At 32.8% G+C, this 72,089-nt stretch overlaps 2 protein-coding genes and 2 pseudogenes across 2 annotated transcripts in view; 3 read left to right on the top strand and 1 right to left on the bottom strand.

The window, feature by feature from the left end:
* Nucleotides 1-2,267, top strand: part of LOC127835341 (uncharacterized) — a 2,987-nt gene extending 720 nt beyond the window's left edge. The window contains exons 3-6 of the mRNA XM_052361717.1: nucleotides 391-508; nucleotides 1,047-1,143; nucleotides 1,329-1,460; nucleotides 1,796-2,267. Of these exons, the coding sequence (XP_052217677.1) occupies nucleotides 391-508; nucleotides 1,047-1,143; nucleotides 1,329-1,460; nucleotides 1,796-2,008 (560 nt within the window). The 3' untranslated portion in view covers nucleotides 2,009-2,267. The remainder of the gene's footprint in view (nucleotides 1-390; nucleotides 509-1,046; nucleotides 1,144-1,328; nucleotides 1,461-1,795) is intronic.
* A 24,402-nt stretch (nucleotides 2,268-26,669) lies between these two features.
* On the top strand, nucleotides 26,670-39,721 carry LOC127835838 (protein FAM221A-like; annotated as a pseudogene).
* A 5,026-nt stretch (nucleotides 39,722-44,747) lies between these two features.
* LOC127835836 (uncharacterized) lies at nucleotides 44,748-53,782 on the top strand (annotated as a pseudogene).
* Nucleotides 53,783-59,601: 5,819 nt separating this feature from the next.
* LOC127833993 (uncharacterized) lies at nucleotides 59,602-65,766 on the bottom strand. Its single transcript, XM_052359530.1, has 3 exons — nucleotides 65,378-65,766; nucleotides 63,686-64,970; nucleotides 59,602-60,649 (listed from the first exon to the last, which is right to left on the bottom strand). Exon 2 carries the CDS (start codon nucleotides 64,704-64,706, stop codon nucleotides 63,756-63,758), a length of 951 nt encoding a protein of 316 aa, XP_052215490.1. The 5' UTR covers nucleotides 64,707-64,970; nucleotides 65,378-65,766; the 3' UTR covers nucleotides 59,602-60,649; nucleotides 63,686-63,755.
* Between the last annotated feature and the right edge of the window lie 6,323 nt (nucleotides 65,767-72,089).

The raw sequence follows: 72,089 nt of genomic DNA, 5'->3' as shown, positions 1-72,089 counted from the left end.
AAATTTATACAGAACAGAACATAAAATAATAGTTTATGTTTTACTAAAGCATGTGAAGCTCATCGTCGTTAACATACATATAAAATAACGGCATTCGTTAGGTACACACAAAACAAGCAACATGTTAAAGAAAAGTTAATCTAAATAAATAGGAGATAAACAAAGTTCGTGAACATTTTTCGTGAGAATGTCACATGGATGAGGTTAATACATAGTGATCGCACAATGTTATACGAATAGTTTTACAAGTTAAGCAATAACTATATAATTCTGACATTATTTACTTTGTAAAAAAATATTTTTATTTTAGACTACATATAGATGACATGTTTTCTTAATTTAAAGCGGTTATCATATAAATTATGTAGCTGAACATACCTGTATTTGCAGGCGACATTGGTAACGCTGGTGGCCATGCAAGAAACAACGTGTATCGAATCCGAGAGCCGAGCGACCTCCGACATGACACAACCATCCACGTCTCAGATGGTGACAAACTAGAGTTTAAGTAAGATACTTAAATATGTCGAATTCAACATATTACGGCAAATCTTAATAATGAAATTCGAATTTTAATCGCTATACAAAAATATAGTATAAGTAAACTGTAAACAAATAGTATATCTAATTATCTAGTATATATCATATGCCCTTAGCTTTAGAAAAACGTTTTTCCTATAAATATAATAAGTTCTAATTTTAACTTTTAATCGTATCTTAAATGTGTCGTAAATTCTTGGCTTATAAAGATCCTGGCTTTTTTGTGCACACGACAATTTAAAGGATATTGAGGATTCTGCGTTAAATAACCTTATCGGCTTCTAGTTGTCTATGAGATACATCAATGCTGAGACAGTAAATTAAATGTAATATTGTGCCATTGTTTTTCACTGCCAAGTTGTGAAAGAACCGATTCGGGAAAAGAATATTTTTAGCTAGTCCTACGTTACGTTAAACACAAAATGATTTATGTATATAACTGACGTAAAGTTAATATTTGTATATGAACAGGCATAACCTATATTGTATCTAGAATTGTATTACAGATGGAACGAAACAGACTGTGAGACGTTAATGGTGGACCCAAATGCAAACCTGTACATCATATCAAAGGCACCTAATGGACGGGGTATCATTGCACAGGTGTGGCATTTATTTATTTTTGTCCGAAATAATTAAGTGTACCGTAATCATTATAACATACACACATCGATTCCAAAAAAATGAGTGTGCATGAAATAATCATTTTAGTAATGTACATGTCTTGTTGCTGTTTAAAATATAAGAGTGCAAAATTAAAAAATATATATATACGTGTCCTCAAACAGCTGCCTACTTCAGCCTGGGGAACGGGTACCAGAGTGGCGATTTCTTCGACCGCGTACCTGAACATTGACTCCACCCATAATGACCCCGTGGGAGGGGATATTTCACCCTCAGGGAATAGGGTTCTCTTACAGGTCAGTATAATGACAACGGAAAAACAATTCCATTTGATACATCGCAATCTAGCATATAAGTTATGTGTATGTCTAATATATTACAGCAATCTATATTTAACATTAGAGGTTGACATCATTTTAATGGCTCGACCGACTTACTATCTACCACTTGCTCATACATTACTTAAGCTCTACAACATTTACATAGTAAATTATGTGTATCAATGTACATACTATATTAGTGGATCTACATGGTATAAGTTTCTGTTCTGAAGTCAATAATAACAGAATATAACTCTCAAAGCTGCTTAAACAAAATGTTTACAAACTATATAAGACTTGCATCTTTCTAGGCTCAGGAGAGCGTGTACTATTGGGACATCAAGGCCGAACACGACTATCTTAGCGTACTGCAGACCCCGGGTGTCAAGCTACCTTACATTCGAGAGCCCAAGGCTCAGAGTATCTGCTGGAGCGCTGATGAACATGGCTATTACACCCTTGGGGAAGGACAGGACCAGCCACTGTATCTATACACAATGACAGAGTCGCCTATTGTGGGATAAACCTCGCATCTCTTTTTCCATGAGTCAACGGCACAACATCGCCACCAATAACATTATAAAAGCACTATTGTAGATTCGCATCAATATTATGACTTCATTATTATTATTATTATTATTATATAGGGATGGCAACGGTTATTCGGTTAATCAGTAATCAGTTTCTTTAGACGGTTAACCGCTTACAATATTAATATTCGGTTACTCTTATCTTGCAGAAAACACAACAATTGGTTGAAAGCAATAAATGCTCAAATCGTTAGTTTTGTTTTACTTCAATTTACTTTATTGGCTAATCCGCTTATCTTATCGCAAATTATCGACAATTACCACCCTGTGATGCCCCCCAGTGGATCAAAAGCGATTAGAGTTGTAAACCATCGGGGTGCAGCGGATTAATGAGCAGGCACACAAGCAATAAGTATCTACTCTGCAGTGTGTTTTTTAGCACTTTACATTCCATTTTGCCATTGTATTGACTGCCATTGCTTGATAAAATCAATAAAGTTGGACACTGTGACTACACTCGATCACTGTTATTTTAATACCTATAATTGCAAACTTAAACGCCCTAAAAAGGACATTGAGTATAAACAGGCCTAAGCAACTGAGGTTTGGAAACCACTATCACACCAGGAAATCCGATACCTGGTGAGCAGCGTAATATCAATCGAGCAGCGCTGTGTATTTTCGCATGAACTTACATAGGGTAAATAAATTGGAAAAATAAAAAATAAATCAAAGTCCAATTTGAAACAACTGTGAATTAACATTAATCACAAAGGTATAGGCCTAAATGTAGAAAAAATCCTGACTAATTTTCTTTAAAAAATGAGCAAAATGTGGCTTCCTGAAGAAGACGATTGGGCAAACTGGACCATGTTCAGGGGAGAAAAACTGCTTAAATTTGCAAGCTCTTACAATAATTAAAGGATTTATACAAACTGACACATGTCTGCCATAACCTCTCAGCAGGGTTTCTCCAGAAAACAAATCTTCATTTTTAATAACCATGTTGGGAAAACATCGATACTAAATGGCGAAGACCAGGAAACCTTATGTGAGCAGCGACTTTATAATTCGTTTTCGTGACAAAAAACTAATGTTCAGCCATTTTGTTGCAATTTATTTGCTAAGTAGAGACATATAGTAAGTGTATGTTGGCACATAAATGACTAGTATTAGATTCAAACTGTATACTATTAAATTTAGAATTTGAATTCCCAATTTAAAAGACCAACCAAATTTGTAAAGACCCAATATTTAATTGATAAAATGGTTCAAGGAATTAGGTTACAAGGCAATCAACAAGATAGAGTATATTTGCATATACATGTAATTATTTATAAACGTATGCGTTTTTCGGATTTGTTTTTCATTTATGTGGTACTACGACAGTCGGATAACCGGTTAACCGCTCGAATATCAAAACAGGTTAACTGGTTACGGATTTGCTTAGGTTTGCCATCATTTAATTAATATGTTCGCCCGATTAGTGGTAATAACAACAAATCAGAAAAAAACCGCAGAGAAATGTTTACTCACAAGTAACTAACATTTCATTGGTTCTCTATAATGTCGTATGTTTAAGGTCTGAAATAAAAGCGTAATGATCGTTGTGATGTTTTATCGGATTATTCCCATCAGTGGAGATGCCTACAAAGCGAACCAGATTGATATTTTCATTTATTATTTTGTAAAACGCTTTCATTACATCATAGGAAAGAAGCAAAACTGTTGCAGGTCTTCAGTGTAATGCATGAAAACATGAACAACTATTTGCGTGTCGAATTTTTTATTTGCTTCTTCTATGGCTTAGGTGAAGTTTCATGTTTTGTGTAGTCTACCAAAAAAATATATATAGAATTATTTTCGCAATTAATTTGAACCATTCAACTTGAAACGTACCTATGGCACTATTAAAAATATCAATATGCCTGTGACTAAAATGTTCTGTATATGTATAGATTAATATATATATTATATATATTAATATATATATATATATATAAATAAATAAATAAATAATATAATATAATATAATATATATATATATATATATATATATATATATATATATATATATATATATATATATATAGTTATATAAGTAAAATGTAATAATCCAGATTGTGAATATTATATAATAAAAGTAAAAACACGTGTCTGGGATTTTAAATATATATTGATTTAGCCAACGCGTTTCGCATAGCTCATCAGGGCATAATACAATATATTACAACGTCAAAATGTCATGGAGATAACGTCATATCAATTATGACGTCATAACGTCAATAAATATTAAATGAAATTTAATTTGGGTTTAAATACATGTATAAAATGTTGTTCTTTTGCTAACCTAGCTGAAATATTGTTCGAAAATAGTTTATAAAATGGAAATATTTTAAATTTTGGTTCATTATGTGAACATTCATCTAAATGTTTACTTAAAGGCATCTGTCTTGTTGAGGGGTCTCGCATTTGTTGTTCATGGACAGATCGCCTATTTCTAAGTTTATCGCCAGTTTGGCCTATATAATATTGTTTGCATCCATTGCATAATAATACATAAATCACATTTTGTATATCACATGACATATTAGTTTTTATTTTGAACATTTTGCCATTAAAATCAAAAGAATTCCCTTCAATAATATAACCACACAGGGCGCATCTAGAGTCATTACATTTGGATACTCTTGGTTCTTGAGATGAAAAGTAAGATTTGGTTAACAGACGTTTTAAATTAGGTGGCTGTCGCTTACATTTTATTATCTTCTGATTTGAAATTATTTTATTCATAACCGGGTCTGTTTGTAAAATGTCAATGTTGTTTTTTAATACGCCAAACAGTTCTTTATTTTTTGGATTTTGTGTTGAAATAAATGGAATTATATTACTCTTGTCTTTTTGTGTTGATTTTGAAAGTAATTCATGTTTAGGGATGGAAAGTGCTTTTTTAATACCTGTATTTATAATAGATTGTGGATATTTTCTTTGAATAAGTGAATGCTTAAGTTCATTTAAACGTTTTAGTTTAAGTTTATCATTCGAAACTATGGTGCAGATCCGTTTCGCTAAAGTGAAAGGAATATTTATCTTTGTGTGTTTATTATGACACGAGGTAAAATTAAGATATTGTTTAGAATCAGTTTCTTTGTAATATATATCAGTATTAATTTCAGTATTGTTTTTTATAATCAATATATCAAGAAATGGTAACTCGAGTGTGCTTGTTTGCATTGTACACTTTATATCCGAATGTAAGTTGTTTAAAATAGTATAAAAGTTTTGAAGTTCATAGGGAAATTTTGTCCAGAAAATAAAGCAATCGTCTAGAAATCTTTTCCAAAATGTTTTTATAAAAGAAAGAAATTCATCATTATAAATTGATCCAATTCTTGCATATAGTTTTTGTTCTAAAAATCCCACTACCAATGTAGCGTATGTTGGCGCTTTCTTAGTAAATGATTTCTTAGTAAAATTCGAATGGAAAACAAGCCTATTTTATGGTCTTCCAAACATTCATAAAAGTAAAATCATTCAGGATGCAATTAAACACAGCAATTCAGAATATATAGAGTTAATGGATCCAGACGATTTAAACTTTCGCCCAATAGTCGCTGGAACTAACTGTGAAACAAGTCGTTTAAGTTCTTTATTGGATATCTTGTTAAAACCGTTTGTAAAATATGTCAATAGCAATATAACAAATAACATAGATTTCCTAAAACATATACCTTCACAAGTTCCAGAGTCAAGTACATTAGTATCATTTGATGTAATTAATTTATATTCTAATATACCGCATACTCTTGGTTTAGAAGCTATTGATTATTGGCTTCAAAAATATCCAGATTCGGTTAATGAAAGGTTTTCGCAACGGTTTATAAAAGAAGGCATAAAAATAATACTTGAAAATAATAACTTCAATTTTGATGATAAGTACTACAACCAATCTAAAGGGACTGCAATGGGTACTAAATTCGCGCCAACATACGCTACATTGGTAGTGGGATTTTTAGAACAAAAACTATATGCAAGAATTGGATCAATTTATAATGATGAATTTCTTTCTTTTATAAAAACATTTTGGAAAAGATTTCTAGACGATTGCTTTATTTTCTGGACAAAATTTCCCTATGAACTTCAAAACTTTTATACTATTTTAAACAACAACTTACATTCGGATATCAAGTTTACAATGCAAACAAGCACACTCGAGTTACCATTTCTTGATATATTGATTATAAAAAACAATACTGAAATTAATACTGATATATATTACAAAGAAACTGATTCTAAACAATATCTTAATTTTACCTCGTGTCATAATAAACACACAAAGATAAATATTCCTTTCACTTTAGCGAAACGGATCTGCACCATAGTTTCGAATGATAAACTTAAACTAAAACGTTTAAATGAACTTAAGCATTCACTTATTCAAAGAAAATATCCACAATCTATTATAAATACAGGTATTAAAAAAGCACTTTCCATCCCTAAACATGAATTACTTTCAAAATCAACACAAAAAGACAAGAGTAATATAATTCCATTTATTTCAACACAAAATCCAAAAAATAAAGAACTGTTTGGCGTATTAAAAAACAACATTGACATTTTACAAACAGACCCGGTTATGAATAAAATAATTTCAAATCAGAAGATAATAAAATGTAAGCGACAGCCACCTAATTTAAAACGTCTGTTAACCAAATCTTACTTTTCATCTCAAGAACCAAGAGTATCCAAATGTAATGACTCTAGATGCGCCCTGTGTGGTTATATTATTGAAGGGAATTCTTTTGATTTTAATGGCAAAATGTTCAAAATAAAAACTAATATGTCATGTGATATACAAAATGTGATTTATGTATTATTATGCAATGGATGCAATTATATTATATAGGCCAAACTGGCGATAAACTTAGAAATAGGCGATCTGTCCATGAACAACAAATGCGAGACCCCTCAACAAGACAGATGCCTTTAAGTAAACATTTAGATGAATGTTCACATAATGAACCAAAATTTAAAATATTTCCATTTTATAAACTATTTTCGAACAATATTTCAGCTAGGTTAGCAAAAGAACAACATTTTATACATGTATTTAAACCCAAATTAAATTTCATTTAATATTTATTGACGTTATGACGTCATAATTGATATGACGTTATCTCCATGACATTTTGACGTTGTAATATATTGTATTATGCCCTGATGAGCTATGCGAAACGCGTTGGCTAAATCAATATATATTTAAAATCCCAGACACGTGTTTTTACTTTTATTATATAATATTCACAATCTGGATTATTACATTTTACTTATATAACTATATATAACGGATTGTGCAGCGTGTTCATGGGACCGAAGAGAGCAAAACTTGAAGAATTGTCTGATTCGTCGGATTGCTCGAAATCAAACTCGAATGAGGAAGTCATGGAGGAGGATAATAGTTGTTTCTTAAAATCAATAGACGATAAACTGTCGCTGATATTGACCGCAATTAACGATTTGAGCGCGGCAATTGCAAAAAATAATAATACTGCCATTAGGAAAGATGACATTGTCGCTGACATAAAATCAGCTGTACATGAAATTTCTCAAAATATACCGAAGCCCGAAATATCCGTGAATCACGAAAATAACGAGGAAAACAATAACATATTTGAAAGAGAAGCACTAAAAATAAAAATGGAAATATCAAATATATGGCACAACAAAATGGAAATACGAAAAAGTACGTACTTGTTCATGATAAAAAATAAAGGCCATTTTGAAAAATATTCTAAATGGTTAAGATCAACTCCAATGGTAATACCAAAACATTTACAGAAAAAAGAAATACCGAATGAAAATATCGATCAGAAATCAGTTAGAGAAAGGGCCGTATTGAATGACTTCAATATCCAAACAGAATTGCAGTCATTACGTGCTTCTTCAAACTGTGAGAAATTCAAGCGCATCGACGAAGAAATATTCAAATTGATAAATTCAAAATGCAACGGAAGAACAGCACGGACACTGGTAGAACTTTGGAAAACGGAAACGCAACGAAATGAAGAAATTTCACATAAAAGATGGGGAAACAATGAAAAATGGCTTTCAAAATACGAAGAAGAATTCATAAAGGAACATGAAAATAAAAATCCATTCTTTAAAAAACAAGACTTCGTAAACAAAAATCAACCCTCTTCATATGCGGATGCTGTCCGAAAAAATACCACCAACTACCAAAATCTGAAAACAACATACAACTACAACAGTCAAGAAAGAAACACCAATAAACAACATTCGCAAAGAAGAAATCTGCAACAAAATCAAACAAGCTGTTTACAAAATATAGATGTGGAAAGTATTGTAAGAGAAGTTCTTTTAAAAATTAATAATACCAACATCGAATTACATAACAATTTCCAAAGAAACAATTCCACTTCAAACAGAAGCAATATAAGAGATAACACAAGGTCTTCATACAGAAGAAACTATAGAAACAACAACAATACGAGCGACGACATATTGCAAGATAACGACGACAAACCAAGCGAATTTAACGTTGATTTTTTAGAAGGAGGCAGGGAGTGGAGCAGTCCGACATAGAAACTTTAGGTAACCTAGCTGAAAATTCAAAATTATTTACAAAAATTTACAATTTTTTAAAAAGATCATTATCTCAAACTGAAATTGACGTCTTATTGAGGGGTTTTAAATTTACACCAACACCTAAATATAAAAATGATTCTTATGATCAAATAAAAGATGTGGATGATTTTCATAGATCACTTAGGCTTAAAGAGTTTTTTAATAATAGTGATCATAATAATACAAACAATTCTATTGTAAAAAATCAAACGTCCTTTTATCCACCTAAACACAGAAATAATACACTAGACCATTATATAAATGTTACTCGAACACTTTGCCTTCAACATTCTCAAATGGAAAATGACACTAAACATAACATATCATTAAAAGAAAGAAAAGCTATAGATTTATTAGCAGAAGACAAATCCATAACTATTAAAGAGGCAGATAAGGGTGGCGGAATTGTTATAATGAATACAGACTTGTATAGAAGAAAATTATTAGCAATGTTAAATGACGTTGAATATTATAAACAAATCCCTGATAATGGTAGTCAAATAACACTTTCAAAAATACGCAATTTACTAAAGGAAAATAATAAACTAACTAAACAGGAAAATGATTTCTTAGTAAAATTCGAATGGAAAACAAGCCTATTTTATGGTCTTCCAAAAATTCATAAAAGTAAAATCATTCAGGATGCAATTAAACACAGCAATCCAGAATATATAGAGTTAATGGATCCAGACGATTTAAACTTTCGCCCAATAGTCGCTGGAACTAACTGTGAAACAAGTCGTTTAAGTTCTTTATTGGATATCTTGTTAAAACCGTTTGTAAAATATGTCAATAGCAATATAACAAATAACATAGATTTCCTAAAACATATACCTTCACAAGTTCCAGAGTCAAGTACATTAGTATCATTTGATGTAATTAATTTATATTCTAATATACCGCATACTCTTGGTTTAGAAGCTATTGATTATTGGCTTCAAAAATATCCAGATTCGGTTAATGAAAGGTTTTTGCAACGGTTTATAAAAGAAGGCATAAAAATAATACTTGAAAATAATAACTTCAATTTTGATGATAAGTACTACAACCAATCTAAAGAGACTGCAATGGGTACTAAATTCGCGCCAACATACGCTACATTGGTAGTGGGATTTTTAGAACAAAAACTATATGCAAGAATTGGATCAATTTATAATGATGAATTTCTTTCTTTTATAAAAACATTTTGGAAAAGATTTCTAGACGATTGCTTTATTTTCTGGAAAAAATTTCCCTATGAACTTCAAAACTTTTATACTATTTTAAACAACTTACATTCGGATATCAAGTTTACAATGCAAACAAGCACACTCGAGTTACCAATTCTTGATATATTGATTATAAAAAAACAATACTGAAATTAATACTGATATATATTACAAAGAAACTGATTCTAAACAATATCTTAATTTTACCTCGTGTCATAATAAACACACAAAGATAAATATTCCTTTCACTTTAGCGAAACGGATCTGCACCATAGTTTCGAATGATAAACTTAAACTAAAACGTTTAAATGAACTTAAGCATTCACTTATTCAAAGAAAATATCCACAATCTATTATAAATACAGGTATTAAAAAAGCACTTTCCATCCCTAAACATGAATTACTTTCAAAATCAACACAAAAAGACAAGAGTAATATAATTCCATTTATTTCAACACAAAATCCAAAAAATTAAGAACTGTTTGGCGTATTAAAAAACAACATTGACATTTTACAAACAGACCCGGTTATGAATAAAATAATTTCAAATCAGAAGATAATAAAATGTAAGCGACAGCCACCTAATTTAAAACGTCTGTTAACCAAATCTTACATTTCATCTCAAGAACCAAGAGTATCCAAATGTAATGACTCTAGATGCGCCCTGTGTGGTTATATTATTGAAGGGAATTCTTTTGATTTTAATGGCAAAATGTTCAAAATAAAAACTAATATGTCATGTGATATACAAAATGTGATTTATGTATTATTATGCAATGGATGCAAACAATATTATATAGGCCAAACTGGCGATAAACTTAGAAATAGGCGATCTGTCCATGAACAACAAATGCGAGACCCCTCAACAAGACAGATGCCTTTAAGTAAACATTTAGATGAATGTTCACATAATGAACCAAAATTTAAAATATTTCCATTTTATAAACTATTTTCGAACAATATTTCAGCTAGGTTAGCAAAAGAACAACATTTTATACATGTATTTAAACCCAAATTAAATTTCATTTAATATTTATTGACGTTATGACGTCATAATTGATATGACGTTATCTCCATGACATTTTGACGTTGTAATATATTGTATTATGCCCTGATGAGCTATGCGAAACGCGTTGGCTAAATCAATATAATTTTAAAATCCCAGACACGTGTTTTTACTTTTATTATATATATATATATATATATATATATATATATATATATATATATATATATATATATATTTTTTTTTAAGATAGTTTTTGAATAAATCATCAAAAACTTTACAACTAAAGATGTCCTTCAAAAATTTCGTTTGTAACCAAAATAATATTTTTGTCCATTCTATTATAACTGTCGAACAAAATTTAAATATTGCGCAAATAATCCAGGACAATCGCTCCTACGGACAATCGCTACTACGCTAAAGTTGACAGGGCAAACAGTCGCTCCTACGATGTTTTGACAGGGCGGACAGTCGCTCCTACGATGTTTGACAGGGCGGACAGTCGCTCCTACATTATTTTGCCAACCCGGACAATCCCTCCTATATTCGTTTGTCAACCCGGACAGTCGCTCCTACATAATTTTGACTCCACGGCAAAACGTAGTATAGGCCGATCAAAGGCTAATACCTAATATTAACCGACAATTAAATTTGCCAACTTGTTAACAGTAAGCCGATTCAACATGGGGCGTTCGTTCCTACATTATATTTATTGGAATAAGTGACATTTTGCGAATTGAATAAACATAAAAACTGCATAGATTAAATGTTGTTCTTTATTTCATTTGTATTTACGATATGACATTTATAAACATATATACACACAAAATACGCAAACGAAAGCGCATACAAACTCAAGGAAACACATATGTACATTTATACACACAGCTCGATTTATATCACATATTTACATTTATAAATATATACACACACAAAATACGCAAACGAAAGCACATACAAACGAAAGGAAACACATATGTACATTTATACACACAGCTCGATTTATATCACATATTTACATTTATAAACATAATAATTATATACACAAAAATACGCAAACGAAAGCACATACAAACGAAAATAATCAAATGTGTACATTTATACACTCATTCGATTTTTACGAGTCAGTTATCTTTATTCGTAGCACATCATAATGGTCAATACGAATTCGGTGCCCAACACTCTGCAGGAACTCCACCATCGACATGGTTCCAGCCACATACATGTGTTTCTAGCAAATTAGGTACCAACATTCAAAAAGTCTTACTAATACGCAAACATCCATTTCAAGTACAATCTTTCAATAAATAATATTTAGTCAATAATTGCTATATCAACAATGGTAGTATCAATCGATATTGACCACTTTGACACCTATGACGTGCGAACCGTGCATAAAGATTACAGACTGGCGTCACATATAAGTTAATTAAGGTAAGTAAACAATTGGTGCGGTCATTGTTATCACATTTGACCCATTGATATATGACACTGAACGATTTCTTAATCGGCATTTCTATTATTATTTAAAAAGTGTGTTCAAGTGATACTGCAGGATAAAATGTTATATGTTTATGTTACAATTACACAAAATAGACAAGAAAAATTATGAAACAAAATTCATAAAATGCAACATGCTGGCGAATTCGACTGTATAGACATTTTCGATTTCAGAATTCAACATCTGATTTATTTCGCATTTTTCGACACATGTTCTTCTTAACTTTTATTTTAATGTATATTGAAATATATGTACAAAAAGTTTTTTACACAATTTATCTCAATTCATAAATATTTGACAAAATCTTGCAGTCTCACTTTAATCGTTATTTACACAACGAATGGGCATAATAACATTAACATTATTTTTATGTGTCTACTTACCCTGAGATCTGTTATGAAGAATCGGAAACGACTTTCAAAGCATACCCATCTTATAGTAGACTTTGACGTGTGCTTCTTTGAATACCGGTACGAGTGACCGTCTAAGTATAGCACAGACTGACCTAGTTTGTTCATTAGAAGTTCCATGTTGGAAGTGAATTTTCACAGTTTGCTAACTTACATTTAAAGGATCGACAAACTGTAACATGGTTTCTTAATAAGTTAATTAATTAATTAAAATCACACTGATCGGCTCATGTTGAATCGGCTTACTTTTAACAAGTCGGTAATTTTAATTATCGGTTAATTATAGGTGTTAGAATTTGATAGGGGTATACTACATGTTGCCGTGGAGTCAAAATAATGTAGGAGCGACTTCCGGGTTGACAAATAATGTAGGAGCGATTTCCGGATTGGCAAAATAATATAGGAGCGACTGTTCGCCCTGTCATAACATCGTAGGAGCGACTGTCCGCCCTGTCAAAACATCGAAGGAGCGACTGTCCGCCCTGTCAAATTTAGCGTAGGAGCGATTGTCCGTAGGAGCGATTGTCCGGATACCTTGCGCATATGGTGGGCTTTAAATAGATTTGTAAATTAAAAATATCATGCAAACAATATTAAATAGAGCACACTTATTAAATTAATCATTAACGCTGAAGATAAACCCCAGTAAATGTGTTTGTTCTCAAATTTCTATGATCTGATTGTTTATGGAACTTAAACTTGTTCTAAAAATGATGTGAGAACTGAAAATGATAAACTATATGGAAAACGAAATTGTATATGAAGAAAACGATACAACTGATGCGCGAGCTCCAAAATACCTGCTAGATGTATGACAAGTTTACTGCAGCAAGACGGTTCCAAATGTATATATGATTTAATCTGATTTGAGATTATATGCCATTAACTAGCCAAATATCTATGGCAGAACTCTAGAGATTGAATATTTATTTACACCCAACAAGGTAAGTTAAAAGGATACCTTTAGCTTTTTTAAGATGGTTACAAATATATGTATGATTTAAGCTTATTTGAGATTATATGTTATTTACTAGCCAAGTACCAATGGCAGAACTCCAGTGATTGAATATTTATTTACACCCAAAAAGGTAAGATAAAAGGGGAAAAAATGCCGTAAGCGTTTTTAAATGTGTGTAAACTCTTGTTGATACTATAATACAACAGTTAATTATTCATCCTGTTTTTAATTACTTGTCTTGTATGGTCACACAAACTAATCGTATGTATGCAATGTAAGTTCCTGACAATATTGCATCGTTGAAACGTATAACCCTAATAATTTATTAAGAGATTGACATTATAAATCTATAAACCATAGTTGTGCAAACTACCCAAAAACTATATTTTTTATAAAATGGTTTTACATAATACTTTATAAATATACTTTCTACCATATCTATTTTAGAACATAAACATGAGTATTACCTGTAAAGCTTAATTTATTCGATCTAAATATAGCATAACCGCCTATATTAATATTAGTATAATAGTAAAACAAATACATGTCACTTATATACCGCAAAAAATATTATAAAAATCTTCTATTGCGCTTCACAAACACTGCACATTGGCTATCCGTGAAAAAGATTGAACAAATGAGTTTTAAGTCTTGATCTAAAACAGCCCTCATTGTCAATGATTTTTAAGTGGCTTGGTAGATTGTTCCACCACTTCGGGCGAACAACAGCTTAAGATCTATCCTCCATCTTAGTTCGCCTTCTGGGAATAACAAGATAACAGTCACTTTGTGATCGAAGTCTATACCGACTGCTTGCTGGGACAAACATTTCGTGCAAGTAACCAGGAGCATATCCATGGACAACACGAAATACCATTACCAGGACTTTGTACATGATTCTAGCTTTTACTGGTAGCCAGTGGAGTTGTTTCAAGAGTTCAGCACTTGGTGGATCAAATGACGCATTCAGGACCACTCTTACGGCATGATTTTGAGTCCGCTGAAGCTTTTGAATTTTGTAAGCTGGTAGATCGGCGAATAAACCATTGCAAAAGTCAATATGGGAGTGTACAAGACCATGCACTAACACCTCCGCTGACTTCTGTGTCAAATGCCTGCGTATAGCTTTTAAATTACGCAATTGCAATTGGCACTTCTTCGTGATGTGAATGTCAAGGTTAAGAGTGTTGGTCATTGTAACACCAAGATCTCTCACACGGTCTACTAACAACTTAACCATGCATCCTTTAACACTCACACTTGATATGGACATTTTAGATAATTGTTGCCTTGTTCCGTATAAAATGATTTCTGTTTTTGATTGGTTCATTTTCAGCTTGAAAGTTGTCATCCAGTTTATAATATCATTTAGACACTTATCAAGTTGTTGTAGAACGTATGCTTCATTTTCATGATTTCCTGCCTGAATCTTAAAGGCAATCTTGTGGTCGTCTGCATAGCCATACAGATCAGCTGGATATTTCTGAACCACCTTGTTGAGGACCGATATATACAGAGTGAAAATCACTGGTTCAGCACAGAGCCTTGGGGGACGCCGAATCTCAATGGCTCAGTGTCAGATGAAGATTGTTCAATCAAAACTTTTATTGTTCTGTTAGTCAGGTATGACTCAATCCATTTCAATGGGGGTACATTGGATTACAAACTAATTTTGGAGAGTTTGAATAAGAATAGGAATATCAAAAGTGTCAAACGCAGCACTTAGGTCTATCATCAAAATCACAAATTTTTCTGACATTACATAAAATTCCGATGATTTTGTAAAATAATTGTATGTATATCGTGACCTTTTTTTGTATGACCATTCATGAAACGTTTATACTTTGTTGTATACTGAAAAAAATAATATCATATATAGCAATTTCCAATGTACTCTCAATTCGTAAAGCAAACGACATGTCGCGGAATTTACGTTGTTTTGTATCATTAAAAGGTAAAAATGCAAATAAGTAAAATAGTTCGAACGGTATAAAATAAATATATACGTTCTCATATATGTGAACTCGTACATAGCTGGCATTCTAACATTTTTTTCTCTCCTATCAGCACGTACAATATTGTCAGATATGTACTCGTTTAAAAGTATGACCGTTTTGTACACAGGTCTGTTACATAACCTTATATTACTAATAACAGAACAGAACAGAACAGAAATTTTATTACGACTTGTACATAGTACATCGTCACTCATAACCATGTAATAATAAACATATCAAAAGGTCACGTGAAAAGAAAGAGATTATACAGTTATTAACGTTGTACACACTATCTAACATAATACATGACAGTGGTGGGTAAACACAAAACAATGAAGGCAGGGAAAACATCAAAGTATGTGTGCAACAGAGTGGCAAACATATATTAGCATTTATGGAATATAAACTAACATCAACAAATGCTATGTGTATAGTAATTATTATATTATAATAGAAAGAAATAGCTCACGAACTTTGCATGAAGTAAATTTTGGGCCAAATTTAACAATCAGACAACATAAGGCAATTTGTAACCTTACATATATTATGCCTAAATATATTAAATAAGTGAATACATTAGATATGTTACATAACATAACTACATGTACTCAGTTTTGTATCCAGTATGAATAAAAGTAAGTTAACACTTCCTGCGTCAATATAATTACGCAAACAATTATAATAAACAAATAAACAGATACAAAATAAAACGAATTTAAGCTTAAATGGGCAGTCACCGTTAATAGAGAACATGGTCAAATACGCGCAAATGGGGGTAATAAACTTCGGAACTATAGGCAGTTTAAGACAGAATTCACTGTAGAGCCATACGTTTTACGATAAGTCGAGCACAATGTAGTGCCTTGGCAAAATTCCGCTGTTGTGTTGCACTTCTTCGTATAGAAACAGGACGGCATGAAGGTGTACCAGAAAATGAACGATATTGTTTTATCTGTAAGACGTATGTCGAAAGTGATGAATATGCCCTAATGATGTGTCCGCTATATGAAAATTATAAGATCCAATTTAACAGAAAGTGCTCTATTGGCAAACCAAAATTTCAACGCATTAAACCCAAGAGAGAAAATGAACTACTTGCTGTCAGATGATCGCATTATTAAACCCAGTGCCAGAGCCTGTCATTACATTTTAATGAAGCGACGCAACCACATGTATATATGATCCATTTAATGTGTGCGCATAGTCAATTTCGTATCAAATAATAATATATTTTGTACTTCATAAGACAAAACTGTTAATAATGTACAAATTGAAATTTTCTCTTACTGTATTGTTTGATGATATATTTTTATTTATTTTAAGAAAACTAATAATTTTAAAGCGAATTTCATTTGGATCTTTTTTTATATTTCTAACAGTTGTATTTTTTTTATTTTAAAAACACTAATCATTTGAAATCGAATTTCCTTAAGAATCTTTTTTATATTTCTAACAGATGTGAAATATTCTATGATGTACTAGTATATAATCGTTGAACACTTTTAGAATTTTTAGAACTATCGTCTCTCGTAACTCTTTTAGAGTGGTTTTGTACAAATATATATATAATGATTTTGTACTGTTTTTATTGTGTTTTATGTACAAAAGTGAGACGTAAATAAACTATTCTGTCTGTCTGTCTGTTATCATTAGGCTTAGAAATTTATATACTGAAGGTCGCTTGAAATAATACGTTTTTATGTATTTTTTTCTGATGTCGTTATAACAAGGGCATATTAACATTAAATGGTATTCGTCTTCAATGTCACGTGAGTTACAACAAATACAATACCTGTCTTCCCTAGCTATGCGGTTATTACTAAACCTTCCCGTTTGAATTCTTAATGGATGACTTGAAATTCTTAATCCACAGAAGAAAATCTGAGACTCTTAGGTAAGACATCTAAATATTTTTCATATTCAAACGCTATTTTAAATTCTTTGTTCAATAATAAAACTGGACTTTCAAGTGTGGGCAACCAATCTTGTTTAAAACAATCTATGACTCTGCATTTAAATTCCCTAAGAAAGGTATTTTTGTTAACAAACTGATGATTTCCAAACACGTATGCAAATCCATAGTTATTAAGGAGATGTTTTTACATTGGTTACCCAGTTTTCCATTAATACAATCTTTAAAGGGATTTTGGCATATTTTGAAGTTTGTCATTAAATGCTTTATATTGTTACATGTAAACATTTGATCTTAAAAGCTCCAGTAAATAATCAAGAATAAAATTAAAAAAAGGAAAAAAAGTAGCCGGTACCAGGGCTCGAACCAGTGACCCCCGGAGTCCTGGAGTTAGTCTGAAGTAAAAACGCATTAAAAAAAAAAAGCCCTCTCGGCTATTCCGCCGGGTATACACAGTTTTAGTATTTTATACCTTATATAAGCAATCTTCGTAGTTTCGTAAATTTAAACGACAACAACAGAACTCTCCAAATTATTCAATCGTTTCGCGTTGCAACGCTTTATAGTTTTTAGGTTTTCAAATCGTCAAAAGATACATATAATGGCTATATTGGACTATGGTAAATGTTCAGTAATACTGTTTCCTCACAAATATCATAACTAAAACGAAAATTTGCGAATCTGAAACAACTTTTTTCAATTTTGTCAATTTACCAAAACACCAAACCGTGAAAAGATCCCTTTATATATATATATATATATATATTGCAACAGCCAGTCTCAGTTTGTGTGACAAAAATGACTTCAAACTATAGAACTATGAACTTTGATTCATCTAAACATTTTCTAAAATTAAAGCTTAGTTACATGAAGAACAATACAATTTCGTATCTTATTTTGATACTAAAAACCTTACTGACTGATATCAACTTGGATGCATTTTTTGTATATTTTATTATTTCTAGCGATATTAAATGCAAATATCAATGAAACTAGAGTTGAATCCAAACACTTAGCTCACCATGTTAGGATTTTAAACAAAAGCATGAACTGATTGGATTTAAAATCGGATTATGAACGATCATATATTTTAATTTTTGACTTCGTTTATGGCATTCAATTTTAGGAATCAACACTGATACAGAACACTTACAAGATGTATCAAGGATGGTCATACTTGTAAATAAACACACTGATGGTATGATTATTGGCATTTTCCCATTACACACTCATTGTTTCAATCTCAGGACACGTTCGTCTTTGACGTGAAGTTAAATGAAGTTCACATTATTAATTGCATGCGTGCAGGTCACATTATTAATTGCATGCGTGCATGTGTGAACATATTTATCAATGGATGTTGGTTTTGCCAAAAATATAGGGCGATGCAGAGAATTTCTTTGTACGATATTCATGATTGAAGAAGTTTTTAATGTAACGCTTTTTACACTATTGATAAAGTGCAGATGCCAGATTGTACTGAATCGCAATTTGCAACGCTGGACCCGTAATATAAAAGCAATAGCATATCCAACGCGAATTCATTTGTTAAGAAATTCTAATAACACTTTGCGAATGTCGATGTTGATACGAATTCAAAATGAGCAATGAGCTTGCAAAGTATGCGGTTGTGATAGATGAAACGGTTTCCTGTTTTGCTGTCATATGCATTCAGAATGTTTGCAACTGATAAATATGATATATTGTTTCATGCATTTATGCGCCTTCGATTGCCTTAGTTTCATTAATTGTGGAACAACTTGCAGTATTTTGGCATATGATTTGTATGGTGATTTCCGCGGAGTTCTTTCTGAAATACCTGTTAACTCTGCATTGTTCTTCTTGAATGATTGGAGCTTTTATGACTACATTCGTTTACCGAACCTGGATGTCATATAGCTGCGAGTTTTATTATTGCAAGTGTCCCGTATAATACTATTGTGTAAGTAAGTCATTGAGAATATGTGAAAGATTGATAACAATGCTCACATGGATCGAAAACAAAATAATACACATCTAGGAATTCAATCCAATGAATACTGTTACATATGTATCCTTAATATGAGAAGTATAAGAAATAAAAAAAGGTATTTATACATCTTTTGTGTTGAAAAGTCCCACTAGCAATACTAAGTGTGTGTATTATTATGTCTGTTTTTAAAGATTTGTCACTAAGTTATGCATGCCACTTTTCCAGAGTCAACGTACTTTGGCCCCCTGTGACTTCTTTGTGATCACACCTCTTCAATTTCTTTAAATTACAAGTATTTACAATAGGTTTACTGGTACCTCAGTGCGTATACTTTTTCATTTGTAGTTATTATTTCCATTTGCTTGTGAACAACTACGTAAACGGTATTGAAGATATTACAAAATCACAAACATATTATATTGATGTAGAGTATTTTTATGGAATTTCAAGAATCATACCTCCTTTCAGTCTATTACGACACAAGTAAACGTTACAACACATGTTTATTTAAATGTATTGAAATACACGAATCTACTATCATAGGTATGTTTTCTGTATATCAAGCTGATATTATCAGCAGCTAATTGCTACCTTGAATTATCCAGTGATGATTGAATCACGCGTGTCACCTATCACTCACAAGATGCGATTGGCACATTTGAGGACACTTCATCCAAGGTCAATAAATTTAAATAAACTCTTGTTAACATCTATTGATTAAAATATGTTTAGTTTTGAAAAATATGTTTTTGTTTTCGCAAATAGCACGATACTAGACCTTGTCTGAAAAGTAACGTAACAATCCTTACTGCGAGTTCATGAAAATTGAGTCGTAACGTTATTATTAAGTTTTTCACTAGGTTTTATATTTTGGGGTCAGCGTGTCATCTGCATACTGCAAATCAATAACAATTGAATATCCATGCACAACATTAAATGCTGACTTGGCTAATAGCTTGCAACCTTTATCTGAATATCACATGTTATAGAAAAGGACACCTTGATTTTATCATCCCGCGTTCTATAAATTAAATATGTAAAACACAGAAACTATTTGAATTATCTTATGTTTAGGTCACCTCGTCACATAAATGATCGCATGTTGTAAAATCACCAGATATGCATATACAGGTTAAATGCTAGGACGTCAACAACACGTGTTTGGGGTTGTATCCGTATTTATCTTGATAAAGTCTATTGACGAATGTTAACATCATATATTTATCTCAAACTAAGATAGTTGCAATATAGATTGCCATTTTATCAGCCAAGTTACATATTCAATATAAAGCAATCTTCGGACAATGAGTTTTCATACTCTGCAGTGATTGTAGGGCGTATTTAAACAGTACCAATTACAATAAAGTGCCAGTAAATGTCTTAATAAGATCATACGTTTAATCATACCATAGTAAAACACCCAACGACCCTTAAATAATATATGGCAATAAAGAAAGTTCATATGCATTATAAGGAGAGAAGTTCTGAATAACCCTGCTAGTATTTCAAACTCAATTAAAAGTCAGTAAACAAGATTGATCACACATAACTTAGAGTCAATAAATATAAGTCTTCAAGTAATGATGTTGCACCTGTAGATTTACAATAAACTATTATTAATAATCTTGAAGTTCAAACTAGTCTTTATGACAAAGGTGATGATTGTGGTTTATATTGTGTTATTTTTATTTTTTGGAATGTACTGTCCAACAATTGATACCAATAAATCCATAATAAGCGCACCCCTAGGTGTAAAATAGTTTTCTTTTTAAATGCTATATATACTTATTTATTCAACATTTTTTAACACAGCTGTTTACGTGTGCCATACATGTGTGTGTATTGTCTTTATATTATAACTTTATTGTGATAGATAGGTACATATGTGGTTCACAATTCTTGTGAAAATTGCGACAATTTTGATACACATGTACAATACTTCACATCTAAATGTCAAAGAAGAATGAATTATATCTTTTAAACATTCTTAACAACAATGCAACCTGAATAATGTTTGTTTTCATAAGTCTCCGAGTGCAAATACCTTGATATTCAATAAAAATTGTATACACAATTATGCAGCCGCCATTTTGGAAAAAAATGGCCGCCATGTTATTATTTTTGGTGGTTAACGGTTTTTTGGAAAGAGCACATATTGAGGTACATTCATGGAAAATTTGGTGCTTGCTTACAAGTTTGCAAGATTTTGCTGATAAATGAACCTAAATCCCCAAGCTACCAGTCTTTCTTACATCGATAAATTTTCTCAACACTAATTTTTGTTGACATTAAAAAAAACCATAACCGTATTGAGTGTAATGCTATTACTTAAGATCTATGTATAGTTTTTAGGTGTCAAATCTGGACAAAAACTATTCAGATACGGATGTAAAAAAATAAAAGTTTAACATAAAATTAAAAATAATGAGACATGTGTGTAAGATACTGTATTTATTTATAACATATACATTAGCATTTTATGGCAGATGATCTTAATATCTTATTTGATGATTTGAAACAAGAAATATCTTTAAAAAAGATAAACGGCGCTGATAGTTCAATGAATGAGATAGCGAATGTCTTTTTCTGTGCAGTTCCTAGCTGTATCACACGCAGTACGGGATGTAACGCCGAGTTTTCGCGGCTTATTTTACATTATTACGTATTGCTGGTCAAAAACCTATAGATACACAACAGAAAACCAAAAGAAGAATGGAAGTGAAATTAAAACATATGAGTCAAACGGCCACACGCGAAGTATCCGTATTTATAGGCGCGTTCTCCGAACAAACCTGTTTTAGTGGTTTGTTTGGCATTGCTATTTGATTCGATAATTAACAGTATCGAGAATCATCGCGCTCATACTGAATACATTAGTCAATATGGTGGAATAATTATTGTTAAATTAATCAAAAATAATAGTTATCATTGTATTGTTGAAAACACATAAAGAATCTATTATTGACATACCATACTTATATTGCTGAATATCTTCATTTAACATATTTCTGGTCTAAAGAAAATTCAAGGTCACCTAGTTCACGGATAGCGTCTTTATTATATAACGATTATTTTACTGACCGCGAACTCCGGTGATGACCTGTATATAAACTCTGACATTGACACACTAACCGCGAATTAACCCGATACCTCGCGGGTAAAAATGCAATGCATTAAAGTGATGCCTCGCTTCCACTGCTCTTGATACTTTTACATGTTAACATGTTGACAGGAATATGGAAGTAAGAACTAAATATGAGAACATAGCCTTTAAGTATAAACGCAGCCTTTAAGTATAAACGTTTTTGCGCTGGTAATTCTCTGAAAATAAAAGGTGCACGCATAAACTGTATTGATGTCGAGAATTGAGTGTAAAACTGTTCTATCTATTAAGCCTTTTCATTAGAGATAACATTGTTTCATGCAGTAAAACAGTGTTACAAAGACGCGGATATGTTTCCAATGTTCTGGTTGTATACTCAAATCAGCGAATGGAATAAATGAAGTGAATTCATTCGTACCTAGCCGCGGGAAATTTTATTTGAATTTTATTGGACACTTACAAAGGTCAGGAAAGGTGAAAAGGTGGCTTAATACAGCTATGCCGAAAAAAATCAAAACAAAATATCAGGCTTACTTTGTAAATAGTTGTTAAAGCATTCCACTCTATAGAGGGTCGCACTAAAACGCGGACCAATCTGTGGACGATATAGATTATATAGTGATCTGCGAACCATATAGACAGAGAAGGATTATCGAATCTGCGGACGATATAGACAAAGAAGGATTATATCGAATCTGCGGACGATATGAACAAAGAAGGAAATGGGAGACGATATGGATTGTTAGTGAACAATGGTTTTACAATTCTTCGAGCGTTATGTTTTTGGACTAGAATATTTGAAAGTAAATATTTTAAGTTATTTCGCTTTTATTGTAGGAAATTCACCTATTTTCATAAACACTAACACAAGTATGTTTAATGGTTTACTTACAAAACAGTAAAGAATTGCAATCATAAAATAATCATAACAAACACAATAACAAGCAGGAATATATTACTATAGAACATTAATGTATGTTGCGATTTGCGCAAACAGTACATATAAAAAGAAGGAATCTCCGTACCATATATACAAACAAGGAATCTGCGGACGATATATACAAAGAAGGAATCTGCGGACCATATGAATAAATAATAAATCTTCGGACCATATGTACAAAGAAGGAATCTGCGGACCATATATACAAAGAGTACATAGTAATCTGCGGACGATATAGACAAAGAAGGATTATCGAATCTGCGGACGATATACAAAGAGGAAATCTGCGGACCTATATATACAAAGAAGGAATCTGTGGACGAAATATACAAAGAAGGAATCTGCGGACCATATATACAAAGAGTACATAGTAATCTGCGGACGATATAGACAATGAAGGATTTTATTGAATCTGCGGACGATATAGATAAAGCTTGAATCTGCGGACCATATATACAAAGAAGGAATCTGCGGACGATATATACAAAGAAGGCATATGCAGAACATATGAATAAAAAATAAATCTGCGGACGTTATAACAGAAGACGCTGCAGACATTATGTACAAAAATTTCCCATATGCACTTACCGATTTTTCGCACAATTGCTTGTACAATTCCAGTTATCCGCGCATGAAATCTTTCACTTTAAATCCAGGGTATCGGAACACTGGGCACAAAGTGCTTGACTCAAGATACTTAGTCTGTGAATGTCCAACTATCATCGCCATAATTACACTATTTCTGCACACATACAGACAGAAATAAAACACGCTTTAATTACGAAGAAACACTTGGTTGAGTAACGTACAACATATATGTTCGACAGGTTTTAAAAAAGCTGGATGATTTTGAAATATATATGCATTCAACATTTACTCTATCATTACAGCATGTTAAAGGTGTGTCATGTGGCTTTGATCATATACTTGTTAATGAAAATTGAAGGAAACCTAATTAAGGTTGATTTGTTTGTGTTTGTCAACAGCTGCGTCTATACAAATTAATTGTTCCTTACTTATTAAATGATAAGTTAATTGTAAGACTTTGATGATCAAACTAAATTATCAATGTGGCATGCATTTTGTTGAAAATGTGAGAAAAACATCGAATTCATAATTTCACTTATAAATGTAAATATGAATTGCAATACATCGACACATTGTGAATGTCGGTTTGCTGACTTAATTAGATCTTAAACAAAAAATAAATAACACAACAACACATATATATTATTTATTTAATTTATTGAAGTTTACATATGCGTATTTGCTGCACACAATAACTACTGCGTTAAGTTACTTATAGTTACATGTGATACGTTTTGAAATTGGTGAAAATGTCATAAGAAAACATTGTCTTAGAAATTTATTAAGTTTTATTTTTACGTTATTTCATTCATATATTGCTAAAATCCGTTAGGCTACGCCTAAATAATCTGGATGACTTGTTCTCAAGATTATTATCAGCTTATCACCAATTAGTTTAAATAACATGCCAACTTATTGTGTACTTGAAGCAATCGATAATCGATAATGCGCTAAATAGCTTCAGAAAGGACACAAAGGGTGCATATTTAGATTGGAACTTCGTTACAATTGATAATTACTTGGTTATACTATACACACTATTACATTGCACAATTCTAGACAAATGATAACATTAGTGAGTCCTACCAGTTTTTTTTCAGAACAGAAGACAATAACGGTGCAGTTATTTTTTTTTCCACAATTGACCCTTTTCTCACAATGGTTTCAACTGTCATATTATAAACAGTATAATTCAATAAAAGATGCTCTATCTTGAGTGGAATAGTATGAAAACACTTAGATTGTTAACTCTTAAATAACTGATGTGTTAATTATTCATAAAGTACGTAATGTCTGTTATTGAAATTGGATGTGGAATAAAACTTGGTTTTACAAAAAGTATGCAATCTAATTATTCTTTCTTCAATGAATCAACGCTTAACATATTTTTAATATCAATTCTTGTTAGCCAGTCACACCATTCAGTGCACTATGGTATTTTTCCTTCATTGTTTATCATGTCCGCAGTTTCCTTCTTTGTTCATATCGTCCGCAGATTCGATATAATCCTTCTTTATTTATATGGTCCGCAGATCACTATATAATCTATATCGTCCGCAGACTGGTCCGCGTTTAAGTAACTGCCCTATAAAGACTCATTTTGGTTATGTGTGGCTATTCTCACTGTCTATTGTTGAAAGATTCCAAACCAGTCCAAGTTCCATTGTTGTATGTTTTTTTTTTTGTTTTTTTTTTAAAGTTTTTAATTTAACTTACACAAAACATTTCAGGGCTTGTGAGACTTTTAAGGACTTAAAAAAATTATTGATATTATTTTTTATGCAACCTCAGTGATTATGCCTCGAATTTTTTTCCCATGACAGGTACATTCCTACTGAAGTGAAAATAACACAATTTTCACATGACATGTTATGATTGTCAATATATCATCACTAGTAGTTTTTCTGTTAAAACATAGAGCTTAAAATGCTTTGTGATGCAGATATAGCCCATAATGATAGATAAGATGCATGTTAAAGATTCCCAATTCATCAATTTTGCAACTCGATTTTTTCCCCATTCATTGATTTCGCGACTTATTTTGTTCCCAATTTCACGACTCGAAAAATTCCCAATTGTAGGGGTACAGGTACCTTTCCCCTTTGGGTAAATATGCTGTCTTGATTATTATTTAGAAGAGACCTCCTTTCAATAAAATTCCTTAAAAGCTGACACACTAAGCCCAGTTTTCCCTGAGCGAGGCTCATTTTATTTCTACATCCATATTCCCCCTACCTTTGATTCAAATAGGGTATCTATATCATTGGCCCTTTATATAATTAACTGCTTAGATTAGCTATATTTTCCAAAAAAGCTTGAGCAAGTAAACTTACTGCCATTACGAATATATGACTGAAATTTTGATTATTGTTTACTACAGTGAAACATCCAACTGACCATCTAGAATGTTTTTACATGATCATTTCCAGGGTCGTTGGTGAAGATGATGGTGGTGGTATGTTCACTCCTGATCAGTATGAAGCATACACGAAAAAAGTTCTACCAATGGAAATGTTCTTTTGTTTTCAGACCAGTTATATTAGTGTATTACAGAAAGTTTTTGATTGCATGGTCTCAGATGGTTAGGACATATTTTTGTGGCATGTCTTTATCAAAATATTTTTCCATCAATTATTAGCTTGACTATTCACTGAATAGTCCAAACTATGCTTCTCACCTGAAAGTTGGCGCAAGCATCTGCAAAATGTCATGGTTAAAGTTAACCTGCAATTACTCTAAATCTCTATTTTTCTTTATAAATTCATTTGAAACTTAACACATGTTTGAACTGATTGTTTAAGGTAATGGACCATGTTCCATTACTCTGATGTACATTTTAGCCTCAAATATAGCTTGTTACCACTCTAGAGGCCACATTTTTCATCCTGACTTGATGAAACTAGATACAAATCTTTATCTGGATAATATATGGGCCAAGAGATCGAACCTGGGTCACGTGGGTCCACTAGGTTAAATATTGAAAATACCTAGTTGCCACTAGAAAACCTTTTTAAAAATTCTTGAAGCCACATTATTACTTATATACCTTGATATCTAGTATAATATCTAGGCTTAAAAAAACAAGTCTGGTGCATCGAAAAATTAGGTTATCTTTTCAAATCTCGGAAAAAAATGTTTACTCATCTTAAATCCATATTTATGACTCATTCTTGGTGAAACATTGGTTTGAATGTTTATCTTGACAAAAGCACAGTTTAAATCTGTGTCATATACATCTATAAACGAGGTCACCGGGTGAAATCTTAAATTATTACCACTCTTGGGGCAATGTTTATAAATCGAGCTTAATGAAACTTGGTGTGATATTTATCTTGACAATATCTTAGCATAGCTTGAATCTGGGTCAGGTGTGTGGACAAACTATGACACTGGCTGTAATCTTAAAAAAACTTGTTACCACTCAACAGGCCACATTTTGGAATCAGTTTTGATGAAACTTTGTCAGAATGTTTAAATTTTCGATATGAACGCCATGTTTGAATCTGGGTCAATTGGGGTAAAAAACTAGATCACCCAGTCTAGTCCTCAACACAGGGTGTCCATGAACTCAGTTGAATGCGTAACCTCCATCATAGCCCTTTTGTTATACTTAGAATGTGCATCATATGTTATCATGTGTAATAAAGGTTACAAGTGGGATAAAGAATATTTAAGCAAATATGTGTTGTTATCTCCCCTCAGAAAACAAGAAAATACAAGTGTTTATAAATAAAACATTTAAAAAAATCTTTAGAAAAAAATATGACAAAAGGAAACCACAAAATTTTAGCATATAAATTGTCTACTATGATGTATCAATCATTGATGGCAAATACACATATATTAGTTTCACTGCACTAATTTTTACAGCTTCACCTCACAAGGCCAACCACGTTTGCAACAATTAATATTCAATAACCATGCTGCAATTTTAGAGGTTGCATAAACTATTATACGTATTACATTTATATACAACTATCTTAAACTGCCTACAAGTATGAACAACATGCAGTGCACGATTTGTAAACGACAGCAGTCCCAAAATAGTTCATACTTCTCAGTTTATGTTGCTCTCCTAAGAATTGAGTTTGAGAATAATATATGGAATAGTTCAATTGTGCGCACATACATGTATGTTAAAATATGTGAAAAAGATGGATAGTTCATTATTACATCATATTGTTAAAAACATTATATTTACAAGGTGCCTACACAGAAAAGAAAGGAATTACCGTTCTCACATGTACGTTTTTTTAAATGTATAAGACAGGAACAAATTTGACTTGTGGAAATAGATGGACTTGTTCACTCCTTTGTATTAAATTTAAATGCCACTTAATGTATTTATTTACAACACTGTACTTCTTTGAATAGTCTAAAATAACAGAAATAGCAAAAATAAATTGATTAAAAGTACTTCTGGGGAAATCAAACCCTGGACCACTTAATATAAAAGTTTATGCTCAACCTCTATACAACAGGGACATTTGATCATCAAGGTTGCGAATAAGAATACCTATCTTGTTTTGATTTTGAATAAATTATTGTATTCTAGGCATGTACTCCGAGATCGTATAGGGTAAAAGAAATGCACAAGCTATGGTAATATTACATGGAGTTCACCACATATTTGAATTCTTAAATGCATACTGAATATAAATTAATGTTTTGTTTGAATGAAAGGATTAATCAATTATCATGATTTTTTCTCTGATAAACCAGACTAAATACATGTGGGTAAAGTGCCGTCACTGATAAGCCTGATAAGAGTCTTCTCACTCTTTTCCCAGAGTGAGTCTGAAATCAATAAAACTCCTCTTATCACACAAATAAGATTGTGTTCCTACTGGAAATATTGAAAATAAACTGTGCATGCTTGTCCTCTTGTTTCATATTTAAGAGGTTGGAAAACCGAATCTTCACTGCTTGGAGCTCCCCAACTGGTAAGGATTGTAAACTGATTGGACCAGAAACCCAATGCTTCTGTCAACACAAGTAAGACCATTAGAGCTTTTTCTGGTAAAACTATATTTAATGCACGTGCGTTAAGTGTTGTCCCTGATTAGCCTCTGCGGACTTACCACCAAAACTGGATTTTCTCTAAGACTATTCTACCTTTTAAACAAAAAATTCCATAAAAGTAGAAAGTGTGTTCCCGGATAAGTATATGCAAATTTGACAGGCTAATCTATGACGACTATGCACATGCATTAAGCCCAGTTTGTTTCAGACAGACAGACAGACAGACAGACAGACAGACAGACAGACAGACAGACAGACAGACAGACAGACAGACAGACAGACAGACAGACAGACAGACAGACAGACAGACAGACAGACAGACAGACAGACAGACAGACAGACAGACAGACAGACAGACAGACAGACAGACAGACAGACAGACAGACAGACAGACAGACAGACAGATAGATTCTTTATTCAGACTTATACAAAAGTACATCGTCTTAATACACAAATATACACATGATTCTCTTTCACGTGACTACGAATAACAATAAAGCATTACATAACATATATAATCAATTTAAAATGCAAATAAAAAAAACACAATCGATGGTGAGAACACAGAATTTCTATATAGCATTACATAGCATATATAGTCAATTTAAAATACAAATACAAATAAACACACAAAATCGATGGTGAGAACACAGAATTTCTATCTAGCATTACATAACACAATTATATAGTCAATTTAAAATACAAATACAAATAAACACACGCAATCGATGGTGAGAACACAGAATTTCTATCTAGGGGGTGAAGAAATCTATTAAATGATATTATTAAGGATGGCAATTCTTATAATTAAAGCTTCTTTTATGTATTTACATACATTATAAATAACTAATCTATCACATGATACTAACAACTTGTGGAATTTAAATACCGATGGCTTAACAACAAATGTACGGCTGATATATATTTTTCTTAGATCAGTGTTACAGCGGCATACACGTATAAAATGATATTCATCTTCTAAATATAAGTCGTTACAACACAAACAATAACGTTCATTTCGTGGGATGGTGTTATGTGCATATCTGCCAGTTTGGATCCTCAACGGGTGTGCAGAAACTCTTAATCTCACGAAAAATAAACGAAGACGTCTAGGTAATAAGTCCAAGTATTCTTCATATTCCGAAGAAGTTTTATATAGTTTATACATCTAATACAGGACTGTTATTTATTTTACCGAACCTTTCTTGTTTAAAATTGTCTACAAGTCTACATTTGAATTCACTTATAAAACTATATATCTGCATAACGTTTTGATTTTCAATTACATAACCAAATCCATAATTATTAAAATATTCTTGACATTTGTGAGCCAATTGTTATAACCCTTATTACAATCGTTTAAGGTATACCGTTTGCATAATAATATTGTTATTGTTTATAACTTAAAACCAATATATTTATCATAATGCAGCTTAATAAACGCAGAATTGATTGGTACTTGCTGTATTGTATAGAGTAATCATTGCAGAATTGATTGGTACTTGCTGTATTGTATAGAGTAATCATTGCAGAATTGATTGGTACTTGCTGTATTGTATAGAGTAATCATAGCAGAATTGATTGGTACTTGCTGTATTGTATAGAGTAATCATAGCAGAATTGATTGGTACTTGCTGTATTGTATAGAGTAATCATAGCAGAATTGATTGGTACTTGCTGTATTGTATAGAGTTATCATAGCAGAATTGATTGGTACTTGCTGTATTGTATAGAGTAATCATAGCAGAATTGATTGGTACTTGCTGTATTGTATAGAGTAATCATTGCAGAATTGATTGGTACTTGCTGTATTGTATAGAGTAATCATAGCAGAATTGATTGGTACTTGCTGTATTGTATAGAGTAATCATAGCAGAATTGATTGGTACTTGCTGTATTGTATAGAGTAATCATAGCAGAATTGATTGGTACTTGCTGTATTGTATAGAGTTATCATAGCAGAATTGATTGGTACTTGCTGTATTGTATAGAGTAATCATTTCCTTTTTGCACTTTAATATTTCCCTTGATCGTGTACAGCAGTCTGTATTAAACGTAACAAGTGTGCAGAGATTTCAATAAATGCAGACCACTGCTTATGATGCAAGGAATTTAAAAATGTATTTGTTTTTGACAAGAGCAAATTTTGCGTCATTTTGACCCAACAAATCCTGACAAGTGAATAAAAAGCAATCATACATGTAACACCTTGAATTAAGATTTTAACTGTTTGCTTTAAATTATGTTCTTTACATCCAGATTTTGCGAAAAAATGTTTAGCATTGGAAAAATATTGTGCAAACTTTAAGTCATAAATTTTGTTTGTAAGAAGTACCTTTAACATAATAAGAAAAAATGTTGATACATTTTAAGATGGCATACTCAAAATTAAAAAGTACCAAGACGATTGACTTAGTGACTTCTCAGAACCAATAACTTATTATATATTTTTGTTTGTCATTAGAAGTGCAAACAGTGGGTTCATGGTATGCACATAAAGATCATGGGCCGATGATTCAAAGCGTTTCAAACAATGGATGCATTAAGTTGAAGTTGAAGTTTGGGTTTTGTTAATGTTGTTTGTGAGCCTTATGATAGACTTGTACAACACAATTTATATATAATATAGAACAGCTCTCTGTGAAAAGGGGGTTTAAATTTAATGCATGTGCGTAAAGTGTCGTTCCAGGCGAATCAGTGATGACAGTTTCTGCCTAAACTGGATTTTCATCAAGAAGAGCCTGCCTTTAAACGAAAAGTACAATAAAAGCAGAAAGTGTTGTCCCTTATTCGCCTGTGCAGACTATAATATTTTAGCATGTTTTGACAGTTCTTTATGATAAATAAATAATGAATACATGTCTGTACATAATACTAAGCTCATGATTATGACTCCAATATTTTCTTTAAATTAATCACCTGAGAACATATCTGAGAACAAAACTTGTTGATTTATTGTAGAAAAAACAACAGAATTTAACTGTTTTATTGAACTGGAAATACATCAGGGGATGTCATAGGTTTGATCCCCTTCTTTAGATCACCTCTGTAGACATCAATTACTGGTTCTTCCCAGGAAACAACATTGAGAGCATCTTAATGTGCCTGAGGCTTTTGATGCATTTGAGCTTAAATAAATAGGTTTATACTTACTTGAAACAGTAGTTTAATGTATTATGTCATTTTAATTTCAGGTATGTTAAGCACAAGACTGATTTTGAGAAGATCCCTTCAGAAAGACCGATTCTGGTTCCCTGCAAGATCAAGGGCTGCGGGTGCAAGAGTTACCATTATGTACCCAAGAACGGGACCCAGCCTATCCGGTGTTCCTGCAAGCACTTTGCTGATGAGCATTCGGCTGTGCGACCTCACAAGTGCAAGAATGGTATGAGCTGCTTTCATGGAAACTCGGATAATACGTGTGCGTAAAGTGTGGTCACAGATTAGAGTGTGCATTTTGTATAGGTTAATCAGGGACGACACTTTCCACTTGTATGTTTTTTTTGCTTAAAGGAAGTCTCGTATTAGTGAAAATCCAGTTTAGGCAGAAAGAGTTTTCCCCCAATGAGCTTGTGCAGAATATAAAGGCTAATCAGGGATGACAATTTACTCACATGCATTTATACCTGTTTTCCTAGAACAAGGATAACTGTTGCAATGTTGAAGATAGCAATTTGATATTTTACATGCATGTGTATCTCATGAAGCTGCACGTTTTGAGTGGTGAAAGGTCAAGGCCATGGTCATGCTTCAAGGTCAAAAATAAAAAAATACAATCCAAGGGAAGTAATAAGATTTAAAAGGGAGATAATTTCTAAACCTGCCAAACGATATATTGAAATTTTATTTCAAAGTGGCGCAATAGGGAGCATTGTGTTTTTTGACAAACACATCTCTTGTTTCTTGATATTATCATACTTTTAGAGTATTACATAAAAAATGATAAACATTTTGTATATTTTGCAATAATAATTTAAAAAAACACACACAAATTCTGTTAAGAAGCCTCTTTAACAAAGCTGAACATGAATGTCTGAACTATATCCCTGCAGCTGGTTGCAAGTGCTCTGGATTCCTGAGCTCCTACATATGCGGATGTGGGCAGCCCTACGATGTCCACACAATGATCACAGAGACAAAGGAGGAAAGGGTTGCTTGGGGTCATCCAGTGGGGCAGGACGTACCCTATCAGGCCATGGGGGACTTACAGGGTTCTCCTCACTAATGGAGGGTTACATGAGACTAGACCCAAGTGGAATTGGTGAGTAAATTATATTTATACGTCTTGCTATGGAAAAATGAGGCTTAATGAGTGTGCAGTTTTGTGCATAGGCTAATCAGTGACGAAGGAAGGAAGTCTCTTCTTAACGAAAAATCAGTTTTGGCGGAAAGTGTTGTCCCTGCTTAGTGTTGTGGACTGCATAGGATAATCTGGGACAACCTGTTATGCACATGCATATAGCTGCATTTTTGCAGAGAGAGGTTAAATTATATTGTAAAAATAAGTCAAAGGGATTGAAATAAGCAGGGCCTGCCAGTTCATGGCATTTTACATTTTTGATTGGCTCATATATTTTCTGAGAAAAACTTGCAAAGCCTTTTTACTAAATAAAAGTGCAAAAATAGGATAAGCAACTGAGGGCAAAATGTTATTCTCAAACCAAGTATTATGAAAAATTAGCAGAATGTAATTATAATGGATGAGTTTCTTTTTTATTGATCAATGTCTCTGAAAGAATGTCTGCTTTGGGGCCTGAACACGTAACCAAACAATTCCATTGTTTAGACCATCATCTCCTACATTTCTTGAAAGGAACTAAGTGGAGTTAACATGTTTTCCTATTTGTAAAAAATGACATTAAATCAATATACTAACACAATGTTATTCTCAAACCAAGTATTATGAAAAATTAGCAGAATGTAATTATAATGGATGAGTTTCTTTTTTATTGATCAATGTCTCTGAAAGAATGTCTGCTTTGGGGCCTGAACACGTAACCAAACAATTCCATTGTTTAGACCTTCATCTCCTACATTTCTTGAAAGGAACTAAGTGGAGTAAACATGTTTTCCTATTTGTAAAAAATGACATTAAATCAATATACTAACACAACTGTAATATTTTGAATATTTTTCATGGATAATTTCAATAATTATAATAATAATAGTGAAGTTTAAATAAAAAAAGTGCCTTGCTTGGGGTTCAAACCTGGGATCTATATAAGAAAATGCTAATGGTCTTCTACTTCCACGTGCAGAATTTTGAATAAGGATGATAGAATAATCACTTTGTTGCAATTTTCGTGAAAATGTATCGAGGAAAAGCGTTACAATGCTGTGTTATTTTTGGATTTCAATTTATACTGTTCATCATTAGATGAACATATTTATATGTTGTTTTAAGTGCAGAGTGTTATTTTGCTTGCTTTGATATAACTAATACATTCTGGTTTGAATCTATGATTATGTTTTGAATAGTTTTTGTTTTAATCAAAATTTGATCAAGTCTCTTTAAAATAAACTAAAAAAAAGCACTGTTTTGACAAAAGGCAGTTAAGATAGATCTAAAGATAGAATTGTATTGTATGTTATTTGTATTATTTGACTTTTTTAAAATGTAAACTATTTCCTACGCTGGGAAAATTTTGCTAAAAGCATGTGTGTAAAATGTGGTCCCAGATCAGCCTGTGCAGTACAAACAGGCTTATCAGGGACGACACTCTCCACCTAGAAAAATACATGTAGAAATGGGTGTTTCATTGTTGCATTGTTTTCTTATTTAAGGGGCAACATCTGATGAATATTTAAATCAGCCTATCACATCGTCTGACCATCCATTTCTCCGCGCCAATGTTGAATCCATTAGACAAAATAAGCTGAACCAAAAAACTATTGCAGGTAATTAAAAGTTTATTTTTACTTAGTGACCTTATTATATGTGCAACTTCTGTTAGCAACTTCTTAAGACGTTGACAGTCATATCGTACCAAAAGGCAGCCATTTACATTTGTGTGTATTTTATACCACCCCTTAGAGCCTGGGCATATATATTTGCCCTTGTAGCCAACACTTCCATCCCTCCATCCCATATTTTGCTGCTAGCGGGATGAAGCATTGCAAACATATCAAATAGCAATTGAACTGACGCAACTCCATATTTTGAATCCTATGGTTTTCGACATAATTTGAGTGATGTCCCTTAATTTAGAAAAAATAACATTTTTAAAATAGTGACATGAAACACAAACATAAGTAACAGCATATAAGCACAGGCTTATCAGGGACAAAAATACGGCATAAACGTTTTTAGCTCATCTATTTTTTGAAAAAAAATTATGTGCTATTGTCATCACCTTGGCGTCGGCGTCGGCGTCCGGTTAAGTTTTGCGTTTAGGTACACTTTTCTCATAAAGTATCAATGCTATTGCATTCAAACTTGGTACACTTACTTTCTATCATGAGGGGACTAGGCAGGCAAAGTAAAATAATTCTGGGTTGCATTTTAACAGAATTATGTGCCCTTTTTATACTTAGAAAATTGAAAATTTTGGTTAAGTTTTGTGTTTAGGTCCATTTTATTCCTTAAGTATCAAAGCTATTGCTTTCATACTTGCAACACTTACTAACTATCATAAGGGGACTGTGCAGGCAAAGTTATGTAACTCTGACTGGCATTTTGACAGAAGTATGTGCCCTTTTTATACTAAGAAAATTGAAAATTTGGTTTAGTTTTGTGTTTAGGCCCACTTTTTTCCTAAAGTATCAAAGCCAATGCTTTCATACTTGCAACACTTACTAACTATCGTAAGGGGACTGTGCAGGCAAAGTTATGTAACTCTGACTGGCAATTTGACGGAATTATGTGCCCTTTTTATACTTAGAAAATTGAAAATTTGGTTTAGTTTTGTGTTTAGGTTCACTTTTTTCCTAAAGTATCAAAGTCATTGCTTTCATACTTGCAACCCTTACTAACTATCGTAAGCGGACTGTGCAGGCAAAGTTATGTAACTCTGACTGGCATTTTGACGGAATAATGGGCCCTTTATACTTGAACATTTGGTCAAGTTTTGTATTTTGGTCCACTTTACCCCTTAAGTATCATAGATATTGCTTTCATATTTGGAACACTCGCAAACTATCATAGGGGGACAGTAAAGGACAAGTTGCATAACTCTGGTTGTCATTTTTACGGAATTCTGGCCCATTTTTGACTTAGTAACTTTGAATATATGGTTACAATTTGTGTTTAGATCCACTTTACTTCTATTGCTTTTAAACTTTAAATACTTTCATGCTATCATGAGGGTACTGTACCTGGTAAGTTGAATTTTACCTTGACCTTTGAATGACCTTGACTCTCAAGGTCAAATTATTAAATTTTGCTCAAATTGCCATAACTTCTTTATTTATGATTAGAATCGATTGATACTTTAACAAAACAACTCTAACCTGACATACCACAATTGTCTCCGTCCAAACCATCCCCCACGCCCCACTCCCGAATCCCCCCCCCGAATCCCCCCTCAATCCCCCCATTATTTTTTTTAATTAAAAATCATCTAATAAATGACCACCACACCCTCACACTATACCCATCCACCCCCTTCCCAAAAAATTAATTTTTATATCCCCCGGTAGGGTGGCATTTAGCAGTTGAACTGTCCGTCAGTGTCAGTCAGTCTGTCTGTCCGTGCGAAAAAAAACTTAAACATTGGCCATAACTTTTTCACTTTTTAAGATAGCAACTTGATATTTGGCATGCATGTGTATCTCATGGAGCTGCACATTTTGAGTGGTGAAAGTTCAAGGTCAAGGTCATCATTCAAGGTCAAATGTCAAATTTATGGTGTCTGTCCGTCCGAAAACGTTAACATTCGCCATAACTTTTTCAATATTGAAGATAGCAACTTGATATTTGGCACGCATGTGTATCTCATTGAGCTGACCCTTTTGAGTGGTGAAAGGTGAAGGTGAAGGTCATCCTTCAAGGTCAAATGTCGAATATATGGCGTCTGTCCGTCCGAAAACTTTAACATTTGCCATAACTGTTTTAATATTGAAGATAGCAACTTGATATTTGGCATGCATGTGTAACTCATCAAAAAAAAGCTGCACATTTTGAGTGGTGGAAGTTCAAGGTCAAGGTCATCCTTCAAGGTATAAAAATAACATTCAAAGCGGCGTACTCATGAAGCTGCACATTTTGAGTGGTGGAAGTTCAAGGTCATCCTTCAAGGTCAAGGTCATCCTTCAAGGTCAAAGGTCAAAAAACAAATAAAAAATTTCAAAGCGGCATTATCATGAAGCTGTACATTTTGAGTGGTGGAAGTTCAAGGTCAAGGTCATCCTTCAAGGTCAAGGTCATCCTTCAAGGTAAAAGGTCATTTTTTTAATTCAAAGCGGCGTTCTCGTGAAGCTGCACATTTTGAGTGGTGGAAGTTCAGGTCAAGGTCATTCTTCAAGGTCAAGGTCATTCTTCAATGTCAAAGGTAAAAAATAATAATTCAAAGCCGCGTTATCATGAAGCTGCACATTTTGAGTGGTGGAAGTTCAAGGTTAAGGTCATCCTTCAAGGTCCAATGTCAAATATATGGCGTCTGTCAGTCCAAAAAATTTAACATTGGCCATAACTGTTTTAATATTGAAGATTGCAACTTGATATGTGGCATGCATGTGTATCTCATGAAGATGCACATTTTGAGTGGTGGAAGTTCAAGGTCAAGGTCATCCTTCAAGGTAAAAATAAATAAATTCAAAGCGGCGTTTTCATGAAGCTGCACATTTTGAGTGGTGGAAGTTCAAGGTCATCCTTCAAGGTCAAGGTCATCCTTCAAGGTCAAAGGTCAAAAAACAAATAAAAAATTTCAAAGCCGCATTATCATGAAGCTGCACATTTTGAGTGGTGGAAGTTCAATGTCAAGGTCATCCTTCAAGGTCGAGGTCATCGTTCAAGGTCAAAGGTCAAAAAATAATAATTCAAAGCGGCGTTCTCATGAAGCTGCACATTTTGAATGGTGGAAGTTCAAGGTCAAGGTCATTCTCCAAGGTCAAGGTCATCCTTCAAGGACAAAGGTCAAAAATAAAATAATTTCAAAGCTGCGTTATCATGAAGCTACACATTTTGAGTGGTGGAAGTTCAAGGTCAAGGTCATCCTTCAAGGTCAAGGTCATCCTTCAAGGTCAAAGGTAAAAAAATAATATTTCAAAGCGGCCTTCTCATTAAGCTGCACATTTTGAGTGATGGAAGTTCAAGGTCAAGGTCATCCTTCAAGGTCAAAGGTAAAAAACAAACAAACAAAAATTCAAAGCGGCGCAATAGTGGGCATTCTGACCAACACATCTCTTGTATTTTTCAAACATGGTTAAAAAACACAAATATGTTTTTTATTGTTTTATTTTTTAAATACAATCAACCATCCCACCCAAGAATCCCCCCCCCAAAAAAAAAAAAAATATTTTTTTTGCACTTTTTTGCTGGAAGAAAATGTAATGAATGACCACACCCCCACACTATACACTCCTCTCCAGTCCACCCCTCCCTCCTTTGTGATTGAAATTGAGATAGGTCCCTACACCTTTAAAAAGAAAAATAGATGAGCGGTCTGCACCCACAAGGCGGTGCTCTTGTTTGTTAAGAAGAGTTACATTTAATATGAAAAATACCATTTTAGTGAAAAGTAGTAACCCTGATTAGCCTGTGCAAACTGAACAGGCTTATCTGAGACTTAAAGCACAAGCATTAAAACCAGTTTTCCCAGAGCGTGGCTCTTGTTTTTTCCCGCTTGATTTTCGACTGTCGCACGTCAAGGTCAAGCAGGTCCAAGTCAGGAGGAGATTGACGCCGATCTCGCCGAGAGGATGTCCGCCATGAGACGCCCTGGGAAGTCAAAGATGGACTACTATGAGAGGAGATACCAGGAACGGGTACATATGATATTCGTTATATGGAACTCCATTCTGGGCTTAATCACGTGTGTTTAAGTGTCATTTCAGACTACTCTTTCCGCCTAAACTGGATTTTGGCTAAAAAGAGATTCCCTTTAAACGAAGAATACCATTCAATTAAAAGTGTCGTTCCTGATTAGCCTGTGCAAACTTCACGGGCTAATCTGGAACGACACTTTACGTACATGCATTAAGTCCACAATTCCCTGAACCGGACCCTTATACTCATGATTTGTTTCACACCTGGCTTTAATGTTCTTATATATATACATTTATAAAAGGTCAAATCTAAGCAATGTTTCATAGCTACATCACATACTTACGATACTTTCAGCAAAAGGCAGAGAGGTTGAAGGCACGAGGAGCCCGTGCATTGCCTTCAACAAAGATGGCGGTGGGAAAACGTGCTGTGACTCCGAAAAAGTGATTGATTTGATACAGAAACACTCATTTGACTGTGATATTCTTGTTTTGTTTGAAATTGTTTTATTATTCTTCTGACACATTAAGCTGACACTTACCTTAACACATGAATACATATTCAATCTTTTATGCCGGTTTTCTTGGTTCCCATGCTGTGAGCATTGTAAAATAGACAAAATAGAAAAAGTAATTTAGTGCAAAAACAATGTTTGTGTACAAGAAATCAGCACAAATTGTGAATCATAACTTACACTCAAACATATTCCATATTTTCAGGTCCATTGTTCTGCGTATACATTTAAGAAGTGACTGGTTGAGGTTTTTGAGATTTATCATGACATGTTTTTATTGCACAAGTGTATTCAGCTCTTGCAAGTAATCGATGTTATAATATGAAAAAGTATGCACCATATGTGTGACACTTTTACTCTTATTAGGTTATCAAATTGAGCTAACTGTATTAAATGCATGTGATATGCTAACTCTCCAACTTAAATCAAATTTAATGTAAATTATTTATGTTTTCATACATAAATTTATAAATGTTTGCTGTTTTTTTGGTGATAATATCCTATTTGTTCTGGTACAGTCAATGAAAGAGATTAGGATAAAATATCTCTCGCCTGAGGAAAAGGTTTGATCGTCTGACCCAGAAAAACAGTAGAAAATTCCAGGTATGATGTCATTAAACTTAGTATCACTCATATTTCAGATTGGCAGTTCCATTATTTTATAAACCTAATATAAATTAAAATGTCTTAAATTATTTTAAAAAACAACAACATGATGTTCTGGTTTATACAATTTCTTAAATCTAATTGGTGTTAAAATATGTGTACGTGTATTGTAAGTAACAAACTTCAACTCTCAACTCCAAAAGTACTTTGTGCTACTTAATGTAATGTAAAACAACTTCAATGCACTCATTCAATAGAGGGGGTTTATGGAGTCACTCTTTCGGGGTTTGGTAATTTCATCGGGTTGTTGGTCGTACTACTTTCTCGTTTCTCAAATTATTGCATTCACACTTTAATTATGCCATAACCATGCTGTGTAGCTTTGTAAGAGCATCCCCTGTGTCCAACTTTCCAATTCATGTAACTGAACAATCTACGTGGGAATATGTCTTGTTTTTGACCAAGCTCTAGTTAAATGTGGAGAATGCATCGCTCTTTGGTCTCTGTTTTATTATTTGAAAATACATTGTATATTAATTCATGCACATATATTTGTTGTGTTTCTTGTTTTATTCGTTAAATGAAATCTTATTATCTGGAGCTGTTTCTTTATTGTACAACAGCTGTGGCGAATGAATTTCAATTTTGTTATAGTGATAGACAATTATTTTCAAAGGTTGAAGTCATAAGTTAAACATTAAAAACAATAACAACGTTAAAACGGACTTTTGATAATAGATTAGGCACCGTTTTTGACTTGCTAGCAGAGCATATGTCTCGCTTTGGTCTTGTGATGACATAATACCCATATTTAGGCTTTCCCCAAGACATTTTGCTAGGAACAGTGCCATAGCAGCACGGAAGGGGATTTATGCAGCAAGGGGCGCGTCCTTTTCTGCATGTCGATTTTTTTTATTTCTACATGTTCCGAATAAAAATATATTCTACATTGGAGCTATATAAAATGAGCATTTTCTTTTATTTTCTATTTGCTTTTTATGCCGCCAGTTGGGTGGCATATAGCAGTTGAACTGTCCATCCGAAAACTTAAACATTGGCCATAACTTTTCCAATATTGAAGATAGCAACTTGATATTTGACATGCACTTGTATCTCATGGAGCTGCACATATTGAGTGGTGAAAGGTCAAGGTCATTCTTAATAGATCAAAGGTATAACAAACAAATCCAAGGGAAGTAACAATCTTTAAAGGGAGATAATTTATATTTATCATTTGGCAGGTAGAGATCATTTTTAGAAGGGAAGTAATACTTTTTAAAGAATATAATCAAAAACAAAATTATATTTATATAAAAGCGGCGCAGAAGGGGGCATTGTGTTTCTGACACACACATCTCTTGTTCTTTATATATTTTCTTATATTCGCGTGTAACAGTAACAAGCAAAAAACAACAACACTCAATATAATGCAAAAGAAGATTGCAATGAAAACCAGCTTGCGATAAAACCAAGTGCACTTTTATATTGAACTACATGTTACACAAAAGTTAAACGAACACAATGGAAAACACACAGGAATCCAATGTGAAGTTTAGAAGTTATGATTTAGTGTCTTTTCATCATGCATTGCACACAAATACCCTGCAAATAAATAACGCTTTGGGACATAATGCGTTTTACATCTTACAAGTTATCAAAATTAATACCATTACATTTGGTGCACTTATGGTAATATTCTCATCCTAAGGAAAAAAATTACTTGAACCACAATCTCTGAATGACGGGCCAATATTATCATTCAGATAATAAACGATACTCATCAATATCTAATCACATTATGTAAAGGCACAACATACTATTCTTATGCAATTGACATATTTTATAAATACAGTTATCTTGCTGGGTATTCATTTATTTCGTCACCCATTTTCTGCATTTCTAAAATTATGTCGCAACTTCAAACAACTGGCCACTTTGTAGCTCTTGTTAAATCATAGTCTGCAATGACTATACTTAAATGGTTGCTGTCATGCAACAACGAATACTATGGAAACAAGATGTGTTTATATTACCATTACTGTTATATTTTAATATTCCAATAAAGTATACAACAAACATTCACAAACCGGTACTCATATAATATGTCAACCAACGACGGTCTAGTCTGAACAGCTAGCATACGCACGTGAATGACGTTAGTATATGCAGTACATTCATGTTAACTTAAGAACATGCTTACTTATGGGGATTTAAAATAATTTCACAGCATAACGCTATGAACAAAATAAGTAAAACAATGTCATCAGCTTTTGAGAAAAGCTTAATACATAAAAACCGATGCTAATTTTGCAACTTCTGTGAAATCGATGCTTAATGTATTATAAACCGTTCAAAGCATTTATGAAAAAAAGCGTAATAAAGCTCGGCATTTAGTTTGAGTCGTAACAAAACTCTAAGGTAACAATATATATTACCTACCAAAAATAAGTTTTGCAGGTTTTATTACATTTTCTTAGAATAACAGAACAACAGCCGTTTAATAGAAACACACTACCTGTACTTCACACGTTTAAATGGCATAAATAGATGGGCGCCATTACTTTATGAACTAGCTGACAATTGTTACATTTTAAAATTGACAAAAAGTTATATATATTATATTGATATACATCATAAGCAAGAATTTAAATTATAACACGCGGGACAATATACGCATGTCCATGCTGAAGCTGAAATGAAGTCAAGACGATATCACATAAGCATATATACAAAAGCTAGCGCGTATGCGCAGCTAAAGCCAAGAAAAAGTGAGTTGCATTATAACAGCACAGGATGAACCCATACATGTATACACATGTAGTTTGAATCAAAATACAATCATTGTCTTTATTGTTGTTATGTGCAAAGTGGATTTAATTTACCATTTGTTGGTTAAATCATTAGATCATGTGTCTATAATAACACCAATAAAATGGCCCCGAAAATAAAATGATAATAGTTATCCAGAATATTGTCGGGACACAAAAATAATTCATTTCTATGTGTTACTTAATTTTAACAGAAACAATATCGGTCTAAATAAAAGAGCACAGGGCCTTAATCGGACAGTTTTAGATTGCATGCACAGTAAACACCAACAGCTCTCCGACAAGAAAACCCACCATAGAGCCATATATGACCCGGAACCATGTTTTTGAAATACAAACTATAGCAGAAACAAGTTGAGTCGGACTTCATCTTGTTAAAAGTTTGTTTGAAAAACTCGCATATTGAATTTAGCAAAGAAAACGAATTTCTTAAGACATCTCTTGAAGATTAAACGCAAGGAAAGACTTCTAAATGCATATTAAATTTAACAACTGCCTAAAATTATCGTACTAAGACATGGCAGTAACGGTAAAAATAATTTTACCGATTCCGATATCACATCTACGTGCAGAAGAGAGTAAAATATGAATACCGGTTTAGTCTTTACAAAACTTCAGCGTCTATATCTGACTACCATGTGTCTTAACGAACTCGCCCCATTCAAGCCTGTTGATGCACAATCCATAAATGTAACAAAGGAATCAACACATATTAATTAAAACAAATATTTCTTACTGAAGGTTATATTACTAAATTGGTTACTTTCGTGTCTGATATTCAACTATTAATGAACCATCATGACTTTAAATTAATCTACTTGCTTGTAATTGTACAAACTTTACAAGGAAGCAATGTAGAAAGAGGACTTGATATAATGAATACCTTTAAATCGAAGAACACGAGATTGTCAGTGATATTAAACTGTTACTAAACAATCAAGGCTTCTTACTTTATGTACTCGTGTTTGCTTGCTTTGATACAAGCTTTGAAAGAAATAAGTGCATACAATACACGAACTGCATACGGTTTAATCTCACATTATCCCGTATTAACATATTTTTAAGTCATAGACACTTTATCGAGTACTAATCTGAATATAAAAGTCATTGATGTTAAAACAAATGTTGTTCGTCATGTCACGTAATACATACAACTAAATCATATAAAAATTAGTAATATAGAATATGTTTATTATTGTATAATTAAGTAGAATCTATTATCATAAAGACAAATATCAAATATTAAATAGTAATAAATCATATGATTATTATTGTAATTATCATTAAGACATATACTCAATGTTAAATCACTTATAAATCATGTTTCTAAAATGGGACTGTTACTATAAAATCGTGTAGAAATTATCATCATGGAATATATGCATTTTACATACCAATTTTGTAAATTCGTATTTAAAGTTTTTTTGTTTAAGTTTCAAAAACTGTCCGATGAAAGTACGTTATAACGCGTGACCAGCAAACCATTGAGGTAAACGCTTCCCGTTTCAAACGGTGAAGTTGTCAATAATATTTATAATCCCGAGTCGATTTCGTCTATCTTTTCTATTAATAGATCGTTTATGAATAAGCTAGCCGAAATGACCGTAAGTTACATCTCAGCAATCTCCACGCAGTGTTGTCGTTCCTTGCTCTCACATACAACTCTGCGAAAGGCTCAGCCCTCCATTTTGTCTATAAAATAGATAAAACCGAACAAACGCATTAAACGTATATTTGATTGGATATTTAAGATCGCATGCATTAAATTAAGAAATATGACTTTTAAATGTACAATAAATCGTGCAAAAACTTGCGAGTGTTAATGCAACTCTTTGGAACTAATTTATTTTATTTACGCAGATGGAATCATTCCACGCACTTCACAAATGTAAACAATTGAACATATTTTTTTTAGTGACGTTAGGAATTGCTTCGACGTGTGTATGTATGTTGGTTTCTTAACATAAAAAAAACATATCAATTTTATAATAATGAATTAAGACTGATATAAGATATCATGGTATGAGATTGTTTTCTTTAATGCAGTGAATGCAATGTAACCGTCGTGCAAGAGATTGTTTAGTATTCTGTAACCTCAATGATGTACGCTTGGAATGATCATGACATAAATCAGACGCTTTCATAACAATAGTCCGTTCTGAGCCCAACACAGAGGTGAATGTTATGGAAGCATATTTGTGCCACCACTTAACAACTTAAAATAACATGAAAATAATGGAGGATTTCGCGAAAAAGAAATTATTTTCGCGAAAACAGATACATTATCACGGAAATAAATATATTATGTTAACACGAATTAATGCATGTTAGTGCTCTAAACTGCCAACACATACAGATAAAATTTTCATGAAAATAATGGAAGATTTCGCGAAAACAAATAACTTTTCTCGAAAACAGATAACTTAATGAAATTATGAATATAAATACGCGAACGATGCCAGTTATATAAAAATAGATGCTCTTCAATCGGTGAACATTGTCTTTATCATACAGACCAAGACGTGGATTGTACGTGCATACTATAGCAAGTAGTAAGTTTCCTTTTATTGATTGATATTTTTAATGTAAATGCATCTTTGTTGACGAAAATACATAAAGCTGCTTTTAAATATTTATTTTCAGACACAAAAATGGAAATAACTGGTTGAAAATGGATGTGCGATTTTTCTGTATTCATTAATACAACAGTCTATACAGTGTAAATGTCACATTTAGAGTTCAAAGGTCGAAAACGGTACAGTACCAATGTCCCCCTTTGGAAAGCCACTTGTTAGACATTTGGAGTTTTTATTTGAACAATAGATCTCTAATTTTCTTGATGATAATTCCAGATCATGCCCGCATACGATATTCAGGACGCCGATCTTGAGGGTATGTCATCACCACAGCTTATTGTTTAGTATCGTCAGAGTTGGTAGTCTATACGTGAAATACTTGGAGTTATGGCCATACGACATGAAAAATAACAAGCGAACGATCAATTTTCCGAGTCTTGAGACATTACCGCCTGACTAGAGGCCAAAGTTAGCACAGTCTCGAAGAAATTATTCAAGGAATATTGCTTGAGTTATCAGTTCCCGGTGAAAATGCTGGTTACCGGCAAATGCGTCAAAGACTCCTGATTAATCATGGACTTGCAGCAACATTTGAGATGGTTCGTCTAATTTTAGGACTCATTGATCCACAAGGTGTTGCATAAAGTCAGGCGGGAAGGTTAAGACGGAGAATTTATATAAACAATGGTCCCAATTTTTCAATCCATTTAGATGGCTGGGACAAATTGAAGCCATGCGGTTTGTCAATTCATTGAGCTGTGGATGGATTTTCCCGTAGAGTGTTGTGGCTGAAATGTTGTGATTCTAACAAAACGCCGATGTACATATCTAGCTTTTTATTTAGACTACATTAGGAAAATTAATGGCATTCCAGTTCGGGTTTACGGTGACCGCGGTACAGAAAATTCTTTTTTTTTTTTTTTTTTTTTTTTTTTTTTATTCAATATCATACATACAATGTAAACATGTATATGAGCATACAACACAGTGATTGTACAAAGCAATAAAGTTCAGACATGTTATACAAGATATGCTAATATATATATATATATTTTTTTTAGAGAGAAAAGAAAAGAACAACAGAGAAATAGTTATGAACAATGATGAGTTGTATAAAGTCTGAAGAAAGCATACTGGACTTGTGTGTTTTGTTGTATATTCACAATGATCTTGTCCGATTGAGAAAAAAAAATAAACAAAACTATTTTAGAGGGATAAACTAACATTAGAGTGAAATGTATATTAGTGGACAAAACATTATGAGAATTTAATCCGATTCCATTTTTGTTCAAAGATTTGTAATGTGTCATTACTGAGGGCTATTTCTTTCTCAATCTGGATTTTTAGTTTAAGACTATGGACAAAACACTTAAAATTTGGTACTTGTTTTTTGTACTTCATGTTTAAGATAAAATATTTCATCAATATAACCATAAAATTCACAATATTATTACAGTCTATTGATTTCAATGAGTTAATTCCGAAACTTACATCTAAGAAAGATAGTTTAATGTTTAGTTGATGATGTTCAAGAAAAGATATTAATTGATTCCAAATAGGCTGGATGTGTTTGCACTCCCAAAAAAGATGTTCTATAGTTTCAATGTTTTCACTGCAGAAGTCACACAGATTTGAGTTAGATAATTTGCATTTATAGAGATATTTATTTGTAGCTATAATTCTATGGATGTATTTATATTGAAAATTTCTCAGTGTGCTTTCAATTGTTGCTTTATATGGCATGGTAAATATGTGTTTCCAATTTAGTTCATTTTCTCCAAAAAGGACTTGCCATTTATTTTTGATTTTGGAGTTTTCTGTAGGGTTTTTAATTTGTAGTGTGTAAAATATTTTATTTGTTTTGTTTTTTCTTCCAAGTATGTTTTCTACAAATGTTGTTTGAGTACATGGTGTATTATTTGTATTGATTTCAGATTTAATATGTATGGGTATGCTTTTGATTAGTGTGTAGTACTTCAGAAAATTATTTGAAGGTATTCCGTATATGTAGCATATATTATCAAAAGAGTAGAAATCCTTAATTCTGAAGTCATATAATTGGTCGACATATTTAATGCTTCGTTCAAACCAGTCTTTATAGAAAAACGTCTTATTGTTTGACGTTATGTCTTTATTATTCCATATTATTGTTTTACTGCTGGTTTGGGTTTCTAAATAATGAGTGACATCACTCCACGCTGATAGAACATCAGACAGAAATATGTTTTCGTTTGCAATTTCATGTAAGATAGTATTGCTGATGTTTCATTCAAAGAGTAAGGAGTCACCATATTTTTTTAGGATTTTCTGGTAGAATAATTTCCATTTACTCGTATTGGTACTATCTAGGTATCTTTTAACCCAGCTGCATTTGATTGCATTCAAGAATGAGTCAATGTTCGTTAATTGGATACCTCCATTTTCTACAGATTGAATTAGCTGAGTTCTTTTTATTTTATCAGGCTTACCGTCCCATATGAAATTAAATATTGCTGATTTTATATCGTTAATAACATCAATTGGTGGATTTGGGAGAACTGTAAATACATATATTAACTTAGGAAGTGCAAACGTTTTCAATACTGTGTTTTTTCCAATAAGTGTAAGTTTACGATGATGCCATGATTTTAAGCAGTTTTTAAAATTCTGTAATTTAGGTAGTATGTTTTTTAGAACTGTATCCTTTTCATTATTTGTAAAAGTAATTCCTAACGTTGTGGCTTCATCGGATGTCCAATTAAATTTCATTATTATATTGAACATTACTTTGTTTTAATTTACCTACTCGTAGCACAGTACATTTACTTTTGTTTAGTTTAAGACCCGATGTCATTCCGTAAAGGGTTAGCGACTCTATAAGGTTATGGAAAGAATCGTAATTGTCATTTAAAAAATAAGTTGCATCGTCAGCAAATAGGGATTGTTTGATTTCTTCGTCAGGTTCTAGTGATATGCCTTTTATGTGTTTATTTGATTGGATGTGATGTGATAGATACTCGATGCAAATAATAAATAGGGATGATGAGAGTGGACATCCTTGTCGAACCCCTCGTTCGATGTTAAAACTGTTTGAAAAGAAGCCATTGTTAATGATTATACTGTTAATATCGGTATAGAATAGTTTGACCCATTGAATGAGACTTTCACCAAAGTTCATATTTTCTAAGCAAGAGAACATAAATGAATGATCAAGCGAATCGAATGCCTTTTCAAAGTCTGCAAAGAATATTAGACCAGGATTATTTGAATTGTTGAAATAGTTTATGCATTCTTGGATAAGACGAACGTTTTCACCAATGTAACGTCCTTTTATGAAACCAGATTGAGATTTTGAAATGATTGATGGTAATATTTTTTTTATTCTGTTTGCTATACTTTTAGTTGCAATTTTATAATCATTGTTAAGTAAACTTATCGGGCGCCAGTTTGATAATGATTCTAAGTTTTTTCCAGGTTTTGGAATAAGTGATATAATACCTTGTTTTTGTAGCGTAGTTAAGTTTTCGTTGTTAAATGAATAGTTAAGTGAATTAATTAGATGTGTTTTTATATCATTCCAGAATATTTTATAAAATTCGATTGTGATGCCATCAGATCCTGGGCTTTTGTTATTTTGCATTTCTTTTAGGGCTAATCCACATTCATATTCATTAAGCAATCCGTCGCACAGTTGTTTTTCCTCCTGGTTTAAAGCGTGATGTGTATTTTTAAAAAGGGTGTTATTTTCAACATTTTTTCTTTTATAGAGGGTTTCGAAAAATAAACGTTGTTCTTCTAGTATTTGAGTTCTGTTTGTTATATCTTTGCCATTGACTACTAATTTGTGTACAGTTTTTTGTTCACTTCTACGTTTTTCAATGTTTGCGAAATATTTTGTATTTTTTTCATTGTGTTCAACATGCTGTGCACGCGCTCTTAGTATTATTCCATTGAGATGTGTATGATAGATTCCATCTAATATTTGTTTTTTTAATGTTATTTCATTTTCAATGTCGGTGGTATCATTTGTGTTTGTTTGATGTAATTGTTTTTCAAGTGTTTCAATGGTTTTGATGGTGTCAGTTTCAAGTTTGTGTGTTTCTTTTTGTTTAAATGATGTGTATCTAATTGTTGTGTTACGTATATTTCCTTTAATTACTTCCCATAAGGTGTTTGGGTTTGCATCTTTATTATTTTGAACTGTATTTAATATTTCCTGTTTTATTTGTGTTTGATATTGTGTATCTAATAAAATGCTGTTGTTAATTTTAAAGTATCCTGGGCCTCTTTCAGGTTGTATATTGTGGAGTTTAAGTTCAACTAGAGAGTGGTCAGTCATAAATCCTGGTTTTATGTTACATGTGTCAATAATGTTGCAAAGAGATTCAGATATTAAAAAATAGTCTAATCTACAAAATATTGTTGGTTTTGTGTTTGAGTGCCAGGTGAATTTGCTTTCGTTTGGGTATACTGTACGCCAGATATCTATCATATTGTAGGTTACAATTATGTTATTTAAAATGTTTCTATTTTTAGTATGAGTATAAAGGTTTCCATTCTTTTTATCCAATAATGGGTTCAGGACAGTATTGAAATCACCACCGATTATAATATTTTTATCTTGGTTATTAATTATAAAGGATTGTAATGTTTCGTAAAATGTGGAATCGTCTATGTTAGGGCCGTAGACGTTGATGAGTGTTATTTGTGTTTCGTGTATTTTGATATCTATACTTACTTGTCTACCAATTATTATTTCCTTAAAGTTATCGACTGTGACCCCTTTATTATTTTTTATCAGAAAGGCAATGCCTTGTTTATTAGTATGTTCTCCACTGAGATAGATTTCTCCGTCCCATTCATCTTTTAAGGTTTGTGCTAAAGTAGGTGTCCAATGACATTCTTGTAAAAGGCATATACTATATTTCTTTTCGTCTAACCATTTGAAGATTTTTATTCGTTTGTCTTTATTGTTTAATCCTTTAACATTTAAAGTACATAATTTAATCATTTAAGTGGGTGGAGGGTGATGTGAATGGTAATTTGTATGTGCTTGTCCAGTTAGTTTCTATCTTAAAACATGTCCAGTTTGTTTCTATTATAAGACATAGGATGTCCATACATACAAACAAAAATAGAAAACAAAAATTATGGATACAGAAAGATGAATATTCCTTAGATATGAAGAAGTGAAAAGAAGTAATCACAAAAGTGAGAAAAAAACACAATGAACCACTGGTCCCAACTAGGAAACAAACATAATAGACAGAGAAAAACATAAAATTGAAAATGACAATGAGTGTAATGGTAGCTTGGCTAAACATTACAAAGATAAAGAGAATAAAAGAGCATATGCAATCAGTGGATAGTATATTTTTTCATTATCTTTCAAACAGTTATGTTGAAATTAAGAATTTTGTTATATTTTTAAGTGCAGATATAATCAATATAATGTTATTTAAATTTATTAAGTTGATTTATTTTTAAAATAACAAAAATGTATTAAAATTATGCTATTTCATTGGACGCATTTTTTTAAATGCAGAAATGAAACAATATAAAGTTAATAAGATATGAATAACTGTGTTTTTATATATAACAAACAAAAAACACACGTAATGAAACACTTTTTGAATTCTTATGGAAGATTATTGTTAATTTCATGTTATCATACGATCAATAAAATTAACGTATAATTGCCATTAACAAATGACTATTTACAAATTATACATGTAATAGTAGCATTAAACAAAAATCGATAACAGTGGTTATGCGACTGTTGGTTTAAGTTATGTACAATAAGGTAGGCAACAGGAGATGTCAATGGTTTAAGTTATGTACAATTAAGTCGGCAACAAGAGATGTCAATGGTTTAAGTAATGTACAAATAAGTAGGCAACAAGCGATGTCAATGGTTCAAGTTATGTACAAGTAAGCAGGCAACAAGAGATGTCGATCTGAAGCGGTAACAAATATAAAAAAAATCCAGATATTTTCAGATTAAACATGGAAAAATAAACATACGTTTCATGGATCAAAGCCTTAACATATTAATGACACCTTCTTTTAAGGATTAATATCTATAATTGAATTACAGATGCTTTATCAGGAGAATACTAAAACAGTTTTGCTTATGTTTCATAAACTCATAACATACACATAGTTGAGGTATAAGTAAGATATGCCAGTTGCTGTAATAAACAGTGTTATAAATAGTTTTTTAATCAATAACTAAAAATGCAGAAGTAACAATTTGTATTTATTTTGCATGTTCACATCAAACCTAATACTTGACACAATTTAATTTGGATTAGTAAATGTAAATATTCATGTTTGTCTAAATGCCATAATGATAGCACATAAGATAGTGTTTTGTAGAATAAAAACAGTTATATAATCAATTGCTCAAACATAAATTAGTAATTTGTAGAATAAATATTGTTATATTATCATTTATTCATACTAGTGAAAACTAGATTTTTAACAAGCATGTTAATTTTGGAATAAAAAAGTATATTTAAATAATCACCTTCAATCCTTTTTTATTTGTAGTATCAGTTTATTTTAATCGGCATGTAGGGGAGGTATATATTTGACAAGCACATTTTTTAATAATATTGTAACTGATCTATATGAGAAAGAGAATACAAAGACAGTGATATTGAATAAGACAGTCTAGTTGTATTTTACTTCCAAATTTCACTCAACACTTAAAAAAACTTCATATGAAAGCGAAAATGAAGTAAGAGTTAATATATTATTGAAGAGTTGTTACTTATAAAGTGTAAAGTGAAAAATAAAAGGATGATTTTAGTCCTCCACTGTTTTACACCTTCATAAAAAAACAAAAAACAATACAGCTTCAGAATGTTAATGAAGACAAAAAAATAATCGTAAGTTCAGTGCGTCTAATACCTTCAACAATATAATTTATTCAAATGTATTTATAGCTTGTTTAACATTCACAGATTAGAAAGAAAAATCATGTAATGAAGGTATCTTAGTGGATACATTATTTAGCGATGTGTAACACTGAATGACCGTGTATTCAATTAAAAATAGATTAACAGTCATTTACAATCAGTAAATAGTTAATTTCAGAATTATTTTTCGAACAGTTATGTTTAAATAAAGTATTTTTCGTAATATTTGTTATATCAATCAATATAATGTTATTAAAAATTTATTAACTTGATTTAATTTTTACTAACAACATTTATATTTTTGTTGTCTCATTTCCCCCCCCCCCATTTTTAATGCAGTTATAAGCTCATACAATGTTATTAAGAAATGAATAACCAACAAGAAACAGAATTATGACAACATGAACAGACACGTTGATTTTGGTTATAAGTGTTGTTATAAACAACTAAACAAAAACTACAACTACAGGTATAAAGACCAAAAAGTGTCAAGCATGTAATGCGGTTGCTAATAAGCATCAGAAAAAAAACACAAACTAAAGTGTGTCTAGTATGTTATGTTGTAACAAATTAAAACAAGACAAAAAAAGTATAATTATTAAGGAGGCAATTCTATTGTCCGTGATGTGCAAAGGGCATTACGATGGACAGACGCAGATCAGTACCAGGGGTTCCTAAGCTTCGTCTATGTTTCATCTAACAGAAATGTCAGAATTGAGATGTTTTGGCGAAATCTTAGAGAAATGTGTGGAAATGTATGGATGAACCATTTTAAAGATATGAGCGATTTCGGATTACTGGACACATCTGATAGTGTGTACTTAGAATGCATTAGATACTGTTTTCTTCCTGTCGTTAGTAAAGACCTGAATGAAGTTTGCAATATTTGGAATACTCATCGTGTTCGTCGAAATTACCGAATTTCCTGTCCTGCAGGAAAACCTGAGGTGTTGTTCTTTCAGCCAGAGGTATATGGTGCATGAGATTGTAAGATACCACTGGTTGACAATAGGGAATTAAATGATGTGGAACGGGAGTATTCTCAACGCCCTCCAGAACTTGGTGTATCACAAGAGTTCCTGACAATTGCAAAAGCAGCTTTCGGAGATTTTAATCTTCAATACCCACCTAGAAACAAAGAAGAAGGAACAGAGCTCTTTGCTGCAATAACTATGTACATTGGTTGCCTCGTTTAACACAGAAATGAAACAAAAATGAACTTAATGATACTTCCTTACAAGCTGGCTAACTTGTGCATTGGTTGACAAAATGTCCATTCATTGATATAGTTGTGTCTAAAAGCAGAGCGAGTACTAGTTTTAAACAAGCTGTTGGCTTTGTATGCGCTGTAATTGCCATGTATGATTGTGTGTCAATAAAACAATACATATTTTGTCAGTTTCGCTTTAAAATATCATTTAAATATGTGGCAAAAATGTTACTTTTATTTGTTATGAACACCCTAAAATTAAAAAAAAACAAAAACCCGGTTACGGTGTATATGGAATCAATACCGTCACGGGGGAAGTAGTGTTACACGAAGGGTAGAGTGTCTGGAAATATAAATTCTGGATCACTGCACTGTTTTTGTAACACTTCCAAATTTCATATGAACGGTGGAATGCTTCTGTTCTGGCCATGTTTGGCAATCGCCCTTATACTGTCAAATAGTTATAATTTTTTGGGACATACGGTATGAACAAGGCAACACAAAGTGCGCCTTGAGACGGTTCTGTAAAGACTAAAGATAAACATGAGAAACTGACTCATTACGACTGTAAAATTTGATATCATTGTGTCTTGCAGTCATGGCAGAGGGCTGTCAGGTGTCATTTTCTCGTGTTACCTTGAATGCAGGGGTTGTCATAAGGCACTTCTCGTCTTGCATTGTTCCGCCAATGTGGGGTGAGAATAGCAGTTTTATGCCATACAATAAGAGTGTTTCATATCCAAACTAATTTTCATTATGCAGTAGTCTACATGTGACCTTGACCTTTGAGTAACATACCTCAAACACACCAGTATATAAGGATAAATACATCAAGAGTTATGTACAACTAACTAAGGTACATCTACACCGAGTATGTGAAAGTGCAAAGGTTAGTCAGAGGTTGCTGTATTAGTTGAATTTGTTTGATGGTAGTTAAGATAATATTTAAACAAGAACCGTTCGACATTCACGCACTCGACTTTTCTCAGGGCAGTGCTAGATTATTATTATAAAATGAAAATCTAAGTGAACAAATATACGTTGAACATGGGGCATAATTCTGCCAAAATATGTTTTGGAGTATCTGTCTTGCAAGTTTGTGTTCTCCTTTTGATAGTTAACAACAGCCCATTGTATAAAACTTGGATATCTTATCCGCCGGTTATCTTTGTCCACTGCTTAAATTTGTCCAAATTCGTTAAGACCTTGGTTAACTTTAACAACAACAAAAAAACAATATCAAAAGCATGTCATGGTCTCGTTAATCTTTTAATACAATTGGAATCCAAATTAAATTATCCAAAAACCAGAGATATTGAAAAAGATAACCAATGATAACTTTTATCAAAGTTTACACAACTGGCTGCAAGTGCTCAAAGTTAGAGGTGAAAAAATCTTTGATTGTTGATGAAAAATGGACACCAGTCATACATTTAAACAAGACTGATGTCCTCAACTACACTGGTCTGATAACAATAACTCAACATGCGTCGAAAAGTAAAGCTAAAACACATTAACATGATTAAGTCAAGCAAGGGCAAATACAATTAATAATGACACTGTTTATTTTAGAAATTATTTATTTAAAATAAGACAGACTTTTTGTCATATCACAGCATAGGAATCAATGTGAAATCAATGTTATCAAAAAGTTAAGAATATAAGAAAAAACAAAAAACAAACAAGAACTCCGCGGACAAAATTGTGCTACGGACGCAGACAGGACATGAAGCATTGTACCAGAAATAGAAATTTAACCTATAAGATTTAGTGTGGCCTTGACCTTGGGGGTAGGGACCTGGCTGTTCAGCATGAAACATTGGACAATGATGATGAACAGTTGTGCCGAGTTAAATGAAATTCACTTGAAAGATGACGAAGTTATGCTCCAGACACGAATGAAACATGAAACTGTATCATATATGGAGATTTGACCTATACGTGTGCCTTTTACATAATAGGTAGGTACCCGGGTGTTTAACGCGACACATCGTCTAATGATGGGGAACATTAGCACCAAGTTAAATGAAATGCGCTTAATAAATGACAAAGTTATGCTCCAGACACGAAACATTGTACCATATAATCATATATGGACATTTGACCTATAACAGTGACCTTGATCTTTGAGATAGGGACATTGGTGTTAAAAGCAACATATAATCTAATGGTGGGAACATTTGTGCCAAGTTAAATGAAATTTGCTTGATAAATGACGAAGTTAAGCTCAGGACACAAAACCTTGTATCATATTGTCATATTGAAATTTGACCTATAAGTGTGACCTTGACCTTGGAGGAAGGGACCTAGGTGTTAAACGTTACTCATCGTCAAATGATGGGTTACATATGTGCCAAGTTAATTAAAATTCGTTTAATAAATGACGAAGTTATGCTTTGGACATAAAAAAATTGTATCATATTGTCATATATAGACATGTTACCTATAAGTGTGACCTTAATCTTGAAGGTAATGACCTCGGTGTTGAGCTTGACACATCGTTTAATTATGGGGGACATTTGTGTCAAGCTTAATGAAATTCGCTTGATAAATGACGAAGTTATGCCCTGGACACGAATCATATTGTCATATATGGACATTTGACCTATAAGTGTGACATTGACTTGGAGGTAGGAACCTGGGTGTTAAGCGCGACACATAGGCAAATGATGGGGAACATATGTGCCAAGTTAAATGAAATTTGCTTGATAAATGAAGATGTTATGTTTCGGACACAAAACATTGTATCGTATAGTCATATATAGACATTTGACCTATTAGTGTGACCTTAACCTTGAAGAAAGGGAAATGGTTGTTATGTGCAACTCATCATCAAATAATGGGGAACATTTGAGCCAAGTTAATTTAAATTTGCTTGATAAATGACAAAGTTATGCTTCGGACAGACACCAAAAACTGTATCAAATTGTCATAAATAGATATTTGACCTATAAGAGTGACCTTGACCTTGGAGGTAGGGACCCTGGTTTGTAAAGCGCGACATATCGTCTTATGATGGGGATCACTTTTGCCAAGTTTAGAGAAATTTTCTTGATAAATTACGAAGTTATGCTCTGGACTCGAAACACTATCATATTGTCATATATGGACATTTGACCTATAAGTGTGACATTGATCTTGGGGGTAGCAATATTAATTTATGGCGAGACACATCGTCTTATAGTAGGGAGCCTTTGTAGCAAGATGGGTGAAATTTGATTAGTGATAAATGGCAAAGTTATGATCCGGACAAAAACGGGACGGACACACAGACGGACGGACGATCGCGATTCCCATATCCTCCTCCGACCTATCAGGTGGGATAACAACTAAAACAGAAGGATATAAAACGCGAAAAAAACTTGAACATTTGTGTAATACAGAACTATTTCAAACTCTTCACAGACACGCCTTTTAAACTGAGTAAACTTTATTAAATAATAATCTCAAAGATGACAATGTATAACATTTATGTTCATTGGTATTTGCTATTTTTTATTAAAATGTTACTAAAAGTATACATTAATATTTTATTAAATGTTATAAAAGTATACATTTATTTATCAGAAAACTTAAGTTTTAACTTTGTTCTCAAGAATAAAATCTTTAAAAATTACCGTTTTACATAAAGGGATACAGTTTCCCTTACATTAGCAGGAATATTTTCACCAGTCATCAAGCAATTTCTAGGGTGAATTAAAATGTATTTTATAGTTAATTTACAATATTAATTATTTTCAGCCTTATCAAAAATGACTTCTATTTCTTAAATTGGTTCATTTGACACTTTTGCTAAAATATACACTTTCATTGTGTAAGAAATGAAATCTGGAAAAATTAAAACAAACTATGTTATATATAAAAAATATCAAAAAATTTACACATGTTATGTCAATCTGACATTAAGAAATTTGAAATCAATATCCAAATTTGAACAAATTAATATCAACACTTAAGATACCGTGGTTTAATAAGTGCTCTATAAGACATGTAAAAACATAGCAATTATAAAACACAATCCAACAGTACACAAGTATACATGAACATATATGCTGGCATCTCATGTTTAAAACCCTCAAGTCAAATAAACAAGGCCAAGATGGCGCTAAATAAGTCTATGTAAAACTATTTACCAACAGGACAACATGGAAATCAAAAGAAGAAATACTTTGTGCTCAAGTGAGTAAAACCTAATTTCTAAAATAATGAAAAAACATCATAACATCATCAGTGTCACCCTCCTTGGGTATTTCTTGGGTATTTCTTAATACTTTTCATTAAATATCGATTAAAACTACATAGTATGAGCTTGGTTACGGTTGTATAAAAAACCATCTGGGTTTTCATTGGTTAATCAATCGTACCCAACTACTCCCTTGCCATAAATCTGTCCAAGAAACATAGTTTTATTTAGTAAAACAGTTTTTTTGACATTTTGAACTGACACCTGAAAATGGGGCATACCGAACCCCTTTCTTCCAATTCGCAGCTGCAAACGTAGCACAGTATGTGTCCACAGACTAAAAAGGTATCGCAATATCTATCTCTGCAAATCTGGCATGTTGGAATTCTAGGATAGGTAATACTCTGAAAAGAAAAAAACAAAAACACTCACAAAAGACCATACTTACACTTTCAACACTTCATGTTAAATAATTAAGGTCTTACAAGGTTTTATAAAGTGCCTCACACTCTGGGTAATTAGTTATTTTAGAATTGTTTAAACTCTATCTTTTTTAAGGAAATCAGTTGATAAAATGAAGGACAACATCTAATAAATATCATCTCTTGTACATAAACAGGGAAATTTTGTGTATTTCCAGCTTGCTTCCATTTTTAAAGAGAATTTTAACAACTTACCACTGGTGACACATAACCATGGTCCGAATGCCCGTCCAGCTGCTGGTTCCCAGATGAATGCCCGTCCAGCTGCTGGTTCCCAGATGAATGCCCGTCCAGCTGCTGGTTCCCAGATGAATGCCCGTCAAGCTGCTGGTACCCAGTTGAATGCCTGTCCAGCTGCTGGTTTCCAGTCGATTGCCCGTCCAGCTGCTGGTTCCCAGTTGAATGCCCATCCAGCTGCTGGTTCCAAGATGAATGCCCCTCCAGCTGCTGGTTCCCAGATGAAGGCCCGCCCAGCTGATATTTCCCAGATGAATGCCCCTCCAGCTGCTGGTTACCTCTATTGCAGTGTATTTACGACACAGCAAAAAGTAAAAAAGCTCTGGGACAGCTGTAACAAAAAATATAAGTTTACCACTGAAAACATTGATTTTTATGAAAATATGCCTTCCCAAAGTATATTGATAAAAGAAGTGTAGACCAAAAACATTTCAAACATTTTTAAAAACAATTAATATCATTCTTTTATGCAATTAATAGATCTACTTTGTATTAGTTAATTAAAACATACTTACAGACCACGCGTAGGTTATTCACGTTAAGGCTCTGAAGTGCATCTAGTTTTAGATCTGGCAACTTTCGCGAATTTTTTAAGGTTTCGTGAAAAGTTTTCAAGAAAAGTCTTTCGTTATTTTACTCCTTTCGTGAAAATGTATTATTTCCAAGGTTTCATGAAAAGTTATCTGTTTTCGAGAAAAGTAATTTATTTTCGTGAAAACTTTAATTTATCTTTATGTGGTGGCAGTTTAGAGCACTAACAGGGAAATATTTGTGTTAACATAATTCATTTACGAAATCCGCCATTATTTTTCACGTTATTTCATTTGGTAAGTAGTGGCACAAATATGCTTCCATAGAATGTAATGTAACCGTCGTGCAAGAGATTGACATCTCAGTAGACGGGTTGTTTCCCGGCTATTGAATGTTTTTACGATACGGTTACAATGTACTGATAATTAATGTGCGTTTATTTCCGAATATTTCCGAAACATTTGGTATTTAAAGATGTTTAGAAACGAGGAGAGGGAGACTAGGAAAATGATTTTACACTAAGCGTATCTTTGTTTGCTGTTAAATTGAAATTATTTTAATTGGACATTAAAAGAAATGTTAAGAAAGACTAATAAACCGAGGAACTTGTGTTTTATGTAGTTATTCACGGAATAATTGAAATATAAATTAAACTAGATTGGAATGAATCTCTGACTTTGTTAAACATTTGACCACGCTTTGTTATACGGAGAAATTGACATTATTAGGACGGAAATAAACTGCATTTACTCAGTTAATACGATCAACGTCATTACGGCAAATTGCACATGACGTTGTTAAGTAAACTGAATAACGTCACAGTCATATGAGTGCATAGTTATGTGATATTCAAAACTATAATAATGAAAAACATATTTTGTACAGCAATTCGGTTAAATGATAAACATATATGTATTAAAATGTTTCTATTGTGACAAATAACATAAATGAAATAGTCAATCTTTTTTATGTTTTTTGCTTGTTAAAGCTCCAGCTAAGCTCTTCAATCAGTGGTTCTTTGTCAAACACCATTATGTTTTCATTATCCTTCATTCCCACAATAAGCGATTCTTTATTCTTTCTGTAGCACACAGATATTGGCCAGTGAACACCATCCTCCTCTGTTACAACCTCTGCCATTCTCTGTTTGCCATCTCTGTCAACCTGAAGAATAGTGTTTGATTCCATGCCACATATCAAAACTTGTCCTGAATCCATTACATGGAGGCCTGGAAGCACCAACAGGTTGCCCCAGCGTAGAGCACGGGTTTTCCATGTGGATATCACGTTGCCAACCCTCGTTAGCGTTAACAACTGGCTTTGTTTCCAATTAACAACATATATCCTTTCTCCGTCTGCACTGACTGCACAGGAGGTTACTGTGGTATTAAAGACAAGAAAGATGATCAGTTAATGTTTAATTCTCGTCATACATACATTTGAGTGGAGTTGAAAGTGATTTTAAAAATTAAAACAAGGTTAGATATAAATAAAAGTAGTTTTATTGTTAATTGGGGATGTGAACAAATATTTGAATATTTGAAAATCGACCGAACATTCGATTCCAAAATAAGTATTTAAATATTCGATTTTATGCAAAGAAACTTTAAAAAAGAAGAAGGGGTTAAGTCGCATATTAGGTTCAGTGTATACAATTTTCGTTTTCTATCAGAAATTGTTTGGACAATAGCTGTCAAGAATGAACGCGGTAATAATTTGCATACGGGAGGGTATCAATATAGGGTGGTGTTTTTATTGTTTTTTTTTTATTGTTCATGGATTTTCGTAGTTCAGCGTCTCGTAATGAATACTATATAAGACATCCCTACTTGCGTTACCTTCAAATGACATCTCATTTTAATCATTTTAATTGCTATATCCATATTTTAAAGAGTGGATTATCAAACCAGAGTTAACGTTATTATTAACCAAAAACAAATGCTTTGAAATAAAAAAACAACAAATTATTATACGTTAAACCAACTCACAATGCCAACCTCTCGTGTTGGAATCATTTCACATTATAACTAATCGATTAATTGAACGCTTGTATATAAATGTAGGTTTGTCTGAATTTTGTATCAGTATGTTGTAACTAAATTAATCTAAACAACATGTGCACAATGTGTTTTTTTGTTTGTGTTTACTTTGGAGTAAAAAAGAAGGAATCTATTTTGTATCACATTATATCAAAATGTTGACATCGTCATGGTGTCTAATCTGCTGACAATGTGAATACAAAAACAAACCTATTATCCCGGGGTAGTAATCCAAACAATTAAGTATATATTTGAAATAAATGAGAGTTACGATATTATGTTTACCGGAAATATCTTTTATCTAATGAAAATAAAATGCATTTTTTAAAAAGAAAGGACATTATTAATTGTTGTTTTCATGAGTAATATATCTGTTTTGTTGTTTCAAAGCTGCATAAAATATACGATTTATAGTGACAATCAGGAACAGTACATTGCTCCGGAAATTCGTTAGTACAGACATTCAAATCTAACGATTAAAAAAGCAAATATTCGAATACATTCGAATAATGACAAACGGATATTCGAATATCAGTATTGAGAGTAATACTAGAAATCAAATTAACCTTCATGACGTTCAAATTTCCCTTTAACAGCATACTTTTAATATTTTAATATAAAATATCCATTGAACATAGCAATATTTCTTTAAATATCAACACACTATTGGCCGCTGAAGTTATGCATTTTACCGTCATATTGCTTTTCTCTGTTATACATAGCTCTGTAAGGGGCATGTTCATAGTTTCAAAAAATGTTCTAAAATTAAAAAAATGCGTTTTTACTTGTGACGCATTAGCTTTTGTTTGAAGAGGTCCCGGCTTTATGCCAAAAGGCAGACACCTTTTTAGTTTTATCTGCTTATCTTCAATATAAAACTATCCCAAGTCATTCAGTTTATATAGTTTATTCATTTATCGACATTAAAAAAACTACGAATATCTGTGATAAAATTCCTTGAAACGAAGGGACGAGCATACAACTTTTATCACATTTCATATTTGTTTGCTATCCCATGATCCCCCTTTGCGGACGGATGTTCTAACGGACGGACACTATAACGGGCAGATGGACAAACATACATCAGGGACGAAACAGTTATACAAAAGACCGGTCCAGGAAATTTGTAGCGGACCTAAAAAACCCTAATATCGTTTGCTTTAAATTGGCCGTTCCATGGTTATCCATTGTGTGCGTGTGAAGTATTTATTTAATGCCATCTGTGTCCAACGACATGCATTTGTTTCAGCGTAATTAAAAAAAGACTGCGTGTTACGATAAGGTTTCTCTCCTGCTACGATGAAGTGTATTTATCTTTCAAGAGTAACAGTATATTTTTGTTTGAACTCGCAAATAAATAACTTGGGATCTGGGCTATTGGAGACGTTACATTTATTTCACTTCTGAACAAAAATTTATTAAAGGTGCCTTTTTCACAGATTTGGACATGTATTGAAGTTGGTCATTAAATGTTCTATATTGATAAATGTAAACAATGGATCTAAAAAGCTGCGTTAAAAAAAAAAGAATCAAATAAAAGAAAGAAAAAAAACTCAAGTGGGCTCGAACCACTGAGCCCTGGAATAAAAGTCTATCGCTTAAACCACTCGGCTATCTGAGCTCACACAAAGAGTGATGTATTTTTAACTTTATATAAACAATCCTCGTAGTATCACAAAATATAACGACAACAACAGAAATCTCCAAATTATTCAATCGTTTCGAGTTGCAACGCTTGATAATTTTCAGGTTTATAAATCGTTAAAAGATGCATATAATGGCTATTTTAGAGCATTTTTAATGTTCAGCATTACTCTTTCCTCACAAATATCATAACTACAACGAAAATTTGCGAATCTGAAATAATTTTTATAATTTTGTCAATTTACCAAAACGTGAATAGGCCCCTTTAAGTGTTTTGACTGTTTTCCAGTAAACTATATCGATTGTGTAGTTTAAATATCAGCTTGGTATCAGAATTATCTTTCTAACGATATAATCACCATCGTCTGATTGCAAGTTGTAAATAAAGAAAGCTTTATAAAGTTTATATTGAAATAACTTAAATCATAATATTCATTGTGCGGTTTAATAACAATAAAAACCTTAAACTATTTTAATTCCAAATATCTCTGATTATTATTTCTGATAGCAAAAGACATTCCCATTTAAGTTTTGGAAATAATTTGTAAATTTTAGTAGCTTTATGTTTGTGTTATAAAAAAAATAAAAAAATATATGTGAATACATATAAATATAAACATATATATAAATACATGTTTTTACCAAACCTAACGATTTGTCATAAAATAGCTTAAAGACATTATTGACACCTTAAGATTGGTTCTTAAAGATACAGATAGCGATAATAATTACCGGTCATTCCACCTTTTGTATCTTCATACATCTTTCTCCCGTCACACGTCATCAGTCGTCTCCCATCAATCTAGTAGTGGTACAGAGCTGTGCCAGACGTAACATAAAGGTTGCCCAGGTGGTGGTAAATACCCATTATGGAATGTGAGAGCTTAAATGTCTCGTCATGTTGCAACTTCAGACTGCTTAGTCCTAATAAAGGTTTTTTGAGTCTGATGAAGTGGACTTCCCCGCTATTCAGAGCAACAGCCAATAAACTGGAGTCAATGATGCACGTGGACAATGATTTTCCAGGAAGGTCACAGTGGTCAGTGACCTTAAAGGACTTGTCCAGAAGCTTAATCCTGCTGTTGTTCCAGTCTGTTACGACGAGTTCTCCAGTAGCAGTCTCACATATACCGGATATATAGCACGTCTCTGAATCTTTCTTTATTCTCACTGTAGTCATCTTACTTCTGTTCACCGTTATGAGTTGGTTTGGATCACACTTCTGCGATGATATGTTCATACTGCTGGTTGTATGTAGTTCACTTGATTTTGTTTCGCAATTTGCTGCATCTATATTGCTTTGTGTGGCGTTCTGTTTAGTTTGCTTCACTTTCATTACTGGGTTAGTTCCAGACTTGCTATGTATTCCAGATACTTTCTCGCCCATCCGGCCTGGTTTGGATGTGGATGATTCAGGGTCATTATTGTTGTATATCATTGTAGTTGTATATACATCATGTCTTTTCTGTCCGAGTGCTGAGTTTACCAGGCTAGGTATGTAGCCCAATCCTGAAAGAATGTCAACACAATTGTTAATGGTTTTATCGGGACTGAATGCCAGTGTGGTCACATCCTTTGTTGTCATTTGTTGTAATTCCTCTTTCGTCTGGTTTAACTCTTTAAGGCATTTTCTGTATTTAATAAACTGGAGAGCTTCTTTGTTATCTGTTCTGTTCAGCCAATCATGTTTTTCAATCAACTGTTTGATTGAGTTATTGCAATGTTCAATATCAGTTTTATGGATATTCTCCATCTTGTCAGTGATGCGTCTAATTCGTTGATAGTTTCCTTCTGCAGCTTATCCAAAGAATCATTGATTGCCTTGCGTAAATTATCGATTTCTTCCATAGTTGTGTTGTTAACAGTTTTAAGAGACTTTAAACTGTCCTCAAAATAATCTTTCTTCTGCATCAACTGTATACGCAATGTTTTGATAGTTGTTGTCAATTGATCTATCTCTCCTTCTAAGTGCACCTCTTTCACTTTGTCTGCTATAAGTTTAACGCGGCTGCATGTCCTGCAATGCCAAACTATTTGTAAATTTCAGTGGTTAAATCAGTCATGCGCCTTGGATTAGCAATTTTAATGTGGGTAAAGATGTAGGTTATCATTTACATCGGTAAATTATTGTTTGATAGCATTTTGTTTAATGATTTCGAAAATATAACATTGTTTGGACATCAGTATTTGAGTGAAAAAAGGAATATGTATCGTTTTAAAACGTGTCTATATTTAAGGGAATTACCGTCGATATGCCACTTTAAATTAGTTCGATGGTTTGTTAAACAATCGATTTGGTTTATTTGAAATTTCAAAAAATGTTTACAACTGATAACACATAATGTGTATTTACTGCTATCCATAAACGCAATATGGACCTAGGTATGCTCATAACTAACAATATGTTATTGCATCTGTACTTACTGATGATTGTATATATGACACACAGTACATAAAAGTTCATTGTGGTCCTCACAAAATGTTTCCAATGTCCTATCTATGTGTATCCGACATCGATCTAAAATATGTGATTTTGCAATGGCAACTGGCCATTTGCTGATGGATTCCTTGCCCAAGGTTGCATGCTTCTGAAAGAGCCTTGTATGATGCTTCATACATTTTCCACACAAAAACGTCGTACATTGATCACAGTAAAATTCAGCCTCTATGTTTCTGTCATTTCCCTGGCATGTGCCACAAGGAAAGTCAAAGAACACATCTGATCCGCTATGAACTGAAAAATCAATGTTGGAAGCCATTTTTGTCGATTTTTATCAATGACTTAATAAAGTTATACTCCTACTTTGAGTGATATCCAGTCATAGGCCTGTATGTTGTGACTTTAGAACTTGTTATAAATAGCCATACCAGATGATAAACTACTTACGGTTATCTTAAGTAGTACATTATTTGAACAAGATTATTTATTGCCTCAACTGCGCAAACGTTTACTACGTTTTTCAAAACACATAACACTTATGTTCGACTACATTTATTGAGTTTGTATTTATATTGCTTATCTCATGTTTGTTTCAGTATTATAAACACGTTTTCATCTCTACATTATGCATCAGCTGGCATCATTTATTAATATTAATGCAACTAAAGATTCTTAAAAGTAGAAATATCTTTAAACCTATCCGAAAATGCGTAATAATTTGTTTAACTACAACATACTTAGTCTAAGTCAACAACACTCTAATACTTAATTTGTTAATGTTGTCTGGCACACATGACATATATTCGACATTTTGGTGTATAGTTAATGTTAAAGTGTTTTTTATTTAGGGGACATGTTTCAGATGGATAATCCAAATGATGCCGGGCTGGTATCTTTAGGGGTTTCTGAGAAATCTGAGATGGCGTCCAGGATGGTCGCCGTTTTGATCGTTTTAACGTATGTGGTGATATTATCATGATTTTAACCATTTGTTTGGATCTTTTTAGCCAAAATATAAAAATAGTATGATGTTTATTGTTTTGAAGTGAAATAATCGAAATCATGTTCCAGATTACCGGTAAAGGATAAATGCCAGTGTGGTCGCTTATGCAAAGAATTGCAGTTAAAATTCCATTCCACTATATTGAATCGCAATTTGATGCTATACACTGAACTCATTGTATTTTGGAATGGCAATTTTTGGAAAGACCATTCAATATTTTCAACTTAAATCCCTTTAAAGTATTATTTTACATATATGCACGAAGAGATTACAGAGAAGGAAACTAAGAAACCATAATTAACTTCTACACATATTCGTTAAGCACAAAGAATTTACTTTTGTTTAATTTACATCGGTTAAGCATAGACTTCATAAATAACTTAATCATAATAATTTATTATGTTCCTAATACATTAAAGAATATATTACGCAAATTACTTCACTTTAGCAAGTGGAACTTGTTTAAGGATTAGTTACTTCCCTTGTTGTTGCTTTCGCTATTATATAATATTATTTAAAGAATCGAAATATGTTTTAGTCGAACAAATATGGATGGATGTTTCTTCAGCTCATTCAGCAATTGTAGTGTCAATGGTAAGTAAAACAACATCATATTTATGTATTTAAAGTATGTATGTGTTTATGCATTGAAAAGCTTGTGCTTATGGATGCATGTATTTGACGTCGCATGGATTTAGTGCATTATAGTGCAGTGTGTGTATAATAGTAAGTCTGTATGATACGTAATGCATGAAAATTATCAAAACCGACTAAATAAAGTTGTTGTTTCATGGGTGTATTTAATGTTCTAGCAGAAAGGGAAGGTGATTTGCCGCTGCACTTGACATCAGTTAAGCTCATGTTACCATACTTTGTTGCCACTTAACACCCACACTACGCGAGATATGGCCTCTATTATCTTAGGTCAATTGAGAAAATGCCTGAAAGCGACCAAGATAAGTTCTTAATGTGTGAGCATTTAATGAGACATGTTAAGGGATATGAAATGCCATATGGAGCGACATGTTCATATAAACAACTTTTATGAAATATAGCCATGGCAAGAAGGTAACTATATGTTCTACACTTAAACCTGAACCTCGAAAGTTTTGGAGTTTGAGCCTGCATATTTGCAGCAGGATGGAACAAGATATGAGAGAAATGAACAGTGTCATTTAGTGGACACTGATAAACAACACAACGAAGAAAAGCGGTGAGGATTAATGCAGATGCAAAGGATAAAGTAAATATTCGGAGTATGTCGACATGATTTATTGATCCATTGGATACAAGCAAGCAACCAATAGGTATAGTGTTTTGGTACTGGAACAATAGCACGTCTGCTAATGTTCATCAATCAATCTATATTGGCAAAACCCAAATGATGGAATAGGAAATCCAATTGCCGGACAATTGTAATAGTTGAATATATAAAAAGCTTGTGTCAAGAGTGTTGGCTCACAGGCAAGCTCTAAGGATAATGACATAAACCATTTACTAAGCCCTTAGTTGGCCCCAGTGGGCCCCAGTACCTTCTGTTATGTTTAATGAAACAAGAGAAAAGGGAAATAGGAAAAACAAAATCGGAGCTAAAAAATCAATTGAAAATAGAAGTATCAGAGCAGCACATTGAAAGCAATATCACTAGTTCAGTAATTGATTGATCTGCTGTCATGTATGTCACTGGCCCTTAGACAGAAAGATACATCATTACCATACTCTAATTACAATATACAATTATAAAATTGTCATGACATTGTAACGACGTCCGCATCTATATCAAGTAACTTATTTGCACAAGAAGGTCGGTGGTTTTGCGCAGATGGGTGAAACGTTTGAATATGAAAGAAAGAAAGAAGAAACGAAGACATTTCCATTTTAAATGATAATAAGGTTAAGTTGAATATGACATTCGACAGTTTTGAGGTTCTTTTTATTTTACAACGTACTGTTTTCTTACCCTATATTATTTATCCGATTAATGTGTGTTAAAAATTATGTGGACTGATCGGACATGATTGCATGCATGATTTTGGGCGATAAGGGAAAAATATGTTTCTGTATGCGCATTTACGGACGGGTCAGTAACATCTTTAACACACATTATGATAACCGCTCCATGTTTTATACTTTGTGTTTAGCAACTAAACTTAGTTCAATGGAAAGATAATTAAAATACAAACGTATTGACATCGTATTCATATGATATGTAATGTGACACGTAATAAGTATGCTATTTCAAAAACCTTATGTTGATAGTTCGGAGTTTGACATCCGGCTTCCTGTGATATTTTCTTAAGAAAGTCTTAAGATCTTAAGAAAAAAAAACATCACGCGCGCAAGGTATATGACACTCATTCTGTTTAAACTGACTTTAATATTACATGATATTTTCTTAAACTGTTCCTAACATTTCGTGCATAAATACTCGTATGGGAGTTCGCCATTTAGATAATTTAAATATTTTATATGGGCTTATTTTCTGAATGAGTCACAGTCCTGAATAAAAAAAGAACTGAGCTGATTTCAGGACTAAATAGCCATGACTGCAAACGACAGGAGGCAGCACTTAAACACAATGCTTTACAATCAATGCATGATAAGGTTTATTGGTGACATCATTGTTATGCAACAATATAAATATCAAATAGGTCAACAAGCAAGTTTTGAGCATAAAATATACATTTTATTAATGCGGTAACTGAGTACAACTGTAGTTCATACATACATTTCGGACTTATGCCGTTAAACTATATACCATATTGTATAAAAAAAATGTTAATATCAATTAAGAGCAGATAAACGTTATGTATATTATCAGTTTATACATGTACCATGCGTACATGACATTTGTATGTATGTTAAAATTGTACATAAACGTGCATAGAAGTACTTTTTGTCGGTAAATTCACGAATGTCGAACATACTAAGGCATATATCAACGCAACAGAAGATGTTCTAGTAACATACTTAAAGTTTTAATTGTTTAATATATAGTCTAAACCAAATATTCTAAAAATCGAATCAATCCTAAAGAGTCGGTGTAAGTACCAGTGCAATAACATCCTCTCAAGAACGTGTCAGTACAAATGCATAGACATGCTCAAGAACAATTCTCAGTACCTATGCAATATCATCCTCAACAGACAGTGTAAGTAGTAATGCCATAACAAATCAAGGGACGGTATCAGTACAAATGCAATATTATCTGAAGAGACTGTGTCAGTAATGCAATGACATCCTCAAGAGGCAATTTTAGTACCCATGTAATGGCATCCTCGAAGAGCCAGTGCTTATACCAATGTAACGATAACGATTTACCAATGTAATGACAACATCAAAAAGTGTGTCAGTACCAATACGATAATATATCAAGAGACAGTGTTAATATCAATGCAATGACATCCTCAAGAGACAGTGTCAATACCAATACAATCCCCTTTTCAAGAGGTTATGTCAGTATTAATGTAATCAAATCCAAAAGAGAATGTGTCAGAACCAATGCAACGACATCCTCAAAAGACAGTGTCAGTACCAATGCAAATATATCGCCGAGAAACAGTGTCAGTACTAATTCAATGACATCCTCAAGAGACAGTGTTTATACCAATACAATGCCATCTTCAAGAGGTTATGCCAGTATTAATGTAATCAAATGCAAAATAGATTGTCTCAGAACCAGTGCAACAACTTCCTCAAGAAACAACGTCAGTATCAATGAAATGACATTCTCAATAGACATTGTCAGTACCACTGAAATAACATCCTCAAGAGACAGTGTCAGTACCAATGTAATGGCATCTACAAGAGACAGTGTCAGTACCAAAGTAATGCCATCCTCAAGATTCAGTGTAAGTACCGATGAAACAAATCCTAACGAAACCGTGTCAGTACCATTGCCACGACATCCTCAAGAGGCATGGTCAGTACCAATGTAATGACAGCATCAAGAGGACTGTGTCAGTACCAATACAATAACATCGGCAACAAGTGGCGTGTCCGTTGCAATGAAATGAAATTCTCAAAGGACCATGTACCATGTACCAATGCAATAACACCTGCCAGAGAAGTGTAAGTACAAATGAAATAACATCGACATAAGGCAGTGTCTTTTTATATATGACCAGTACCAATTCATTGACTACTCAAGAAACAGTGCCAGTAACAATACAATAACATAATCAAATGACACGGTACGTACCAATGCGTTGACATCCACAAGAGACAAATTCAGTACCATTAAAACAACATCCTCTAGACACAGTGTCACTACCAATGCATTGACATCCGCAACAGACATTTTCAATGCAATAACTTCCTAAACAGACAGTGTCATCACCAATGGTATAACAACCTCAAGAGACATTGCCAGTACCAACGTATTGACATCATATATCAGTACATATACCGTGATCATCAAGTAACAGTGTCCTAAGTTATTAAGTGAATTCCACAAGAGGCTGCTGCAGTTCCTACACAGTGACATCGACAAGGGACAGTGTAGTTACCTATACAGTGACATCATATAGAGACATTGTCAGTACCTATTCAATGGCATCCTCATGCCGCAATGGCAGAGCATATGAACTGACATCAGACTGAGGCAGTGCCAGTACCTATACAGTTACATTATCAAGTAACAGTGTCAGAAGATATAAAATGAATTCCATATGAGGCTGTTTTAGTACTTATTCAGCGACAGGCACACGAGACAGTGTCAGTACCTATACAGTGATATCATACACTGTCAGTACCTATTCAATGGCATCCTCAAGCCGCAATGTCAAAACCTATGAAGTGACATCAGACAGAGGAGGTGTCAGTACCTATACAGTCACATCCGCGAGAGGCAGCGTCAGAACCCATTTAGTAACATCCTCAAGAGATATTACCAATGTAATTACATACTCAGGAGACAGTGTCAGGAACATCCTTAAGATACATTGGCATTACAAAACAAATCGAGGGGTTAGAGCAAATCACTTTTTTGCACGTTTAGAAAGCTATTCAAATACTCTTCAATTTGCACTATTCCCTGGAATCATATCTTGTATACAACATAGTATATCTGACAGAACCAAGGTGCCCTAAGTGCTTATCGACAAATCCCTTGTATGTCAGAATGCTTTATATCCTTTTCATGACTGCAAGAAAGCTTTAATAGCACTTAAGTCTTTTTGGCACAATATGTTTTCATACATATTGAGAGGTAATACATGTGCCAAAAGGATTTTAGTGCACTTAAATCATCTTAACATAAGTAGTTGTGCCCCTTATTCAAGGTAAAAAAATAAAATATGAAGCCCTTACCTTGGTAAGGAATTACTGTATCTGGTTTATATCAACAGGAAACACAAACTATTGTGCTAATGGGTAATTAGATAGGGATAAATATGACTTTATCGGTGTTTATGTTGATAAAAGACACTGTTCTCCCACTAAGATGGTAAAATAATATAATTGTTTCAACACCTTTCTCATTGAAAGTTCTTTCTTATAGAAAGAAGATGTTTTCAAAGAAAACTACTTTTACAGTAAAAGGTAAGATTTTTAGGTATTATATTTGTGTGTAAAAAGCTGTTATAATTAAAATACTAAAATGTTTCACATTTGGACTTGAAAGGCAGGAAGAAATTAATGCTTATCTTTTTTAGATTTTGCAGTAATTAATTTTATACTTGTATTACAAGTAT

The sequence above is a fragment of the Dreissena polymorpha genome, chromosome 6 (assembly GCF_020536995.1).
Source record: "Dreissena polymorpha isolate Duluth1 chromosome 6, UMN_Dpol_1.0, whole genome shotgun sequence".
NCBI classification, from domain to species: Eukaryota; Metazoa; Mollusca; class Bivalvia; order Myida; family Dreissenidae; genus Dreissena; species Dreissena polymorpha.
The sequence above is the reverse complement of the archived record's forward strand: the minus strand, read 5'-3'. Positions and strand labels throughout refer to the sequence as shown.

Excerpts from the sequence above, each read along its gene's own strand:
- LOC127833993 (XM_052359530.1), bottom strand. The coding sequence starts at position 64,706 with ATGGAGAATATCCATAAAACTGATATTGAACATTGCAATAACTCAATC.